Here is a 72,089-nt window from a genome sequence, read left to right as displayed (position 1 = left end):
GAGTATTTCCTTAACAAAATTTTAACTATTTTAATATATAGTATTTATTAAATTTTATTTGTCAAATTATTTTTCAAATTTTAGACATATATTTATTTTGATATTTTAATTTTTAAAATATTAAATAAATGTGACTGTGTTGAAAATTATAAAAAATGATACTCGAACAATATCAATTAAAAAAATTATTTAAGAAATAAATCCAAACGAGTTTTAATAACATATATGTTTTTGTAAATATTCTAAAGGATTTTTTTTAAAAATTTTTTAAAATCTGTTTAGAGCTTCTAAATGTAAAAACATATAAAATTAAAAGAATTAAAACAAATAGACCAAAAGATGGTTGGACTAGGTGTGAGGTGGACTAACAGTTCACGAATCGCAGTTCAGAAGCAATATGGGTCAAGGTCAATGCGATTCGGTTGTTCGTCAATGCGGGGCGAGATGCGCGCTAGTGGACTAGGCGATGCGCACTAGTGGACTAAGGCGACGGAGGACGAGTTTTGACCTAGTCGGCCTCTTCTTCAACTTCCAACTTGCAGTTTTGGTCTTTGGCTAGGAAGCTTCGACCACGAATCCAATGGCATGGGAGCTTTGTCTCCCCCATTTAGAACATATTGGCCGTGCTCCGGAGTGGACATTAAACTAATAAAGACTTCAACGAATTTCCAACAGAAAATGTCATTTTCAATCAAAAATTTAGATTTTGATCTTAGACGCCTTAAAACTTAGAGTTTACCAAAAGCTTCCTTATGTTTATGTTCATTAGAACCAAAACCAAATTTATCTTAACTGGCTACTTGCTTTAGCCATTTTAAAATTTAAACTAAGGTTTTGTAAAAAATTTGAATTTGGACAAACATGCTTCAAACACTATGGTATTAATTTGAAAACATTCCTAACTTCATTTTGAATGGGATAGGAAACCTTTTTAATGACCATTCTTGAGCTAAAGTTGAAGAATAACCACTGTTTACACGTTCAAAAATGTCCGAAAAGTGATTTTTTTTGAATTTTATGAAATAAATATAACATATAATTATTTATTTGAAAATTTTGAAATAAAATTAAATCAAATCGAGGAGGTTTAAAAAAATAGTTTGTGATTAAAGAGTCGTGACTTAAATTTTTTTTAAAATTAGGAAACAAATAAATTATTGGCATGTAGAACAATGACGCCTTTGAAAAAGAGATTCTTTAAGGGTTTGGTGCTTGGTTACACACGATGCTATATCTAATTTGTCCGTTATAAACCGTGTGTACTTCTAATATTTTTTAGAAAATATTTTTCACTTATTTTTATCCATTTATTTTTTAATTCCTATCTAGTCTAAAATATGTAGCTTATACTTTAAAACTTAAAGTCTAAGATAACAATTTATTTATTTACATTAATATATAACGAGTAACTGCAACCCAATAAATGAGAAAATAAACAAAAGGGAATTAAGAATTTTTTAGAAATTTTTATAGGCAAATATTTACAATAATTAAAATATATTTTGATTATAAATATTATTTTTAACACATTTTTTATTTTTTTATAAAATGGTTAAAGAAATTTAAATTTAAAAAATTAAATAAAACTTAAACATATCGGTAGTGGGAGTTCGCAAACTTCATCTTAAGTAAATAAAATAACTCAAACTAATTTTAGAAGATTTTTGAATAGATAAATAACTCTCAAACAACTAAAAAGATTTAAACCTTATTATCTTTTTTTTTTTTTTCACAATGCTTTTTGTATTGATTTTAAGGAAAGAAATTTTTAATTTTTGACACTACTATTAATTTGCCCTGTCAGCTCAAATAATCCGCCCTTTATTTTTCTCTCTTTATTTTCCTAACAAATAAATTAATATTAATATAAATTTATTTTATTTAGTCTATTTAAATTAATATAAATTAAATAACATTTTTAATAATAAATTAAATTATTTAAAATTTAATTTATTTATCAAACTATTATTTATTTATTTATAACACTTTATTTCTTTAATCATAGTTCGTATAAATTTTATTTTATTTTTTAAAAAACTATTTTAGTAGGCTCCAGATTTATTTAAAAATATAAATTTGAGAACAAAAATAATGTATATAATGCATTCTTGAACAAAGTTTGGATGAAAAATTTGGTATGAGTGAAACACATGTCTAAGCTTGATTAATATACACTTCATTTGAATCTCCCAAATTTAATATTTTTCTCAAATTTGTTTAGTGAAAACATTAAAAGATAGAAAAACCTAGTGATGCCTATGTTCATGATATTTCCAGCTTGATGCTTTTATGACGTTTGTTGGAGAATTCAAAATGCAACGACTATCTATTTGGTTCATCTAGAAACTTGACAACTATTGGTTTTTTTCCCGACTAGGGCTTAATTTGTCCATCTAAATCAAGAACTAAAATGCTAGGGTGTTTGACTTACTTGTCCACTTTAGCTAAGAAATAAAAACTTTACGTTTGACTTAGTTTGTCCACTTAAACTAAGAACCTTGAAGTGTTTCTACTTATGATCCGACTATGACTTAGTTTGTCCACTTAAACTAAGAACTAAAAAATGTTATGTTGTTTAACTTAACTTGTCCACTTTAGCTAAGAAACAAAAACCTTACGTTTGACTTAGTTTGTCCACTTAAACTAAAAAACTTTAAAATTACTTAGCTTGTCCACTTAAGCTAAATATTCTGTGTTTGACTTAGCTTGTCCACCTAAGCTAAGTATTTGGCCATCTTTGTCATTCAACATAGCTTGTTCACTTAAGTTAGGGATTAACGTGTCCTCTTAAGCTATGTAACTAAATATTTTTTCATTTTTATTTTAATAAAAATACCCCTAGTATATATACAGAGGGTTCCTTATTTTTTCATCACTTGACTAGTCAACTAGACTTGAGAAACGGAATGTACACCTTCTTAACCTTCTAGATATTTGAGCACCTCTACGTTTTCACATTTTGGTGACGTTGGACCAAAACATCTTTAAGAACCGGTTCAGTACATTGTCTATTTGACTGTTCAAAAGGAGATAATTCGTACATGCAATTCTTTGACATAAAGTTTATCAATTACGAATTCAAACTCTAGTACGAACGACAACATTGATTTTCCTTGAAGGATCTTATAAGCTCGAACATCAATATTTGAAGTTCACGTCTATCTTAATCTTTCAACCACGTACCATGAGGTTATATCTCGCTTCTCTCTTGGAAGTTATGTGCTTCGAACTCTAGGCCTGAAATTGTTTTTTCTTAGACATACTCGAGGTATATTTAATAGAATCGATACACTCTTATTTTTGCGTTTAACAAATTCAACAAAAGTCTAGGAAAACAACACGTGATGATTTCAATATTTCAACTACTATGACTGTCTTTTTCACCATCTCTTTTCCTGTGACTGTGATATATCTGATAGAACTGATACACTTTTGTTCTTACTTTTAGCAATTTATACAAGAGTCTAAGTTGAACAATAAATGGTGATTTCAATATCTCAACCAACACAATCTTGTTTAATACAGGTTCTTGTATTTTCCTACTTTTTAGAGGCTTTGAGTTCTCACGCATAACCTCCTTTAGAGATGAAACACCTCCGTTGACAACAATAGTTCCGAGTTTGGGCATTTTAACTTTTCCATGAGCTTTTCCAACAAGTTTATGGGCGCTCAATAATACTTTCGAGCGAGTTCAATCAGATAGTACTCAATTTGAATTTTAAGAATTACTTTGTCTCCTTTTGAGACAATCAAGGAAACACTTGATTTTTCCTTATCCTTACTTGTTTTTCTAAATCCTTGTTTCACTCATCATATTTTTTTCTTTATCCATTATTCTCTAGAGGGATCAAAAGTTTTACACTTGTCTCAATGTGATCATAATCAACCGTTTAAAAATATTTGATTATTTTTAATGCCCCTAGTTTTGATGTTGGGTTTTGACGTTTGACCTGGTCAATGTTAGTTTTTTACCTAAGCTAAAAGTTCATCATTGTAATCATCATTCTATTTTAATAAAAATACCCCCAGTTTTGAAATAATTGTTTTTATTTTTTAGTTTTATTATGATTAGAATCGAACCCATGATAGGCTACTTACGTATTCTCATAAAAGGAGAAATCAGGCCCAACGTAGTTCAAGTTACAAAATAGTTAAAATTGAAATTGTCTTTATTGTGGTGTCCTTAGTGTTGACATAGAGGGTTTTATTTTTCGACATTATTGTGACCGAACCCATGATAGACTGCCTATGTATTTTCATAAAATGCGAAATTAGGTTCAACGTAGTTCATTTTACAAAACAAAGTCAAATTATAACTGTCGTGAAATGTCTTCCTCCTTGTGCCTTATGTTTCTTGTTTCCGATGTTGTTGACTTGTAACCCAAACCTTGATTATCTATTGTCTGCACTCAGCTTGACTCTTCAACATCATCATCACATATATCAGTAATGACTATTAAATTTTCATCTTTAATAATCAAACCCGATAGGTCACTCACGTCTATCAGATCTTCATGCACCTCAATTAGACTCAATATATGAGCTGGTAGTGGATTCATCTTGGCTTTTGGGGCTGAGATGATATTGTCGTCGATGAGTTTTTGAATCATTCCTCTTAGTGAAAGACAATAATTAGTCACATGCTCTTTAGCTTGGTGGTATTCACACCACTCATTCGAAAACCTTCCTAATATAGGTCTATCAGAATTTAGGGTCAGTACCTATATTATTTTTTTTAGAATCTTGAGAGCTCTAGATAGTGTCATGCCCAGATCGTCGAACTTCATGGGTGCCTTTGGTTTAAATGAAGTAGCTCCTTTTGACGACGTGGGATAAGCTAGCTGACAGTTAGCAGATGATCCATAAGGGTGCCCTTGCCCGACATACATGATTTTTGGTTTAAATGAATTCTTTCTTTAGTGCATTGTCGTATCCCATTCCAGAAGCAATCAAGTCCTCCATGAAAGCATACTTGTTGACCGACATGACTTTGGTTTACGCTACATTCATGTTAACATAGATCATATCCACTTGAGTTTGTTCATTCAGTAGTCCATCAATTAGTGAAGCCACGATCTTCCACCTATCAACGTACGATTCAAAAGTTTCACTCGGACCTTACTTAATACTCATAATTTTTTTCTCAAGCTTGTCTACCTTCAAGAACATGCTGAACCAACTTATAAATACCTGGGCTAGCTCTTCAATAGTTTAATATTGGGCTATACTTTGATACAAAAACCACTCAAGTGCCACTTCTTCAAGATACTAAAGAAATAGTTGTAATATCGTGGGCTTCCTGAGTTATAATGGCATGATGTTCATCAAGTACATGTTCATATAGGATGTCGGATCTTTATTTCCGACATACCTAGTTAGATGTGGTAATTTTAGTTCGTGAGGGACCACGACCCTCTTAACTGCCTCTAACTTAAATTTCTAACTCTCAACTCTATGTGTTGACTTCCCTTTAGTTAATATATTTATCTGTGTTCTCATTTCAATATGAGAAACCATGGGTTATGCTAGTTTGTCGCTCGATGCACCGATGCTGTTGTGATGAATAGTGGTGATATAGTTTGTGCTGTGAAGAGGTTTCTGTCTTTAGAGCTTGTTTAATTTTGGTACCCGTATTCCATCCTTGAGACATGTCTTGTATTGTCGGTTCATTCTTTTTTGGTTCTTCAACCGTGACTTTCTTCCCCTCTCGGGTCTATTGTAGCCTTAATATCTCAAGAGAGGCTTCTCAAGATTCCTCGTCATCTAAGGCGTACCATGATTCTACCATAACCTTACTTTGGAGTCATGTGTCTTATGAGAGGCTGATACATTAGGCTCAAGTAGGTTAGTGGGTCTGCTAGTGGCCTCGAACAAAGAGTTCGTTTGGATAGTGAGTAGATTCAATAACTACCCCGTGTAGTCTAGTAGCAAAGACAATTCATTTGGATCTCCGAGATAACGTTGGAGGAAGTTTGCTCTTCAACCATTGGTTTGGGCATAATAGTGAGTGACACAGACTATGATGTTAGCTTTCCTTCAAACATCGTACGAATGAAACGGCCTATAGTAGGATCTTGTGTTCGTCCCATTGTGAAAATGTTATGTTTTTAGAACCATCGAGAAGAGTTAGTTCAAAAAACAAGTAGTGGGGACAAACAATGTCACCCTTATGCATGTATGTGTCCTAACCGTAATAGGCGTCCAATTTTCGATTTGTTTTAAAATGTGTTGTATTTCGATGGGAGATAAACATTTATAACTCAAAAAGGGGAAATAACGTAAGAAAGGATGGTATAAATTTAGTGTAGGTCCTTCATTATTCGTTTACTGCTTCATTTCTAGCTCTAGCCTACTTCTGTGTTGTTTTCTTCGTAATGTTCGCCAGATTGTCAGAATTCTTGTGTGAGCTTATTTACCTCGTAAATAACACTTGAATCTCCTAGTCTACGTGGCTAACAATCATATATCTATGTAATAAAGACTCAAAGACAACAACTCGTTATGTTAGACATTTTAATTTCCCTTTTATTTTCAAACGAATTTTAGAATGTACTTTTGGACGCCTATCTCATATATATGAATACATGTATTTAATATATATATATATATATATATATATATATATATATATATAATAGACACATAATATATTATTTGACGTGGTTTTGTTGCTTGGACATGACAAGTCAACGACTTGGTAGAAATAACGTTTTTGCATTTTTGTTCTAAAGCTTGGAATGCCTTAAGAGAGAGTTGTTCCACTGACAAGGATATTTTCTGAAGGATCTCTCGATGTAAGTGGAGCTCTCAATTGGACATACCCCTCACCGCCGATTCAAGAATCCCTTATTTTCAATAGTATGAGATCTGAATTGAAGAGAGGGTTAATAAGAGATTTTTCCTAGTGTATATTCATCGAACAAATCACACAAAAGCCTTCTAGGCAGGTAGAGATCTTCATTCCACATTGAGGAATCTTAACACGTAAATATATATGTGTATAGGTGACGTCATACAATGCACACTGTATACTACCTGAACATAAATAAACTCTTGGAGCTCATGCACATCGAAGAAGAAAAAAAATATGGGTTTATAATAACTGTATAAGTGTAAAATATATTTTTCTAAAAGTGGATGGCCAAATTATTATTTTCAAGTTAAACATCAAACGTCCCCAATAGAGTCACAAAAAAATTATACGCGTTTAAAAATGTCTGTCCCGAAAAAGTGGTTTTTCGACTTTTAAGAAATAAATATAAAATATAAATATATCTTTAAAATTTTTAATATAAAATTAAATCAAATCGGAGAACGATTTTAAAAAATCAATTTGTGACTAATGAGTCGCCATCTAAAATTTCTTACAAAATTAGGAAAATAATGAATTATTGGCGTGTAGAACATAACGCTTTTGGAAAATAGATTCTTCAAGGGTTTGGTGCTTGGTTATACACGAGAAAGACATTGACGCTATGTCTATTGTGCCCGTTATAAATAGTATCTAATTTTAATATTTGGCCAATTTTAGAAAATATTTTTTACTTTGTTTTTGTCAATTCCTATCCGATCTAAAATATCTAGTCTATACCCTAAAACTTAAAGAGTCACATCAAACAAGAGCAAAAGTTCATTTTAAAGGTGGAATCTAGATTTCCACTTTCTAGTATGAAATTGGTAAGCAAATTGACCAACCTTTTGATGTATCGGAAGAAGCTCTTAAAAATTGATCGTTCCCTATTCACTCGATTAGAAGATAAGCCAGAATCGAATGTTAAAGAATACCCTTCTTTACTTTAGAACTAGACTGTGCAAGACATGCTTATCTCGTCTGATGCGGGTGCAAATCCACAAGAACGATGTCGAATAAAATATTCCATAGAATCGTTCTTACGAGGATCATTGGCATTAGTGAAGTAATGAGATGTTACGAGGATCATTGGCATCAGTGAAGTAATGAGATGCCTATAGGCAACAACTTTGCTTCGCTATCGCATGACTTGGTATAGAGCCGTGTCAACCTCTCTATTGTTACCGCCTTGTTTCTCTTGCTACCACCCCCAAGAAACATTAAACATTTCTGATGAGATCCATGAGAAAGGTGCACCTAGGGTTGGAGATTCTTCATAGAAAAGTTTTGAACCGAGGGAGAGAACAAGAAAATAAACAGAAGAGGGGGTGGATCGAAGCGATTGCAGCGAAGAACGAAAAAAGCTTAACCATTGTAGAGTGGTCGACCTAAACGAGAGACGATACAGAGTGTAGATAGTTCAATGCTAGTTGGGGATAAATTGTTACCGCTTTGGAGAACAAGAGATGTACTCCACTATGGAGGAATTCAGTCTATGAATAATAATTTATTTATTTACATTAATATATAAAGAATACTTGCAACCAAACAAATGAGAAAATAACTAAGAGGAATTAAGAATTTATTATATTAGTAAATTTATTTTATAAATAAATCAACTCACAAATGTTTAACATTATTTTTAGGCAAATATTTTAAATAATCAAAATTTATTTTGATTAAAAATATTATTTTTTGACTCTTTTTTAAAATTATTTTTATAGAGTGGTTCAAGAAATTTAAATTTTAAAAATTAAATAAAACCTAAACATACCGGGGTAGTGGGGTTCACAAACTTCATCTTCAGCCTCGTTGCAGATTATATATGATCTTTTGGAATTTCCATTCTTGAGCAAAAATTCGAGAACAACAGACCCATTTTTTTAATTTTAAAATTTAAATATTTTCAATATAAAGTTAATTAATAAATTTATTCAGCCCGAAAAAAAAAATTTAAACCATGTTATTAGTTAATTGCATATAATAATTTAAATTTTAAAAAATTAAATCAAAAATAAAATAACTCAAACTAAAATATGAAATTAAAATTTATATATATGAAATTAAGACAAAATGAGAGGGCCTTAAATCTTCCTAAAATACTAGAACCTTCTTGAATTAATTGAAAAAAATTGTAAATATGATTTAAGTCTTTTGCATTTTTTTTCTCTTCATTTTTTTTTGTCTTGGATCGCTATTCATAGTGGTCTTAATTAGGGTTGCAAATGAGCCGAGTCGAACTCGAATTTGTTTGAGCTTGAACTCGACTCGATTTAGTATTTATTAGCTCGAGCTCGAACGAGTTTATAAATTTGAGCTCGAGCTTGACTCGACTATTTACCTATAAGCTCGGCTCGACTCGAAAAGCTCGAACTCAAGCTCGAATTCAAGCTCGAACTCAAACTAAAATTTATTTTCAAAATGAAATATCAAACTTTCATACATATTCAACATTTAAAACATAATATTTAAAATTGAAAATATAAAAAAATCATAACTATTTAAAATTCCAAATTCATGATAATCTAAAAAGCATTTAACCACAATTACTAGTCAAAATTCTAAAATATAAAATTCTAAAATTAAAGTACAATACTATATAAATTGTTTGAACATTCATTATATTAATATTTTTTAAGTCACGTTCTTCAAGCATAGCACAAGTACACCTACATGCATTTAAGATTAAAAATAATTAATATAAAAAATACATGTTAAAACAAATAACTAAAATTTAACTTACTTTAAGGAGTAGATACGGACAAAAACAAATTCAACATATTTTTTATTAAATATTATTATATATAATTAAATTATTTGGGTACAAATATAACAAGAATTTATTGACTTATTTATAGAAAGAATCTATTAATTTATTTATATATTACAATATATTATTAATATTGTAAATTTATTTTTTCTCTCAATATATTATATATAATATATACTAACATTTTTTTTTATCTTTTATTATATATAATATTTCAATATTATATATAATATAATATAATATTGTTTATGCATTATGATAAATATATATTAAAAGTATTTTTCTATATAGATCTATGAACACTATTAATATATATATATATATATATATAATAGTGTTTTTCTATATAGATATATGAACAATTAATATATATAATAGTGTTTTTCCATATAAATCTATGAATGATCTATATAAGTACAAATTTCTCGTAATACAAAAAGAAAATCAAAGTTATTTAAAAGTATGAGCAATAACTATAGTATAAATAAAAATATATTTTAATTTACCTAGAGGTTTCTTGTGAATGAACGAGAGAAATAGTGTAGATGAAAGATAACATAAAAAAATGTATTGACATATTATGAATGAGTGAAAGTAATGATGAAGACGAAAGAAGAAAAAATATTGAAGAAGGAAGAAGAAGAAATGTTGAAGATAGAGGAAGAACAAGAAAAAAGAAGAAATGGTGAAAATGAAGAAGAAGAAGAAATGGTGAAGATGGAAGAAAGAAGAAGAAAAAGAGATGAAGAGTCACTTATGATTGATACATTAAAAATTAGGGTTTTGTTTTATGACAATATAATATAATAATGTGGATTATGGGCCTTCTATATGGGTTTTGAAAATAGAGAGAAAATAAATAAAAAAATTGTTTTTTATATTAAATAAATAAATAAATATATTATATATTATCAGGCTCAAAAAAGCTCGACAAGCCGTCGAGCAAGCATTATATGAGCTCGAGTTCGGCTCGAATATTAAACGAGCCGGCTCGAACTCGGCTCGAACTCGATCAAAGTCAAGCTCAAGCCGAACTTTGATCGAGCGGCTCGCGAGCAGCTCACGAACGACTTGACTCATTTACAGCCCTTGTCTTAATGCTTGCCAAGATATGTCGTGATATATGGCAATAAATAACACCATTAATAAATTATTATTTGTAGCTTCAAATAATATCTCCTTTTTTTCTCTTTTTTCTCCTTAATCCCTCAAAAAAAAATCAATATTAATATAAATTTATTTTATTTAGACTATTTATTTACACAAATAAATTAATATTAATATATAATTTTTAACATGGGATAAAAAATACTTTAATTTATATATATATTTTTAATTATATAACAATTATATCAAAAATAATAAAAGGAGTAACGATAACAAAAATATAAAATTAGGTACATACCAATAAAATATTTTTTTCTTACACTTAAGCTATTATCACCAGTACTAAGTCGGGGACGTACAAACAAGTGGAGATAATTGTCTCCTACAAGTGTTCATTTACTCGTCATATCCACGAAAAGGCAAACCTTACATAAAAAGAAAGCGTGTAACTTCTAAAGCTGTCGTTAATCGAGTACGGTATGCAACCTCCATTACGTGCCCATGTGCTTGTAGCAAATGTGAAACACTTTGTCGTTGATTTTGAAAAGCCTCAAGTTGTGTTTTTACGTCATTATAAACACTAGCTACACCACCAACATGTGTATTAAATATTTCAATCGCTTTTCTCCAATTTCTTATTCTTGATTAGTAAATGTTTTTTTCTCTAACTTGACATGCTCTATGAGAGTTTGTAAAGAGATAACACAAAAAGCAAAAAGTAACATCTTTTAATATGCTATAAACATCTTGAAAACTCCTACACACTTTACCATGAATTAACTAGATTTATGTGTTTATTATATATGAAAAAATAACGCCGTTGCCGGGGATCGAACCCGGGTCACCCGCGTGACAGGCGGGAATACTTACCACTATACTACAACGACTTGATGCTACATAATTCAACCTATTATATTAGTAAATGCCTTATCTCTAACTCCACATCCTGAGTTTGTAAAAAGATAGCACAAAAAACAAAAAGTAACATTTTTTAATATGCTATACTCTAACCATGTAAACTTTTTAAACCAAGCATCTTAAAAACTCCTACGTACACTTTATCAAATTATTTTCGAGAATAGCTATGACCAAATGGTTGACAACTGATAATGAATTAACTAGGTTATAGTTTATGTGTTTATTATATTATGTAGTTTCTAATGTAGCTAGTGATTTGGTATTAACACAATTTATAATAGCCTTACATTTTTTAAAAAAGAAATGTAAAATGATTTAGATGTAATTTTAAGAGCCTTATTGGAACAACATTTAATACTGGTATCTATATGAAAGCCATACCAACTAAGTTTCCTGAAGAAAATCGTAGCCATAATTGTTGTATGAAAAAAAAAGGAACGATGTTGCCAAGAATAGAACCCACGGATCACCAACATGACAGGCAGAAATACTTACCACTATACTACAACAAATTTTGATGCTACATAATTCAACATATTATATTCTTTCTAACTTACTAATATCTATTTAAGACTATCCTATTCTTTCTATCTGACTACTAATCAGTCCATGAGTCAGCCGGTACACAGACCCATGCTGGCCCCGGTTTGGTTTCGCCAAAATATATATATATATATATATATAAATAAAATAACATTTTTAAAAATAAATTAAATCATTTAAAATTAAACATATTTATCAAACTATTATTATTTTCTTTGTAACACTTTATTGATAATAGTCATATAAAATTTATTTTATTTTTCAAAAGACTATTTTTCTATGCTATAGATTTCTGTAAAAATATAAATTTTAGAACAAAAATGAGTGTCTACACACGTTTTTTTTAAATTAAAATAAATCTGGGATTTTTTTTGTTTATATTGATTGATTCGTATTGGTTTCAACAGAAAGCTCATAAACGATTTTAGGATTATTTCTAAATAAAAAATCAAAAAATCGTACGATATTTAAGAACACGTACTTAGATGTGTAAAACTTAGTTTTGATTCATAACATGAATTGCAAATTGAGTGACGACTTAGATTGAGTCGAAGAACTCCCTTACATACTTGTTAAAGCTTTTGGACGAATCAAAATCGATTTTGGAGGTCTTACACAGAATTTCTAATAATTGAAAAGCTTTAAAAAAAATTTAATAGAAATTTTTGTTAAAGGTTGATTGATGATCTATGGTTGAGTTATTGTGGTTCATCTTGGCTTAGAGATCCCTTTTATAGTCGGCCCGCCCGAGTCAACAAGTTGTTTAAGCCGGTTTTATTTCGAGCAAAAACTATTAATGACCGGCCAATTACTTGGTTGAATTCCACCTTCTCGGTAAGTAAGAGAACCTAGAGTTGTAAGGGAAATGATCACATCTATTGTGATCTTTTTACTTTTTGAACTTTCTCGTTGACTTATTTTCAAATACGTCGACTATTCTTATCCATTGTCGCGAAGAAGAAGACGAAGACAATCATAGACGCGTGTTGGGCACAATTGGGACGTTCTATCTACGTTTCGTCTGCCTAGGGAATTTCGGGCGTTAGTTTAGGCGTTAGCCTTCTTGGCGCTCCTTAATTGGTCGAAGCATGTTATGCCTTGTTTGGTTTATTGTCCTTTTTTCTTAAATTTTTATTACCTGCAAGAAAAAATACAAAATTAATTATTTGAAATTAAATTTTATTTTTGCATATTGTATTTATTCTTTTATATTTTAGGGCTTTATTTTTAATTATATTGAAAATTAAATGGATATAACATTTTTCTCAAATAATTATTTAATTTATTTAAGCTTTTAAATTTAATTGTTTTAGATTAAATGAATACAATATTTTACATAAATAATTACTCAATTTATATTTGGCCTTAATTTTAATTATTTTGGATTAAATGAATATAATATATTCAAGATAACTATTTAATTTATTTTTGGCATTAAATTTAATTATTTTGGTATGAATGGATACACCATTTTTATAAAATAATTATTTAATTAATTTTTGTTCTTTTTTTAATTATTTTGAGATAAATGGATATAATATTTTCCTTAAATAATTATTTAATTTATTTTAAATTTCTTAATGAGTGTATAATTTTTAAAAAGTAACTTTAATGACTCGAGATTATTTGAATTTTTTTATAAATTGGGAGAGTCAAATTTTAATGTCTATAAAATGTCACTCTAATGTCACTCTTGAATCGAGTTTGGATAAAACAAACTATTTAAAAATGTGAATTCAAGTTTGACATAAGGGCACTATATTTTTTTCATCCAATTTATAATTTTTCTGAGTTTATTACAAAAGTGGCTTAGGGATAGAAGGATATAACCTATATATTGTTATTGTTGGCGTCGTCCTTGCGTTGTTGCGCACATGGTAATTATTGAAGTACTTAAAACATTCATTCATGGTTGTTGATATCCTACATAATGAGACTTAACTTAACAAGGGTTAATCATGACATATAATCATTTTATCTTTATGAGTACGTTTATGTGAATCATTTATGAATGATTCCGTAGATACTATGGGTATCTAATTCAATTCATACGAATACTAATTGAATATTCTTGTAAGCTATTTAAATAAGGATTTTAGGGCGATTCATGTGAATGATCGTGGATACTATAAACATATAGTATTTAGTTGGTACAGATATCAATAAATTATTCGCACAGGCTATGACTAACAATCTTACTTATAACATAGGATCATGCATGCTATTCACATATAGTATTGACACGAATAGTAATAGATAGTTCTTGTTGGCTATAGTTCGTGTTGGTTATAAAGAGTGATTCTACTTCGATCATATATAATGATCATGCATACTTCGTGTAAATATTTGCACATGGGCGGAGCCAGGATTTTAAATCTACCCAAGCTAAATTTTTTTTTTTTTTGTACAAACCAATTTAACACAATATTTTTTTAAATAGTAATGAAATATGAATCGTTTAATAATGTGTATGAAGGTTTTCAAGAAACTCGATAATCTTCTCAACCGGCTTCACAAAAATATACATTTACTATTGTAGCCTCACCAAAAGCTTTGAGAGTAATAATTAATAAGTATTTACTATTGAAGGTAGTTAAAAAAAATGATAGAATATTATTTTTTCTCTTCCTTTTTAAATTTGATATTAAAAAAATTACCATACAAACCTATTGAGTGAATGAATTTTAATCTAAGTCGTCAGAATAAATTTAGCCTTACAAATAATAGAGAAGAGAAAGAAAAAAAATTCAATCTTTCAAACTAGTTATTAAGGATATATTTTTTTTAATTAAGCATAATAAATTATATATAATTTAATTGTAGATAATTGAGTTTAAATAGAAATGATTAAGTTATGGACTTTTTATTTAGAAAGTGATAGATTATATATTTTGGAGAAAGAAAAAAAATTAATTTTTCAAATTAATATAAACTATTATTGTAAGGTACATAATTTTTTTTAATTAAACAAAATAAATTATATATACCTTAATGGAATTTAATTAGGAATGAATAAGTTATGAATTTTTTATTTAGGAACGGAGAAATTATATAGTATTGAGGTAGGGTTATTTATTTAGGAATTAATAAATTAAGATATTGTTTAATTATAAATAAATATACTAGTATAATAAATTAAAAAATATTTACTTATTATATTATATAATATAGATATATTATTAGGGTTGGTGGAGCTCTCCGGGCTAGTATATAGGAGGATGAATTATTTAATTATAAATCATATTATATAATATATATTAGATAGTATATATTTCTATTAGCTGGATGAATCCCTCCATTATCCCTAGGAGTGGCTCCGCCCCTGTGCACATGTTTAAATAAATTATCGGCCTATAGTTTTTTGTTGGGCCAATAATTTATAAATAATTGGGTATGCTATCAATATATTAGTCAATTATATAATGATCATTTATAAATGATAGTCTATTCATAAATAGTATGTTCGTTTTTAGGGTGATATTTTACAAATGATATTAACTATAGTATTCGATTTAGTTGACACCATCATTAATAAATTATTCATATAAGCTATTAAATAACGTTTTTATTTGACATGAATCTTAATAAAATATTTGTGTAAGTTAAATGGCATTTTTAGGACGATTATATACAAATGATCGTGAGTACGTACTATTGAAGGATAGATTTTGATTTGACATAATATTAACAATTTATTCACGTAATCTATTAATAAATAACGATTTTAGGGCAATCGTATTCAAATAATCGTGAGTACTATTGAAATATAGGTTTTGATTTGACATGAATATTAACAAATTATTCACGTATACTATTAACAAATAGCGTTTTTAAGGTGATCATGTTTAAATGATTGTGAAGATTATCGAAAGATAGGTTTTGATTGACGTGAATATTAAAAAATTATTCACGTATGCTATTAACAAATAATGTTTGTAGGGGATAATATAAAAATGATCGTGATTACTATCAAAAGCTATGTTTTGATTTGACGTGAATATTAACAAATTATTTACGTATGTTATGAACAAATAACGTTTTTGAGACGATCATGTATAAATGATCGCGAATACTATCGAAAGATAGGTTTTGATTTGACGTGAATATCAACAAATTATTACATATGTTATTAACAAATAACGTTTTGAGGGCGACATATATCAATGATCGTGAGTACTATTGAAGAAATGTTTTGATTTGACGTGAATATTAACAAATTATTAATGTATGTTATTAACAAATAGTGTTTTTAGAATGATCATGTATAAATGATCGTATGTACTATCGAAACATAGGTTTTGATTGACGTAAATACTAAGAAATTATTCATGTATTCCATTAACAAATAATATTTATTTTAAATGATCATATAAAAATTATCGTAGATACTATCGGAAGATATGTTTTGGTTGACGTGACTATTAACAAATTATTCATGTATTAGGGTGATCATATACAAAGGATCGTGAGTACTATTAAAATATATGTTTTGATTTGACGTAAATATTAACAAATAACGTTTTTGGGGATATCATGTATAAATGATCGTGAGTACTATCGAAAAATAGGTTTTGATTTGACATTAATATTAACAAATTATTCATGTATGCTATTAACATATAGTGTTTTTAGGGTGATCATGTATAAATGATCATGAGTACTATCGAAATATATGTTTGATTTGACGTAAATACTAACAAATTATTCATTTATGCTATTGACAAATAACGTTTTTAAGGAAATCATATACAAATGATCGTGAGTACTATTGAAAAATATGTTGATTTGATGTATATATCAACAAATTATTCACGTATAAATCTGACAAAGATTGCTCGGATCTTTGGACTCGGATAGATCTAACTGAGTTTTTAATTTAATGATTTGTGATATCAGGACGTATTTGTATGTTATCAACTCTATAATTTCTATGAGAACCATTACAAGTTTCTACATATTGCCATTTTAAATTCCAATTTAATGTATCATATATCTAAGAATATGCAACAACCTATTTATGTATATTATAAGCTAGATAATTTCTATTAGAACCATTGTAGGTTTCTACATATTTCCATTTTGATTCGGAGAATACTGAATATGAAGCAACCTATTTATGTGTATTATTAGTTGGATAATTTATATGAGAATCATCATGTTTCTACATATTTCCATTTTGAATTCTGATTTAATAAATTATTTCATTTTATGATATCAGGTACTGTCGTACTGAAGAATATGAAGCAACCTATTTAGGTGTATTTTCAGTTGTATAATTTCTATCAGAACCATCATCACAGATTCTACGTATTTCCACTTTCAATTCCAATTTATTGAATTACTTCATATTATGATATTAGGTGCTGAAGAATAAATATAAACTTATCTATGTGTATTATGAGCTAGATAATTTCTATGAGGTCCATTGTAGGTTTCTACATATTGTCGTTTTGAATTCCGAAAATATGAATCGACATATTTATGTGTATTATAACCTAGATAATTTGTACGAGAATTATTGTAGATTTCTACATATTTCCATTTTCATTTTATGATATCTAGTGCCCAAGAATATGATTAAAACCTATTTATGTTTATTATCAGCTAGATAATTTCTATCAGAACCATATTATATTTTTACGTATAAACTAATGATAGACATAAATAAATTTTAATAGGGAATAACATGACATTCACTTAGTGGAATGAAAATTTGAAATCGTGGATCACCTTGGTCTCCTTGAACGCGGGTTGCACTAGGTCGTTTGACCCTTCTGTCTGTTTTGCCGTCCGTTTTGCCTTTGGGCGTCTTACCTTGACCACCGTGCATATGTGTTGGGAGCGCATCAGTCCATGCCATGGTGTGAAGTTCTTTTAGGGTATGGGTGCCCTGTGCTGGTGCAATGTCTAACATTTTTTTTCAATCAGCAAAATAAAATACAAACACAATTAACCTAATAAATAAAAAAAAATCTTTTCATCCATTTAAATTGTTTGAATTATTTGTACTGTTTTTATATTTATTTAAACTAATCCAAAATTTAATTATTTTAGAATTCGATTGATACAACGTCACCTCTAATTAATTATTTATTTTAATACCACCTAATGAAGAGTCTTTTTCTGAAATAATTTATTAGTTCGGAATATATTTAAAACATAAAATATAAAGTCTTAATTGTGTGTCTATTGAATATATATATTAATATTTCTTTAAGGTAGAAAGTTAACCTAAACACTTAGGAATCACTTTTCCAACTTAAGGTAACATGTGAGTTTAAACAAAATTAATTAATAATACAATATTTTATATATTTATTATTTTAACTTATAAGGTTAGATATTTTAAATTAACTAACATATTTCATACATTTATTTATTTATTTTAAATGAACTTATATATTATAAGAAAAATGATACATAGCGCGATTGGGGGCAGCGATTGCCCCATCAACTGCCTACGTGGAGCGCCATAGTGCCAAAAAAAAAAATTCGCGCCTCTTCGACTTCCCCTTTTAAACCTTAACCCTTCCCCCTTTCTCCATTACGCCATTCTTCCTTCTGCTTCAGCCCTAGCAAAGTAAAGAATTTTCGTTCATCTTCCTTTCGTCTTAGCCTGCGCGATTCATCTTCCTTCCACTTCAGCCGCCCAATCAAACCCTAACAGCCTCCAATTCGTCTTCCTTCTGTTCTCTGTTCTCCTTTCTCCGTTTGATTTTCGTTCTCGGTTCTCATTTCTCCCTGTTTGATTTTCATTCTCTGTTCCGCGTGCGCTTCAAAATTGTAAACTCATCCTTTTTCTATTTCAGTGTGTCATTGAGTTTTACTTGTCAAGTTAACTTGATGTAGTCTAACTTGCGACTCTGTAATTTTAGGATTCAGGTAAACAAATGGTTATCTATGATGCTAAGAAGAACGAATCGAAGAAGACAACTAAGAAGAAGACAGTTTCGTAAGTTGAAATATAACAACTTATGATTCCTCTTAATGTTATGATTTTGTATTAAACTGGAATACTGAAATGTCATTATATTGTATTAAACTGGAATAATGATTTTTTTTGTAGTGTTAAGGTATATAAGAGGAAGACAGTGAAGAGAAAGTCGGACAATGTTGAAAGGTAACAAACGAGCTACTACGTTGTCATATTATTTTAACTGTGTTGTCATGTTTATAATACAACCATGTTTTTATTAACTATTTTTTCATAATTATACTCATTTTTTTAGTGTCACAGAATCTATGAAGAGGAAGTCTGACAAGGTTGAAAGATAACAAACTTCGTTGGCATGTTAATTATATTGCGTTGTCATGTTTTTAATACTATGTTATCATAATTGTACTATGTTTTTTGCAATGTGAAGTAATATAATAAGAAAAAGCTTTCTCCACCTCCCGATTCTTCTATTAATCCAACAAGACGGATATCAGCTATATTAAACATCAAAACATCTCCTGAAAGCCTTCACTCACTAGTCCGAGAATTCTCGAATGTTCTAAAAGACATTGTAAAAGTCATTAGTTTTGGCTCCCTACTCTCCTTGTGTATATCAAGATGCCCTTTCCAAATATCCCGTCACCTTTTGTAAAATTTCGATCCCGAAAGGAGTGCTCTTATACTGAGCAACGAGGAATTGTTGAAAATTGACGAGGAAAATGTTTAGTGCGTGCTGAACCTCCCTCGAGGTGACGTCAAAATAGTAGAGTTCATTGGGTAGAACTCTGATGATGATGGACTAGCGTACCTCCAAGTTCTCAAGGCTTGGATGAAAAGATGGGTTGAGAGTGAAATTAGAGGTGCTCCTACAACTCTCTCCATGACGGAGAGACTTTTAGCAAACACAGATGCAAATGATGACTTCAACTGGACTTTGTTGTATACATTGTATCTAGCTTTATGTGGACAACACAAAATCCACAATGCAGGTAAACAACTCTTGTTCTTAAATATAGTAATGTCATCTTATGAATATACTATGTTGTCATTGTTATTTATACAACGTTGTCATATTATTTATACAGTGTTGTTATGTTGTTTATATAGCGTTGTCATGTTGTTTATAAAACGTTGTCATGTTTTATTAATTGAGTTGTCATGTTTACAAAAACTATAGCTTCAAAGTCCTTAAATCATTAATGGACGTTGATAGAGTAAAGAACCTGAACAGGTGTAATTAAGTTTGCATACAACAGACTTCTTGAGAGTATAAAAAAATGGCAGGTGAATGAAGCCTCATATTACCACGGTCCATTCTACATTTTTATAATTTACATTCTTATTATGCATAAAATTACTCTTTAGCGTTAGACATTTAACAAAAAAAATCAGTTATGCTACATGGACAAGGTAGCAGATTATACGTCAAGAAATAAATATAATAGGCAGTTTCCCGTCTTGTCATGTTGGAATGAGAAGATGGTTAGTGATAGAATATAGATTGAAAAGAGGCTGGAAAGGTTCGACTGAAGGAGAGTGGTTGATAGGATTCCACTCTCGGCTATGGAGAATGTGCATGGTCATTTCTTAAATGAGTGTTCGAGAGTGTTGGTATTATAAAAAGATGAGAGTAAATTAATTAGAATGAACTAAACATTATAAAATTATAAACTAAAATTGTTAATTATTATGTTTTGTATTAATATTTTAAAATTATTAATTATTTCTATAAATATAAATATAAATAAATTCATAAAACATAATAAATATTAATAAAAATATATATTTAAATATCAAATAAAAATAATTATTTGCACTATATCTTAAATAATTAATATATATTTATTATTTTAATTTAGAATATTATTAGAGTTGTACATTAACTAAAATGATAATTAATGTTATTATTTATAAAATAAATAATTATATTATTTTTGAAAAAAAATATTATTAAATAAAAAAATATAATAAAAAATAAAATAAAAAAATACAAAATATATTTCACTAATTATGTTGTTTTTAAAGTTAATAATGGATTTTATTCATATTTATTTAAGAGTATAAAAAACAAAATTATTAGTACAAGAGACCTAGCATAGATGATAGATCTATATAGTTCATATAGTTCCAGTCTCTACTTACCAATTATTTTAAAAAACAATTACTTATAAAATATTTAAATTATTTATAATAATTTATTTATTAATTATTTATAATAATTTATTTATTTTTAATATAAAAAAATAGCATGACATACTTAAATTAAAAATGTTTTGAGAGAATCAAAAATTAAATTTTGATTTGTAATAATTTTATAGAATTTTTATATTTTAACTATTCATTTAATTATTTTGAATATAGAAAGTTAGTCCGACATATTTAAATTAAAACATTTTAAATTAGAATCGAACTATAACAGTAAATTTATAATAATTTGACAGAATTTTAATATTTTAAATAAAATATAATGTTAGGATCAAAAGTTTTAATTTTTTTTTAAAGAATGATGTGGTTAGAATACGTTGGTATGGTAGAATACTTATGTTTTTAGCTAGATAGAGGATTAGTTGAATTATATGTGATGTAACTTGATTCTTTTTGAATGATTGTTTGTTTATGCTTTTTAAAATGACTTTGTATCTAAGTAATCATAATAGTAATTTATGATCAGATCAAATATTTTTATTTAGTTTTCATTTAAATCACTTCGAAAGAATCTTGTTCTAGTTTTTTAAATTAAAAAATGTCAATTTTTAATGTTTAATTTGAGTATTTCAGAATTGTAAATATATAAATAGGCTGGGCACTGTTATCGTTATTTATTGATTTAGGTTTAAAGTTACAAGACATTTGAAATTGTGAAGGAATTAAAGAAGGTGACATAAGAGAAGATTGAGGCCGACCATGTCGTATGGATAACCATTTTTGTATTAATAATTCATTAATTCATCTTTTAACTGTAGACTTGTCACATGTCTTATTGTATTTGTCTTGAGAATATATATATTCTCTATTAATTATTACATTTTAACATGTCTCCTCTTAAATATGTATTAAAATATTTTCTGTCTAACTTGTTCATTGAAACTTTTTATTATTGTCCTAGAAGGTTAAAACAAGTTGCTAAGTTGCTTTTGATATCATTTATCCTAATTAAATTAAAACAATATCAGTAAAAATGATTTTTTATATAATTTTTATTTATTTATTTGAACTATTACATGATAAATTATATTTTGTTTATGTGAGAGCTTTAAGAAACTGAACTTATTAGACCATTTTGAAAATACTTAAAATTGAAATTGAGTTTCAACGGATATATATTCTTAAATTTATTAATATATACATAATTAAATATATTCTAAAACATTAATTAATTTAAATAATATTTTAAAATATATATTAAAAAATAAGTTCTAAACAACTTTTGATTTTTTTTTCCCAAAACCCAGATCAAGCTCCGAATTTGGATGTTTTTAAATTGGGCTAACAATTATTATTTTTTTCAAAAAATCATCTCATTGATAAACTGAGTGTTATTTAAGAAATCGTCTTACTTATTACACTAACAAACGGACAAATTTAACGAGATATTTGAACCAATATGTACAAAATCAATTGCACGTTGAGAAATATGTTAAATTCTAATGTTCTTAATATTATTGCTTAATTTTGTTTGAGAAATTTTAAATTTATCGGGACAAATATTTGTTTTGAACAACATAAACAATTATATTATTTCTCTATTTAAAAATAAAACAGTGAAATGACTCTATGTTATTAAAAAAGAATAATGGTAAAACATGATATATATATATATATATATATAAAGGAGGATGAAAAATAACTTCCAAAGAAAAAAAAGTAGGAACACCTAAGCTAACATTAATATGAGTTAATTGTAAATTGTAAAATTTTTAATTGTATTAATTTTGTTTTATTTTATTTTAAATATATATACTTGAATGAGTACACAATTATTTGGGCAAATAAATTTGGTGTGATATAATAAGTTCAACTGTAAAACAAATATATTTTTAGCTGATAGAAAATATATATGGCAAGTTTTAGGTAAGATCTGTAAAGAAATTTAAGCTTTAGAGATCAAATGGTTCGATATTGTTGATTGACAGAGTTATAATATATATAACTTAAAATCATATCTATTAGGGACACTAAATATATAACACAAGTCCAAATCTGTTAAACCTGAATTGTCTGATATTAGGGTATTTTAAGCGATTTTATTTTAATATATTTGTTTTGTCTTTTAAGAAAGAAAAAATAATATTATACGGTTTAAAATATTAAAATTAGCATAACAAAGTTGTTTAACAATAATTAATGGAGACCTTGAATTGACTTACCATATTTCAGAGATTACTGTAATTATTATATATAAAAAAACAATTATGGACATTATTTATATTATATTCTAAAAATGGAATTTTGTCTTTTATAATAAAATTATATTTTATACAGTATATAGTGTAATATATAAAATTTCACATTTAATGAAAAAGTAAACTTATTTTTATTTTATAAAATATATTATTACTTTTTTTTTTAGGAATTGTTATCAGGAATAACATAACATAAGTTACTGCTGAACAAAAAATATGATAAAGAAAAAAAGTTTATTATTTTTTTAACCAATTAAATTGTCACGTCATTCTCTTTCCAATTATTTGGTCATACAATCCTGATTAATCTTTACTACCCATTATAAGTGATGTTTTTAATATTTTGGGATGAATTTTAAGGATAATTATAAACTTATTTTAGAATATATCACCCTTAAAAATGTAAAAATAAAAAGATTAAATCGTGATTATGACTATTATGAATTAAATTAAGATATCAATTAATTTAAAACCTAATTTTAAATAAATGAGATGAATAAATCTTATTTGATGAATTATTTTGCATTACTCAAAATAGTTGATTATTATCATCACTAAGTATGCAATTAATATAGACATAAATCTCCTTCAATGATTATTATGTCGTGCTGTATTCTACTCAATCTTCATTAATATATTATGATTAATGTTTGCATTTTATATTAAATAAAATATACATTAAATATATGGCTTGAATGGTAAAATGTCCAAAGATTTACCAATACTAGAATTTACTATGAAAGATTATTATGTGTGACATGTATTTAGGGCATGCAATAAAACAAAATAGAAGAAGTGAAAAAGGGGTCGGATTCGGAGCATATCTTTACTTGGGGCCCCACCCGGAAGGTATTTTCTTTTTTTAATCCTTTGCTTTAATCGAAGCAACCCTTTTCCTTTTTTCTTTTATTTTTTTTTTGTCTACCTAGTTAATGGCGACATCAACCCTAATTATATATATATATATACATACGAGCTATTACCGTTTTACCCCGCGCAAATTGACTCAAACTATGCGTGAGTGGGCAAACTCTCCAAGGGTTAGTTCCGACAATCCAATTTCCGCCATGCCTGAACCAGAAGAAAGCTTCTGAAAATACCCAGTAAAGAAGAAAAGAAAATTCCCCAAAGTAGGAGTACGCTGATCTTTTCTAGCCGTAAATATACATTACATATATTCTCATTAGATTTGTCTCTAATTTGGGCTTTGTTTCTGTTTAAGCACACTGAAGATTGATTGATTGATTGAATCAAAATACCCATTTCTTAAATCAATTTAGAACACAAGAGTTGGGTTTTTGTTATCGGAGAAAACAAAGAAAGAAACAAGATTTTCATCTAATAGAAGAGATGAAACAAGAACCCATCTCTGTTTTTTATTTATTTTTCAAGTCCAAACATTCCAAAACCTTTCCCCAATAAAACTAACAAATCTCCTCACTGACCCTTTCTCGCAGCAAACATCATCATCATCATCTCTCTCCTCCCCGTCGCCGCCGCCACCACCGCCGCCGGCGGATATTCCTTCACTTACTTCCTCCTCAATTGGAAACTCCAATTTTCCAGTTTCTTCAACTTTCCCCTGAATCAGTACCCCAGATTTTGAACCTCTCCTACGCCTCTCTTTCTTCTCCTTACCCACTAGTGTCTTCCGCACCAAATCATCTTCGAAAGCATCGATGATTTCATGAATCAATTGATGATTCGGGGAAGAATCCCACCTGACCCAATAACTCGTGTAACATCTAAAGCAATTACAACCGGAAGACGGCGGATGGTCTCCAGTGGTTTTTGCAGCGACTGATTTACTGCGGCTGTTGGCTGATGAGAAATTGCTGCTAGAAGAACAAGAAATAAGGTATGCTAGTACTTCCCTGTCTTCCGGCGATAGAGCGGCGGCGAGAGTTAATATTGTTATAGGAAGGAAAGCAAGGGGATCGGAGATTAGTGGCGGTGATGGATGAACTGACCCTTTCCGGTAGAGTTTCTTCATTGATTAACAAAGTTAAGAAAGATAAAGTTGTGACTTTTAGAGAGAGAGAGAGAGAGAAGAAAGAAGAGAAAGATTTGAAGAGTTGATTCAGGTTTTATTCAGAAATATGTTTAAAGGAACAAGGAAGGAGATGACGTATATATTAGGTTAGGGCAGGGTTATATCCTAGGAGCCTTAATCATATGCGACACACCACTAACGGGTATTTGTTTGTCCGTAGGAGCCAGATCTTTATGTAATTAATTGTATTTAAAAATAAATATTTACATGTTTATTTAGAAATTATAAATATTTAAATCATATTTAATTTGGCATTTTAAAAAATAAATATAGCACATCTTCCCAAGGAATTAATTAATAAATGATGGGCTTCAGCCCACTCAACAACACAATGGGCTAGGTCAACAGCCGCTTAAGGAGGGAGATAAACATATTATTGATTGAAAAACATAATTAGGGTTTGTTAGATATGAGGTTATTTCAAAATAATATTATATAATAAATTAAAAGATTTTTTTAAAGCTAACATTACCATACATTCATTGATCTAACTTAAATTTTTTTTGGGCAAAAGATATTTGAATGTGGAGATGAAGAAAGTGAATATTGATTTTATTTGGATCAAAACAAGTAGACAGTAACTTATAATTACTATAGTCTATCTTTCTTAGAAAAACATAAGTGACAGAAATCAGTATTGAAAGAATAAATAAATTGAAGAAGAAATCAAATAGAAAAAGGGGGTGTGATCATGTCCCATAACCATATTATGTGGAGATCTGCAGAAAAGAAACAAAAGTTGGGACTTTTATAGTTTGTCTGTTTCTTTGGAGAATGTATGTATGTGGGTTTGTTTGGATTTTCTACTTGTATTGTCTCCTTCAAGTGTAAGAAAACAATTATGGGTCTTCTTTTGTCTTCCCCATCTATCCATGCTTTGTTGTAAATTAATTTTCTATTTTATATACAATCCTCCAAGGATGAATCTATTATCACCATCACAATTATAATCATTTTGAGAATTGATAATGTAAAAAAATGATAATAATTTTGTATTCACTTGATATGAAATATGTGATTGAATTTAAAAAAAATATATTAAAAATTTTGTTGTAGGAAAGTAAGGTAAAGTGTTCTACCAAGTTCTATATCATTGGAAAGAACTTGTGGATCTAATTAGAATTTAGAAGATCCGAATTAAGAACCATAGACAGTTTGTTTAATTTTGGAAAAGTTGGATTGGTTTATTTACTTATACAATGTTTTTAATATAATTTTGTGACATAAAAAAACAGATTTATTTAGATGAATACAAGTTTTTAAAGTCATTGAGAACATTTAGTATTGAAATCCGGCCCGGTCATTAATTCGGTGAAGAGACTAATTAATGGTTTAACTTTTGGGTCAACTGATTCAATTAGTATATTTAATATAATAATAAAATAAAAAAAAATACAAATGAGTCTCTTTTTATTATTGTTAATTACTGAACTGAGTCTTCTCTATAATGAGCCAATGTATAATTAATTTTTTTTTCTCTTAGGGTGTGTTTGATGAGGGAGAATTGGAATTGGAATTGGTATTGGAATTCTAATTCCAATTCTATGAGAATTGGCATTGAATTACAATTCAATTCCTATGTTTGGAAAAATGATAGAATTGTAATTCAATTCCAATTCCTATGTCTGGGAAAATGATAGAATTATAATTCAATTCTAATTCCAATGTTTGTAAAATAAAATATCGGTTCAAAATGTTAACTTTTAAAATATGTTTTCACGTTTTGGCACGTTTAATACGTTTGTGACATTTTTTCATATTTTTCAAACGTTTTTCACACGTTTTAACACGTTTTTCACATTTTCACAAGTTTTTCACGTTTTTAACACGTTTTTCACGTTTTCACACGTTTTTCACACGTTTTCACGTTTTTTTTACGTTTTTCACGTTTTCCAAACGTTTTTCACGTTTTCCAAACATTTTTCACATTTTTCACGTTTTCACGTTTTTCATACGTTTTAACACGTTTTTCACGTTTTCACGTTTTTTCACACATTTTAAAACGTTTTTTACACATTTTCACACGTTTTCACGTTTTTTACACGTTTTAACACGTTTTCACGTTTTTCACACATTTTAACACGTTTTTCACGTTTTTTCACACGTTTTTCACGTTTTTCACACATTATTCACGTTTTTCACGTTTTCACATTTTACACGTTTTACACGTTTTTCATGTTTTTCACACGTTTTAACACGTTTTTCACGTTTTCACGTTTTCACGTTTTTACACGTTTTAACAAGTTTTTCACGTTTTTCACACATCTTTCATGTTTTTACACGGTTTTCACACGTTTAAACACGTTTTTCACGTTTTAACACGTTTTAACACGTTCTTCACGTTTTCACACGTTTTCACGTTTTCCACATTTTGGCACATTTAACATGTTTTTGACATTTTTAATATGTTTAACATGTTTTTCACACGTTTTGATAGGTTTAAAACGTGTTAAACCTATCAAAAACGTATTAAACGTATCAAAAATGTGTTAAATGTGTCAAATTAGTGAAAAATTTGTTAAACGTGCCAAAACGTGAAAAACGTGTTAAACGTGTTAAAACGTGTTAAACGTGTTAAATGTGTTAAAAATGTGTTAAAAATGTGTCAAACTTGTCAAAAACGTAAAAAACATGTGAAACGTGTCAAAAACGTGTTAAACATTCCAAACATGTGAAAAACTTGTTAAACATGTCAAAACGTGAAAAACGTGTTAAATGTGTCAAAAATGTGGTAAACGTGTCAAAAACGTAAAAAAATGTTAAATGTGTTAAAAACGTGAAAACATGTTAAACGTGTCAAAAACGTAAAAAAATATGTTGAATGTGTCAAAAACGTGAAAACGTGTCAAAAACGTGTTAAATATGTGAAAAACTTGTTAAACGTGCCGAAACGTGTTATACGTGTCAAAAATGTGGTAAACATGTCAAAAATGTGGTAAACGTGTCAAAAACGTAAAAAAATGTGTTAAATGTGTCAAAAACGTGAAAACGTGTTAAACGTGTCAAAAACGTGTTAAATATGTGAAAAACTTGTTAAACGTGCCAAAACGTGTCAAAATGTGGTAAACGTGTCAAAAACGTAAAAAAAACGTGTTAAATGTGTCAAAAACGTGAAAACGCGTTAAACATGTCAAAAACGTAAAAAAACGTGTTAAATGTGTCAAAAACGTGAAAACGTGTTAAACATGTCAAAACGTAAAAAAACGTGTTAAATGTGTCAAAAATGTGAAAACGCGTTAAACGCGTCAAAAACGTGTTAAATATGTGTAAACCTTGTTAAACGTGCCAAAACGTGCAAAATGTGCCAAAATATAAAAAAACGTGTTAAACGTGTCAAAAACGTGTTAAACGTGTTAAAAACGTGAAAATCGTGTTAAACGTGTCAAAAACGTGTCAAAGACGTGAAAAACGTGTTAAATGTGTCAAAAACATGTTAAACATATCAAAGACGTGAAAAACGTGAAAAACGTGTTAAACGTGTCAAAAACGTGTTAAACGTGCCAAAAACGTGTTAAAAACGTGAAAATCATGTTAAACGTGTCAAAAACGTGTTAGACGTGTCAAGGACGTGAAAAACGTGTTAAATGTGTCAAAAACGTGTTAAACGTGCCAAAAACGTGTTAAACGTGCCAAAAACGTGCCAAAATATGAAAATATGTTAAACGTGTAAAAAACGTGTTAAAAACGTGTAAAATGTATTTAATGTGTGAAAAACGTGTTAAACATGTCAAAAACATGAAAACGTGTTAATTTGGAATTACAATTCCGATCTAAAAAGATAGGAATTGAGAACTATCAAATTACACTATATTGAATTTCATTGGAATTCTAATTCCAATTCTTAATATTAAAGTGTCTAACAAACATAAGATTGGAATTGGACCCTCCAATTCCAATTCCAATGCCAATTCCAGGGTTATCAAATACACCCTTATAGAAGTTTGAGATTGTACACTTGAAAATTTTTGTGTTGCATTTGTTGGTGTTTCTCCAATATTATCCATGATCAAGTTACACATAAAAAGATAATTTAGAGACCATATATGAATTATGAACTTCAAAATAATATAAAACTACTTTCGTCAATTATATGAAGTATGAAACATCAAAATAAGCCAAATTTTGACAAAAAAATTATGACAATAACTTAAAAATAGTTGAAATAAAAGAGACTTAACTGGATTATGTGAGAGACAATACTTCAAATCAAACTACAACCTTAAATTATTTTTGGATAACTACGTTTTTATCTGGAGAAGAAACCAAACTTAAGTTATAAGTTACAATGACACATTAAATCGTTTTTTTAGTCTGATAAAAGCGGAATCAACTAGTTCAGGTTGGATGTGAAGTTTGAGGTGAATGAAAGAGTTTGTCATTACCTACATGAAACTACAAATAGGTAAACCCAATGGGACAAAAAAATAGGGAGAGGGGAACTGATAAAGTGATAAGTGAGAAAAAAAATATTTTTTTTAAATAGGATAAATTCGTTGGGTTAACCCGGGTTATCGGATTTCCGATTCAATCGACGAATTGACCGAATTTAACTAGGTTGATTGTATTTACAAATTTTTTATCAACTCAGCCCGATTTGATGATAGGGTTCACCGGGTTTGGCGGGCCGAATTTCAAAACTATGATTGAGAATATCAATATTTTTATCATTTTTGGAACATTTTGATCATCTAAGAATCTTATATGATTACTTATGATCTAATTTTCAATGCTCCAAATAATTGAATTGTGATAAAGATGTAAGCATGTATACAGATTAAAATTAGGTTTTATCATGATTTGGTTTGATTAAAATGACATAACAGATTTTAAATTAAAATGAATCCATTGATTTGAATATAAATTTAATTAGCTGCATAATTGCTTAGATTTGTAAACATTTTCTACAAAATAATGAAAATTATTATTCTTCTAATCATAAAAAAAAAAAGTTTAAAATATCAAAATGGGCTATTGTTTTATATAATAATATATTTGTTTAATATAGAAAGTCACCTAACACCCTATCTAAATAAACAAATTAGTTTGGGATAATTATTTTATATGAGATATATCTGTCAATATTTGGCCCCTCGTTGAAACGAGCTGAGATCTTCCGTTTCAAAAAATCTGCTCATTCTGTAGGTTGCCTAACTTAATCTCTAAACCCATTTCTCCATTTTTTTTCTCTCTCTCACTAACCTAACCCGCTACTTCATTAGTTCTCCTTCTTCCACACACGATCATGAATCAATTTTATAATTTTCATTCTTAGTACTTTTGGAAAATCCTCTATTATCTATATCATCTTCAAACCAACCACCTTCATGTTCAACGAATAAAGATCATAGGAGGATCCAACATTGCTCCTTGAATCCACGACTGAAAGTGGAACCTAACTTTCCTGTACATTTGATTTCTGCATAGAATAAGAACTGATGAAGTAGAGAGAAAAAAATAAGGAGAAATGGACTTAGAGATTAAGTGAGGTAACCAATGTCTTATTGGTGTTAAAATATAAACAAAACGGTGTCGTTTTGTCATTTGGTAAAGAGTGAGAGAATAGAAGATCTCAGCCCGATGAAACAACAACCATTAACAAAAATGAGAATATTGGATGTGATAGTACATTAGTCATTTTGGAGTATTGACTTGGCATGCTAAATCTCTTCCTAATTAGATATATGTATATAGGTCCTTATTCCATTATTACCATTAAATATATGATTAGGAAGAATGTCAATTTTACACACCAAGTTGTAAGGAGGTGTCAAATTTACTTATTATGTATCAAAATTCTATTTGTATATACTAACTCGTCAAAAAAATGTCATTTTTGTTTAAAGTAACATAAATGTTAAACACCGTCAAAAATTTTGCCACATGTAATATCCAACTATTTTTTTTATTTTTTAAATTAACATACTTTAATTATTTTTACATTAAAACAATACATTAAAATCTCCATTTATCTATTTTTTTTCTCTCTTTGTCCCATAACTATCCATTTTTATTTTCCTTCTTCTTACGATTAATTCTCAAGTTCTTTCAGATTTACCTTCTTCCTCTTTCCTCCTTTCCCCTTCCTCCTTCCTCCTTCCTCCTTCCTCTTTCCTCTTTCCTCCTTCCTCCTATTAACTCCCAAGTGAAAATTCCTTAATCTAAATATTTTTAACCGAACTTTAAACTGTCACTGTCATTGTCGTTGGTGAGAATTTTTTTCATAATAGTTACACTGTTAAACTTTATCAGCTCGCAATTGTAACCACCAAATCCAAATATTTCTCACAAAACTTTAAACTATCGTCGTTATTGGTCAAAACATTTCAGTCAAAATCTTAACCAGTGTAACTATTATGAAAACAAAAACTCTCACCAATGACAATGACAATGTTAAAAATATTTAGATTATGGAGCTTTTACTTGGGGTTAATTGGAAGAAGAAAGAAGTAAAAACTGAAAAGAACTTTGAGTTAATATAGGAGGGAAAAGAAAAATAAATAGTTGTGATATAAAGTGAGAGAAAGAATGAGATTTTAATGGTTTGTTTGAATAAAAAATAAATAAAATAATGTCAATATAAAAATAAAATTAAAAATAGGTGGATATTAAATATGGCAAAAAAAAAATTTGACGGTATTTAATATTTTCCATTATTTTAAACAAATTGACATTTTTGACAAGTTAATATATATAAATAAAATTTTGATACTTAATAAGTAAATTTAATACATACTTACAATTTGGTATCTAAAATTACATTCTTCTCATATATGATTAGGAAATATGTCAATTATAAATAAATATAAGGTCAAATTATTACTATATTTCATTCATATCCTTTTAATGACCTTAGATTATAAAATAAGTATTTATACATAATCCCCAGAAAATGAAATTAAGCCGTTGACAATCTCATTCATGAAATAGAGAGAGAGAAAATTGCAGAGATTACATGGCGACTTCGAAGTTTCAAGCTATGTGGAACCATCCAGCAGGTCCCCAAACCAGTAAGTGCATGGTGATAATTGATTACAATAATCAATGATCTTGATCAGTTATGTATGGATGATTAATATTAATATTTTCAAGTTGATCATATAGCTATAATTAATCTTGTATCTATGGATGCAGTTCATTTTTGGGCACCTACTTTTAAATGGGCAATAAGTATTGCCAATATTGCAGATTTCTCTAAACCACCAGACAAAGTTTCTTATCCTCAGCAGATTGGTACCACATGATCTTTATAATTTATTGCAAAAAACTAGATTCAACATATTTTTTAACATACATATATACAATGAAAAAACTTTTATTTCATTTCATGCAGTTGTCTCGACCAACGGATTTATCTGGTCACGCATGGCTGAGGCGGTAAGTTTTCAAACTAACCTAATCAAATATATACTTTTGTAATGAAAAATGTTTAATACATATAGTTTTTAATGGACATTAAATTCCATTTTTTCCCTAAGCCTTTAGGAACATCATAAAAAATAAATAATTTGCTATTTGTATTTGATTGATGATGCAGGCAAATTATAACCAATGTATTGTGAGTATTGCAATGGCAGCAACAGGATTGTATCAGCTAGGGCGAAAAGTGAAGTAAGTTATATAATTAGTTAATTGTTTTACATAACAAAAATGAATTAACTCTATTTAATGAAATGTCATTTTATAATCCTAATTATGGTTGGTTTAGTTTTGATTTTTTACCTTTTTACTTTTGAGATTTTAATTAAATAATTTTAATTGTTTTTCAAAATAAAAGTAACTATTTACTAGCTTTCTTGTTAAAATGCATTTATTTACTTTATATTGATTGTTTGATGGTTTCAGGCATGATTATTTCTGAGGAAGAAGCCACAGTTGACAAGACTCTCTAATTCTTACTCATTTTCACATCTTCTTTCACAAACTCCATTTCTTATCCTTGTGTTTTGTGTAAAAATATGCAATAATAATAACTATTTGAAGAAATTGAAGACTCATAATTCATTGCTAAAACACAGAACTCATAATTTTAAGCAGTTTTGATCCTCTTTACCAAAAGTCCCTCCTTGTGATAGGGCATAGGTCCCTATAGTAATATGGATACTCATTTGGAGGAATTAGAAGGAGAAAAAATTAATGATGAGTGATGATTTTGAAGAGGTGATGATTATTTTTGGTAAAATGACTTAAAAGATATTAATATATATAAATAAAATAATAAATAATAAATTAAAATAAAGAGTATTTTAGTATTTTGATTAATGAAATGAGTGATGTGATTGTTGAGAAGAGATTAATTGAAAAATTAATTTTGTTGTTTTTTTTAAAAATTCAAAGAGAACAAGGCCTGTGATCGTGAACTCAAACACCTTTTCCAATGAGATCATGAAAAAAATTATGTTTCCAAATATTAAAATCTCCCGTTTTTTCTCTTTCAAGAAAAACCGAAAGGTTACCAATTAACTCTCGGTTTTTCCTTTTCAAAAAAACCCGAGAGGTATATATATAACTCTCGTTTTTTCCAATTAAAGAAAAACCGAAAGATTTCCATATAACTCTCGATTTTTCCTTTTCAAATAAACTCGAGAGGTATATGAAAACTTTCGGTTTTTCCCTTTCATAAAAAATCAAAAGCTTTCCATATAACTCTTGATTTTCCCTTTCAAATAAATCCGAGAGTTATATCGAAAACTCTCGGTTTTTCTCTTTCAATAAAAACGAAAGCTTTCCATTTAACTTTCGGTGCTACCGCTATAAAATATACAAAATAAGCCGATTGTTTTGTGCGCCACTAAAATCTGTTCAGCCAAACCAATATATATATATAAATAACATTCATAAAGTAAATGACCATTATCATTCCAAAATTCTCAACCAAACCAATCATCCAAACAACCTGTTATAATTCGAATTAAAACGTACTCAATCAATTCATAAACCTGTTATCAGTCGAAACAACCAATCAAAACGTACTAGAATTAGCTGGTGGGGGGAGGGGGTGGTTGATATTGCCTCATAAACATTTCAAAGCTCTCCATTCTTGTCATAATTTTTAGCTTTTCCGCTTGTATTTCATTAATCGTTCGAGTTCTTTCTTCATCCCTCTTTTCCAATTCCTCCACTTTCATCGCCAATCTTTGATTCTCCTCAACAATCGATTAGTGGATTATTGTGAATTGTTGTCACTTCGACAATCCTCACGAAAGTGTGTGGGCCGGACTCCTGATCCCATACCGATCACTCCCCCATGCTTTTGGCGTCCGAACACTCTCTCCGTCAAGTCGAAGTCAAATATATTCGGTTCGTTGCTTCTTACCTCCTCCATCTCCGCTTGCACATTTGAAATAAATTTTCATTTATATAATAATAATCTAGCTTTATGTAATTTATTTAAATTCAATTAACTTACAATTTTCTCTTGCGCTCGTTCATACGGGATGGGGGTTGGGTTTTCTTTCGTAGGTTTTGGGGTATATGTCCTTTTGCATACTTCAACCACGGAGGGGGTCCGTCCCATTTCCAGCGTCAGTTAAAATAAATGATTTATAAAATTAATAATATTCTTTATATATTAATTTATTAAAAATAATATACATACCAACTCTTCCTCCACTTGAGCAAACGGTATACTTCCAGTATGATGTCGGAATTTCAGTTTATTTCTGTTAACAACATTGGTACGACTGTTTTGCTGTATTTGAAATAAAAAATGAAGTTAGAATAATTGATGTCAAATTTTATTTGAATTATGAAACCATACCTTAAATTTTTCTATGAAGTAATAGTTTCGACACACGAACTCCCAATCATTTCGATTGTAGTCTCGTGGAGGATTGGCTAGTACCGCCGCCTCGTCTCCTTGATGAATGTGAATATAATCTTTATTCAAATCCGAGAGCCATCTATCCAATATCTATTTGACGTGTGCCAATCCGTTCGCTCGATATTGATCAATAGAACCATCATTAGTACACTCGAACGGATCCTGAAAAATAAATCATTCAAATGTTATAAAAAAATATTGAATGATTAATGTATAATTTAAGTAATGATTATCATCACAGCAATCCAAAATGAATCCAATTGGTCAGCACTTAATGCCTTCCACTTCAGAAGACGGTGTGAGATGGCTGAGGGGTCCCGCACAACCGACCCCAAATGTCTAGACCACATTGTTCTTCCATTGCCGACATCGCCGGACCTCCCATCTACCTCTCTAAAATTCAGAGCAATCTTTGTCCCCGGTGGCCTCCTAGATAACGCGATATTCTTGTTCTTCCCTCGTCTCTTGCGGGCGGAAGATTCTTCAAAATTATCAAATTCATAATTCGATGTAAATAAATACAAATAATAACTAAGTGTAAACATATTACCTATCGATGATAGGTCGGGAGTGGAACGGTGCTCTCCTCGTCATCCTCCTAGTGAGCCTCCTCGTGGTCCTCCTCGTCATCCCCCACTGATGCAAACGTACTCTCAATAAACTCTTTAACCTCAACATCAATATCCTCGTCATGTGTATCACGTGTTGGGAAACAGTAGCTAACGGGTCCACATCTAATGGTGCATGATCTCTAGAAGACTCTTCTTGGAGCCTTAGGTTTTCTGATTGTACAGGTAGGTTTTAGTATGGCCTAAACAATTTACTGGATGTTTTCCTCATACTCTTCCAAGTAGTTTTCGGACCTTCTGACATCCTTAATGCATACCATTAATAAACTGGAGAATAATTTAAATAAAGTATTAACAAAAATGAATATAAAGTAAAAATATAAAAACTACCTAATTAATCTTAACTATATATTCTGTTAGGATCTAGGTCGCGGCTGGTGAACCGGGGTCTGGCCGGTTAGCGTCTTCACTCAAAGATTGGTGGTTAATCCGATTAGAGATTAACACCGGGGTTTCAATACTACACAAACTGTCACAAACCCTTGAACCGAGTTCAAGCGCGGAAGTGGTTTGTTTCAGGTTGAAGCAGCACTCACACTGGAAGGACAGAACCAGATGTAGATAAGGTGGGTTTGGAGTATAATGAATCGGTTTTTGGGACTCGGTAATTCGGTTTAGGCAGGGTCAGTTAGAACGGTATGAATAGTTTAGTACAGATCGGTTAGAATATGAAATCGGCAGAAAGTAAAGAACAAGACATGTTTTTATGGATGTTCGGAGATGAAACTCCTACGTCACCCCTTCCTCTCGAAACCGCGAGAAGGATATTCACTAAGGAATACACAAACACAATCCGATCGAGGCTTATTTTCTGCTCGATAACACTCGTACAATTTTAACTGAAATTGTAATCACTCTTGAAATAAACACTTAAGCTCTAAACCTTGTAGAGAAATAAACTTGCAACAAATCTTAAAGCTTGTAGTTGGTAGAACTGATAACTTGGGTAGTTGAAATCTCTTAGAACTTGTAACCGCATTTACTCCTCTTCAGCTCCTTCTTTTATAGGTGAAATGTGCCAACGGTCACATTTCATTTCCTTGGGTTTGATTGGTTGAGCAGAGGTTCATTGATTCAGACCTGGCGGTCTAGGCTTCAGACCTGGCAGTCTAGGCTTCAGTGTATAGCTCAAACCGGCTAGGTTTGTCTTTTACTCAATATGGCAACTGTCGGTTGGACAGTTGCCTGTACCTGGAAGATTGCGTGTCTGATTTATCCTGGAGTGGAAAGATCCTGTCGGACGATCTTCTGCACCCTACAGATTATCTTCAGACTTGTATGAATATGGCAATACTAAAGTCTGTCCCTTCGGTATCATCCTCAACAGATACTCGAAGTGTCTATTTGTACTGGTCGGTTGTTTATGTTAACCGCATGGCTTCCAGTTTTTCCATGACTTCAGATTGACCGAATGTTCAATGATTTTGGCATTCTGATTTGACCGGTCTTATCTTCTTGTTCGGTCAGGTTTTTGTTCGGTTGGGTTGCTTGACTGGTTGAGTGACTTGACCGGTTGAGTAACTTGACCGGTTGAGTAACTTGACCGGTTGAGTAACTTGACTGGTTGCATAACTTGACCGGTTGAGTAACTTGACCGGTTGCATAACTTGACCGGTTGAGTAACTTGACCGGTTGCATATCTTGACCGGTTCCTGCACAGGAAATTTGTTTTTGTTAAGTTTTATTTAACCGATATAATTTTATCTAACATATTCGTAAATCGATGATTTATTTTTGTCACAATCTTCCAATCGGGTGTTGACATATTAGGGGCGTAGAATACTTGTTTTGCTTGACTCTCCAATATATACGGGTCCTGACTTTGAGTTTTCAAAATTCGGTTTACATTTATACTTACGAAGCCATATTTATCCACTTTCACTCATAGTTCCCCCGAGTGTGTATCAATCCACTTACACTCGAATAAGACAACTCGTTTGTAAGAAAAGTATTGTACTTGAATTATATCCGTTAAAACTCCGTAGTATGACATAATATTTGACCCGTTGTACCCTTCAACAACCACTCCACTATTTTGAGTGGTCAAACCTTCGTCGTATTTTTTTGTACAGAATTTGTATCTGTTTACTTTACACCAAACATACATACACGAGTACATACTTGGACATTCGCCTAAGATCTTGAGGTCTCTTGATATGTCGTTATTTTCTGCTAATTGAACGACCTATATGTATACATTCCCGAAATTTATAGTCGTTAAAATAAATATAAAGTTATTAGATATGGTTTTGAATCCACTCACTCTATGTTTGAAATAGGTGGCATACGTTTCTCCACGGGACTCATTGTTATTGCAATACTGTATATAATCACTATAAATAGATCGAATATTAAATATCATACTCTTTAATGCTAATTAATAAGACATACTATAACAATAAAATATTGAATCTTACATGTAAAAAAGTTCTGTTTCGGGACAATTTTTCAAAATGTATGTATGAGCTGTCACTCGATCGCTATAATCCAAGTTGTATATTTTTCCGTTGGATAGGCCTTCCAACGATGAAAATATTGAAATGCTCGAGATTTCAGTTTGTGCATTTTCTTGGTTTTCTTCCTCCATATACCTGGCACATAAACTAATACTCTCATTTACAAGATAGCTCTCGCTTATTGAGGCTTCAGGGTGATTTTTATTCCGCAAATATCTTTTCATTGTACCCATGTAATGTTCAAACGAATACATCCATCAATACTGGACAGGTCCCCCAAGCAAAGCCTCAAATGACAAGTGAATCGGGAGATGCATCATGATGTCAAAGATTGGCGGTGGAAAATCATTTCAAATTTGAAAAGTGTCAATATAATATCCATGTACAATTGTTCGAGGTCCGTTGCAATCAACTCTTTGAAGCACAACAACCGAAAGAACCGAGACAAATTTACTATAACATCATACACATTATCTGGAAGTAATCAATGGGTTGCTAAAGGAATCAAATATTCCAATAAAATGTGATAATTATGACTCTTTAATCTCGTAATCTTTTTCTCTTCCAAATTTACACAACCGCCGATATTTGAGCAAAAACCATTAGGCAACTTAAGATCTTTCAAGAATTTACAAAGATATTTTTTATGATCGGAGGTCAAAGTGAAAAGCGCTTCTGGATAATGAACCACCCTTCATCAATTATAGGATATAACCATTGTTTTATGCCTAAGAGTTGTAAGTCTTTACGGGCTTTAGGACCATCTTTAGTCTTCTCTTTCACATTCATTATTGTTCCCAACACGCTATCACAAATATTTTTCTCAATATGCATCACATCCAAATTATGTCTCAATAATAGTGATTTCCAATAAGGCAAACAGAAGAAAATGCTGAGTTTGTTCCAATTGTCTCCCCACGTTTCATGATATCTTGGTTTTCTTGCTCAGATCCGTAGTAATAATTGTATCTTTTAGGTCTTGTGCTTGATCATAAATTTCTTGCCCCCGTTAACAATTTAGAGGGCTCTTTGTAATCTGTTCGACCATCAAACGACTCTTTATCCCTTCGGTATTTGTGCTTTGGTAGAAGGAAACGTTTGTGACCCATGTAACATTGTTTGGAACTATTAACTAATCGAAGAGATACTATGTCGTTGTTACAACAAGGACAAGCGAATTTCCCTTTCGTACTCTAGCCTGACAAATTCGCGTACGTGAGAAAGTTGTTAATGGTCCACATCAACGCCGCTCACATGTTAAAGTATTGCGACGTGTGTGCATCAAACATTCTCACACCAAGTTGCCATAGTTCAGTCAACTCGTCGATCAATTGCTGGAGAAATATGTCAATTGCATCTCCCGGACTCTTTGGACCTGGATTTAACATAGATAGAATGAAATTGCTAGAATCCATGCAAGTAGTGGGTGACACATTATAAGGAAAAGAATAACCGGCCAAACACTGTATGACTTTTTCCCATTTACAAATGGTTGAAACCCATCGCTTGATAAGCCTAGTCTTATGTTTCGAGATTCCGACGCAAAATCTTTATAATTTTCATCAAATATTTTCCAAGTTAATGAATCAGCCGGATGTCTCAACGTATCACTATCAACTCTTCCTTCCTTATGCCATCTCATCATTGGAGCCGTTTTTTAGGACATGTATAGTCTTTGTAGTCTTGGTATTAGAGGAAAATATCTTAACACCTTAGTTGGAATGAATTTTCTATTTTGCTTCTTTCGAACTGCCCCACTTGTTTGGTCGACTTTCCATCTTGAAAGGCCACAAACTCTGCAAAACTCTATATTTTTGTCGTTCTTCCGAAATAACATATAGTTGTTCTTACATGCGTCTATCTTCTCATACTTAAGCCTGATATCTGTAATGAATTTTTTACATTTTTAGTAGGAGATTGAAAATTGAGCGTCCATCGGTAATATGTCATATTTAAGTAGACGCAACAACATATCGAACGAAGCATTTGTCCATTGACCGACATTCTTTATGTGAAGTAGTTTCAGTAGTACTAATGATTTCGTTATTCGAGCACATTCATACAATGGCCGTTTGGAATCATCAAGCAATTTATAAAATCTCTACGCATCTTCGACTGGTTCATTGTTGTTCAGGCCATCATTAACGTTGGAGAACATATCGTTTATAAAATCGTGCATATAACATTCTTCACTAACCTCTTCATTAACTGTATTATTCATCTCCGTTGTAAGATCATTGAATTTCGGCACGGCATCATCTGATTCACCATCATCATCCAAGTCATCGACATCATCTTCGACATCATCATTAACCACGTTAGTAGTAAGTCTCTTTTCTCCTGACAATACTAGAACTCATAATGAACATTTATTCCATAAATGATGAGGTGAGTCTTCACATCGTCTATTTCCATAAAGGTCGTGTTCAAGTATTTCACGCAAGGACATTTCACTTTTTGTCGTCTTGTACTCCTAACTGCAAACTTGCGGAATTTGTCAACACCTTCCTCGTAATCTGGATGATCTCGACGTAAGATCATCCAAGTTTTATTGGGTACTTACATCTTTCTAATAAGATAGAAAACAACCCGCATTATTATTTATTTAACTTTATCTAAATTAATTAGGCTTACATTTATCTTACAAAATTCTAACCAAATATCCATTAATCTATCCAAAATATAACCTAAATCAAACATAATATATAACATAAATCATCATCATCAATATGTATATAAAAAATGAAATGAAATATTCATTAATCTAACCAAATATCCATTAAATTAACCTAATTTAACATTATTCTAACAAAATCAACCTAAATATATATAACATATAACATACTCTAACATTAATCAACATAACCTAATTAACCTAAATATATAACAAGTAAACAAAATTCAAACATATATTCATCAAATCAAATTACCTATTCAAAATTAACCAACAATTCAAACTTATACATCAAAACAAATTACATATTCCAACATAAATCAAACCAAATCTAACTTAAATCAAACATAAATCAAACCAAAATCAAACCAAATCAAACCTAAATCAAATCAAACCAAATCTAACCTAAATCAAACCAAATTATCTAACCTAAATCATATATCAAACAAAATATAATCTAATTCAAACCTAAACTAACCTAAATCAAACTTAAATCTAATCATATAATTATATTAACTTAATTAACAAACAAAATAAACCAAAATCTAACCTGGAATCGACAGCGGTAGAGGCGTCGGCGGCAGGTGAAGGATAGACGGAGGCAGGTGAAAGCTAGACGGAGGCAGCGACGGCAGTTTGAGGAAGCTACTACAGTTGAGGGGGATATTTGTCGAGGGCGGGTTCTTTCGAGGGAGTCTTGAATAGGCGGCGTCGTCGGGGGCGGGGTGTGTGCGTCGTCGTCGTCGGATTGTTGGAGGGAGGTGTAGGCGGGGTTGTCGGATCGTTGGAGGGCGGCGCTGGGAAAAAGGGGATTGGAGAGAGAGAGGGGGATCGGGAAAAGATGAAAAGAAGAAGAAGTTTTTTTTAATTTTGAAAGGTCATTACCGAAAGTTAAATGAAAACTTTCAGTTTTGATCATTTCCGAAGGTTTCATATAACTCTCGGTTTTGACCATTTTAGACATAATTCCGATAGTTTTGGACATATCTCTCGGTTTTGATCATTTAAATTCCGAGAGATGTCTCTAAATCTTTCGTTTTTGATAGATGAAAAATTAATTTTAAAACAGATAAAACCGAGAGATTTGTGTATATCTCTCAGTTTTGATGATTATTACCGAAAGATAATGGTATATCTTTCGGTATTATCACTTGATAAATTGTTAAATTAATTGTTTTTTCACCTTCTAATAACTTTGAACAACATTAATTTAACACATTTGATATCCTTAAAATATTACACAATTCATATGATCAAACATGACACATATTCATAGGATAATCAAACATAAACATATATATATATACTTCTTTATATAAATAAACACAACCATATACATATTAACATTATACACAATCTGAATTCTTAAAAAATAACACATACTTGATTAGATTAGTTAGGAGTCTAGATTAGAAAGTGAAATGCCAATTAATTTAACAAATTGTGTAGTGTCAATACCGAAAGTTAAGGGCATAACTTTCGGTTTTGATCATTATTTCCGAAAGTTATACATAAAACTTCCGGTATTACCACTTCATAAATTATTAAAGTAATTGGTTTTCACCTTCTAATAACCTTGAACAACATTAATTTAACATATTTGATATCCTTAAAATATTACACAATCTCAATACATCATTACAATCAAACTTTACACACAATCTTATTATCATCAAACACAAACATACATATATACTTCTTTATATTATCAAACACAATCATATACATTTATAACATTAAACACAATCTTCATTCTTAAAAAATAACACACTTGATGTGATTAAATAGTTTAGACAAAAATTGCAAAAATCAAATAAAATATGGAATGAATACCGAAAGTTAATTAATTAACTTTCAGTACCTAAACCCTAAAACCGAAAGATTATGAAATATCTCTAGGTCCTGACCTTAAATAGAATGTTTTTTTTTGGAAAGGGTCAAAAACGAAAGTTTTCCAATAAACTTTCGTAATTACCCCTTCTCAACACTTAAAAAATTTCAGATTTTTTTTAGGAAGGGTAAAAAGCGAAAGTTTTTCAATAAATTTTTGCAATTACCCTTCCCAACACTTAGAAAATTTTCAGATTTTTGTAAGGATTGGGTAATTGCGAAGATTTATTGGAAAACTTTCGCAATTACCCATTCTCAATAATTAGAAAATTTAAATTTTTTTTTAGGAAGGGTCAAAAGAGAAAGTTTATTGGAAAACTTTCGCAATTACCCTTCCCAACACTTAGAAATTTCTCATATTTTTTTAAGGAAGGGTCAAAAACGAAAGTTTATTGGAAAATTTTTGCAATTACCCCTCCCCAACACTTAGAAAATTTTCAGATTTTTTTAATGAAGGGTCAAAAGCGAAAGTTTATTGGAAAACTTTCGCAATTACCCCTTCCCAACACTTAGAAAATTTTCAGATTTTTTTAAGGAATGTTAAAAGCGAAAGTTTATTGGAAAACTTTCGCAATTACCCCTTCCCAACACTTAGAAAATTCTTAGATTTTTTTAAGGAAGGGTCAAAAGCGAAGGTTTATTGGAAAACTTTCGCAATTACCCTTCCCAACACTTAGAAATTTCTCAGATTTTTTTAAGGAAGGGTCAAAAGAGAAAGTTTATTGGAAAATTTTCGCAATTACCCTTTCCAACACTTAGAAACATTTTCAGATTTTTTTAAGGAAGGGTCAAAAGCGAAAGTTTATTGGAAAACTTTTGCAATTACTCCTTCTCAACAGTTAGAAAATTTTCATATTTTTTTAAGGAAGGGTCAAAAGCGAAAGTTTATTGGAAAACTTTCGCAATTATCCCTTCCCAACACTTAGAAAATTCTCAGATTGTTTTAAAGAAGGGTCAAAAGCGAAGGTTTATAGGAAAACTTTCGCAATTATCCCTTCCCAACACTTAGAAAATTTTTAGATTTTTTTAGGAAGGATAAAAAACAAAAGTTTATTGGGAAACTTTCGCAATTACCCCTTCTCAACAGTTAGAAAATTTTCATATTTTTTTAAGGAAGGGTCAAAAGCGAAAGTTTATTGGAAAACTTTCGCAATTATCCCTTCCCAACACTTAGAAAATTCTCAGATTGTTTTAAAGAAGGGTCAAAAGCGAAGGTTTATAGGAAAACTTTCGCAATTATCCCTTCCCAACACTTAGAAAATTTTTAAATTTTTTTAGGAAGGATAAAAAACAAAAGTTTATTGGGAAACTTTCGCAATTACCCCTTCCCAACACTTAGAAAATTTTCAGATTTTTTTTAAGGAAGGGTCAAAAGTAAAAGTTTTCCAATAAACTTTCGCAATTACCCTTCACAACACTTAGAATTTTTTCCAATTTTTTTAGGAAGGGTAAAAAGCGAAAGTTTATTGGGAAACTTTCTCTATTACCAATTATGGAAAGTTAAAACCGAGGGTTCTTTGAATAACCTTCGCAATTACCCTATTTTTTCCATTTTTTGAAAAGATTGTAATCGAAAATGTTCAATAAATATCTCAAATAAAGGCAAATCAATAAAAATAGAAAAACATTCATAAACCACATTAATAAACCAAAAGATAATTATAATTCATAATTCTAAACAAAGGTCAAAACATACCAAATTATCCAAAACATGTTATCAGTTGAATAAAAACGTTTACAAATAATTATTCAAAAACTTTAATCTACTTAGTAGGGGGGAGAAGGTGGTTGATTCTACCTCCTAAAGAATTCAACTTGTTGTTCAAGATTCTCCAATTTTTGCGCCATTTGCTCTCTGTCCGCTTTAATTTCAGTAAGCAATTGAGCTCTTTTCCCATCCCTCAATTGAATTTGCTCCAATGCCAACGCTATGTGTCTCACATCCTCCTCATGTTTAACATTCAAGTAGTCATTGGGTCTGCCACGATAGACCCTCGGTCATAACTTGATTGTGCTAGCAAGTTCTGGAATGGCATGGACAGTTTCTCTGGTGTTTTCTGAATACGCTTTCATTCACTCATCAAGAATGCATATCAAACAAAATCTAACAAAATCATACATATATTTAACAAAATCTAACATAATCATACATATATCAAACAAAATATAATCTAAACTAACCTAAATAAAACATAAAACTAACCAATAACAAACTTAATCTAACCATATAACCAAACGAAGAATCTAACATAACTAAATAAAACAACATATCTAAATATATACCTAATCTAACATTAATCTAACTAAAATCAACCTAAATATATAACATATCACATAATATGAGATTAATTAACCATAAATATATAAAATCTAACCAACACTTAGAATTTAACTTGAAATAGGCGGAGGCGTGGCATCGGGAGTCTTCCAAGCGGCGACGAGGTCTTGGCAGATGTAGATCTTTGAGCGGCGCGGGCGGAAGGAAGCTGGGAGAGAGAGAAAGGGAAAGAAAGCGGGCGGAAAGAAGAAAATACAAGTAGGTTATTTATATAGGTCATTACCGAAGGTTTTCATAAACCTTTCGGAATTACTAATTTGGGAAACCCTAAAATCGAAGGTTTTCTAATAAACCTTCTCCATTACCAATTACCAACACTTAAAATTATTTTTAATTTTTTTGGGAAGGGTCAAAACCGAAGATTTATTAGAAAACATTCGGTTTTAACTTTCCCCCAAATTGGTGATTGCGAAGGTTATTAGAAAACCTTTGCAATTACCAATTTGGGGAAAGTAAAAACCGAAAGTTTTCTAATAAACTTTCGGTTTTGACCCTTCCTAACACTTAGAATTATTTTTAATTATTTTGGAAAGGGTCAAAACCGAAGGTTTATTAGAAAACCTTCGGTTTTACTTTCCCCAAATTGGTAATTGCAAAGGTTTATTGGAAAACCTTCGCAATTACCCCATTCCCAACACTTAGAATTATTTTTAGATTTTTTGGAAGGTCAAAACCGAAGGTTAATTAATTAAACAACTTTTGGTAAACCCTTATATCACCGAAAGTTTTACTCACCTCTCGGAATCTATTTTTATTAACGAAAAATTTCTTTCTCTCAGTACCATAACTGAGAGTTTTATTTACTAGTGCTAAATAAGAAAGTTGTCACATATTAGTATGACAATAGTAAGAGGCAAACAAACATAAACAAACTCACTATCCTTAAAAAAAAAAAAAAAAAAAAAAAAAATTCAAGCAAAACCCTACTCCCCTCCATTCCTGAATATATTTGAACATCTAATTTTCCTTTTTCATAATTACCATATATATATTATATATCTATAACTAGCCAACTTCTTAATAACCACTCTTATTTAACTGTAACCAATTAACTTCTTCTGCAAGTTAAGGACTAGTAAGGGCAAAAGATATTTGAATGGGGAGATGAAGATAGTGAATATTGATTTTATTTGGATCAAACAAGTACACAGTAACTTATAATTTACTATAGTCTAGCTATCTTTCTCAGAAAAACATAAGTGACAGAAATCATTATTGAAAGAATAAATTAATTGAAGAAGAAAGAAAAAACCAAATAGAAAAGGGGTGATCATGTCCCATAACCATATTATGTGGAAGATCAGCAGAATAGAAACAAAAGTTGCGAATTTTATTGTCTCTGTTTCTTGGAGAATGTATGGATGTATGTAAGGTTTGTTTGGATTTCTACTTGTATTGTCTTTTCAAGCATAAGAAAACAGTTTCTTTTGTCTTCCCCATCTATCCATGCTTTGTTGTAAATTTTCTATTTATATACAATACTCAACATGAATCTATTATCACCATTTCCATCACAATTATAATCACTTTTGAGAATTAACAAAGTAAGAAGTGTGAGTGATTTTAACCCCACTAGGGTGGCTAAGTAAAAAATCGAAAGAGTCTAGCGACAAAAATATGTGGATACTAATCCTAAGTTCTTGGGTTCGAGCCCGTTAGGCGGAAAATTCTGCGCCTGGTTAAATGGTTAAGTGTGTTTACGGGCTACATACTTAATCCGTTGTCCCATTTTCCCCAAAAATCGAAATAGTCGACCTAAGAGACCAAATGTCACGGGTTCAAAATAAGAACCGATGAATATGACAACTTAATTTAAAAATAAAATATTTAAGTGATTTTATTATCATTTGATATAAAAAATGAGATTGAATGATATAAAACATTTTTAAAATAAAATTATTGGTTTTGATTTTTAACCAAATAATTTTTTTTTAAGAGGTAAGGTAAAGTGTTCTACCAAGTTCTATACCATTGGAAACTAGAACTTAATTGTGGATCTAGTTAGAATTTAGAAGATACAAATTAAGAACAGTATATAGTTTGTTTAATTTGGGGAAAGTGGATTGGTTTATTTACTTAAACAATGTTTTTTAATACAATTTTGTGACTTTTATGAAAAACAGATTTTAAAAAAAATAAATAATATGAATTTTTAGAGTTATTGAGAATATCAATATTTTTTTTTATCATTTTTGGAACATTTTGAGCATATAAGAAGTTAATATGAATACTTTTGATGTAATTTTCAATGTTCCAAATAATTGAATTGTGATAAAGATGTAAACATGTATATAGATTAAAATTTATGTTTTATCATGATTTGGTTTGATTAAAATGACATAACATATTTTAAATTAAAATGAATCCATTGATTTGGATATAAATTTAATTAGTCGCTTAATTGCTTAGATTTGTATACATTTTCTACAAAATAATGAAAATCACTGTTCTTCTAATCATAACAAAAAAAAAGTTTAAAATATCAAAATGGGCTATTGTTTTTTTATAATAATATATTTGTTTAATATAAGAAGTCACCTAACAACACCCTATCTAAATAAACAAATTAGTTTGAGATAATTATTTTATATTGAGATATCTGTCAATATTTGGCCCATCTGATAAAACACCCATTAAAAAATGAGAATAATGGATGTGATAGTATATATAAGTCATTTTGGAATATTGACTTGGCATGCTAAATCTCTTCCTAATTAGAAGTATGTAAGTATATATGTAGGTCCTTATTAGATTATTAACATTAAATATATGATTGAGTATTTGATTATGATATAAGTTAATAAATAAATATAGGGTCAAATTATTACTATATTTCATTCATATCCTTTTAATGACCTTATATTATAAAATAATACATATGCATAATCCCCAGAAAATGACTGGAACAGGCAAGAAATTAAGCCGTTGACAATCTCACTCATTCATGAAATAGAGAGAGAGAGAGAGAGTTGCAGAGATTACATGGCGAGTTCAAAGTTTCAAGCTATGTGGAACCATCCAGCAGGTCCCAAAACCAGTAAGTGCATGGTGATAATTGATTACATTAATTAATTAATGATCTTCAGTTATTTATGATCATTAATATTAATATTTTCAAGTTGATGATAACTATAATTAATCTTGTATCTATGATTGCAGTTCATTTCTGGGCACCTACTTTTAAATGGGGAATAAGTATTGCCAATATTGCAGATTTCTCTAATCCACCAGACATGGTTTCTTATCCTCAGCAGATTGGTAACCACATGATCTTATATTTATTGCAATAAACCAGATTCAACATATTTTGTAACACATATATACAAAAAAAAATGCAGTTGTCTCGACCACCGGAATTATCTGGTCACGTTACAGCACAGTTATCACTCCTGTAAGTTGCGGGCGAGCTGACCCTAACAAATTTTGTTACGGAAAATAGATATAGTTTTTTTGGGATGATAGGTTCCTTTTGTTACTAAGCCTTTAAGAACATTATAAATAATTTGCTATTTGCAATTGATGTAGAAAAATTGGAACCTATTTAGTGTGAGTATTGCAATGGCAGGCACAGGATTGTACCAACTTGGCCGAAAAGTGAAGTAAGTTAGTTAATTGTTTCCCCATAACAGAAATGAAGAAACCCTAATTACTAGCTTCTTGTTAAAATGCATTTATTTACTTTATATAGATTGTTTGATGGTTTCAGGCATGATTATTTCTCTGAGGAAGAAGCCACTATTGACAAGACTCTCTAATTCTTACTCATTTTCACATCTTCTTTAACCTTGTGCCTTGTTGTAGGCCACACTCAATTTCTTATCCTTGTGTTTTGTGTAAAATTATGCAATAATAATAATAACAATAACTATTTTAATTAACTGTAACCAATTAACTTCTTCTGCATGTTAAGGACTAGTACTGTAGTGTACAATCAATCACCTTAAACACAAACTTTACACAATTTGTCCGCGAGATAGGGAATGCCTCCGGTTGTTTAAAATAGATATATATAGATATGAAGAAAGATCATTGGAGAACATAAACTACCTGATATCTTGTACCATCTGTTCCAGCTTTGAATATAGAATTAGCTGCTCCTCGAAAGTTAGGTTCATCAATATCTACGCACATACATCATCAAATAGTTAAAATATTATGTTATCAGCTCAAAAATAGAACTGAAGATAAGATTAGCATTTAGTTTTACTTGGTCCAGGATTGTCTCAACTGATAAACTTTGGGATACAATAAACGATTGATGATAGATGTACGCAAAAACGGCCATCACCATCTGCATTACAGATACAAACAGATATTTAAATGGTGGAAAACAAACAAAGCCCAAAGAACATATAAGAATACATGTTCGTCATTATCTCCTAGACTTCTAGTAAAATACCTGGCAGTCCATTCTATCTGTTATTCCACCATGTCCAGGAATACTATCTCCAAAATCCTGTGTACAACATAAATAACAGTAAAGTTGGGGTTTATCAACTTTGAAGCACAATTAGATATAACAGTAGAAATAATACACCTTGATCTTGAAAGCTCTTTTGAAACCACTAGCAAAGAAACCTCCAAACGGGGCAATTATTGATGCGAAAAGTCCAAGGCATATTGCATGCCATTGAACCGGCAAAGTAGAGATCTCTTTCCATGTAAACTGAAGATAGAACACAACTGTTACCGCATATTAAAGTGACTTACTTTCATATAAAGTAACATGACCATTTTGCACCACTTAAGCACCTAAAATCTATTCAACGAGAAGCAGAAAGAAAGGATATTCATTAGAAAATGAGCAGGAGACAACTTTTTTATGCTTTATTGCAAGCATAATGACTCCAAATTCTAGAGGAAATTTCCCTTTGAGAGATGCAACAACCCTTTGTGGTTGCCTTTTCTAATGTAGAATTTTTTAAATCTTTTCAAAATAGAAAGAGGTACTAGATAGGTAATTAAATGCCTCACAATTCCGTTTTGAGGCTAATCATATGGAAGGCATTCTCATAAATAAGTTCACTTACCAATCCAGAAATCCACCGGGGTAAAGTGAAATACTCAGGCTTAAATAGTGGACCAGGATCACAATGAAGCCACCCAATTGACAAATCCTGCATATTTTAGGCAAAGATATAGACATGTTTCTCTATGCAGGGCACTAGTAAATAAAGAATCACACGTTTAACAAAAGATTCACCTTTCTTGGGCATGTTAACCACTCATACTTGCCCAAAATGTTTGCAAGCTGCATGAATAAGTAACCAAGCAGCTCAATTATAACTAAGGGCTATAAAATCCTGATACATTTAGTGTCTAATAAATGACCGCTAAGCAAAATAAGAAAATAAGTACAAACACAAAGACTGTTGTAGAACACCAATTTAAGTATCTCATTGCACCCAATTTCTGCACAGGTCAATCCCTGAATAATAGGAAATACAAACTAGATAGAACACACTAAAAAGGAAAAAAACAACACAATCCAGGTTCTGACAACTGAAATTGTATATGACAGGATGCAAATTCCCATGTGAAATTTATCACTCCATTAACACCAAAATGTCTGTCTATGAATGTGTAAATAGACAATAATATATTACTTACTACAAATGCAGAGAAGATGGTTGTAACTGATGCTCCAATAAATCCTTCCCATGTCTTCTTAGGAGATAGCTTGATCAAGGGAGTTCTTCCAAAGAAGAAGCCAAAGAAATATGCACCTATATCATTGATTACGATAAGGGTTGCGGGAAGTAGGAACCTGATAGGAAAAGCAAATTTATATTTTCTTTACAAGCTATAACAAGTTCTGTATATAGATGAGAAAAAAAATAAAAATATATTCAAAGATGTTGGGAAAAGGAAAGGAGATTAGAGACTGCATTTTTTTTTTATTCTGGAATCCTCATTAAAAGAGCTCAACCCAAATCTAAATGTTTTAATAGTATATTACCAGAACATCCCTTCAAAGATGTTGGCTACAGTGAAAGATGATTGAGTGAACACCACAATTAGGATCATATGTGTCCATGCATATTGACCAAATTGGTACTTATACATCTTCTTCTTTAGTGTAAGGATGAACCACATGAAGCCTGAGTGTCATGAGATTTGATATTAGAGGCATGTTACATGTTGAAAAAAATAATGCTTGTATAAAAATGTTACCTAAAATATCATAGCAAAATGAAAATTAGAATTTGGTAATGAACCAGATATCTCATTTGATATGCACAATCTGATAGGGTTTGATAATAGGTACTAATCAGGAGGTTGACCTGCAATATACAAGAAATAGCACGTAATATTGTGGTACTTGATAAAACTGCTCACAAGCTGAGACAAATACTTGTCCATGGTGACAGTATTAACAAGCCTTTGACTGAGAATGCGGCCATATACAAACAGCATTGCAGTGAAGAAGAAATGCCTGGAAGTAGAAATCAAACAAGAAAGGAAATAATCATGTACAACATGTCGAAACAATCTCACTTTAACATGTACAAGTAACTTTTTTATTCCCTTCATTCATTACCCAGATTTCTTTTCATTTTTCACCAATTCTCTCATTTGGATATATGTTTGTGTAAGAAGTTTCTTTCAAGCACGTGTCACATTTTGCGACAATTCTATGTGCAAGTTTTTTTTGAAGTATACGTTAACTTATATAGGCTGTTAAGACACACCATGAACAAGCCGGCCAAGTGTGACAAGTTGGCTTGCAACATTAAATGTTGTGATTATGCATTCTTCATAATATTCATGGCTGTCATTAATGGCCTAAATAGTTCCCACCTCAAATAACACAGCTTTTACTTCAAACAGTCTAATTTTCCATATCAACCAACTAATCGAAGCTAATCAATTTTTCTTACCAATTCAAGAGCCTAAATCCAGGTAGGTGCCTATCTTCATGTGCTCTCCTAAGTAGACAGAACAACTCCTTCGCCATAAAGATTTGGATGATGACTACCATAGCCCAAATGTATAGGTGGCCCAAATAGATTATCAGAGAAAAGCCGACAATCATCCAAATAGATGAGTAGATACGTGTCAACATGGACTTATACTTGTTCTGGTCATTAATCAGTAGGTGGTTTCCATTTTCTTTGCTAACCTCGGTAAGAATCTGATATTTTAAAAGATAAAACAATGAAAAGCAGACAGTTAAATTAAGCCTGTCATCAAATAGACGAAATAGTAGCTCTAGATGAGAATGCTACCTAAAGCTTACATACACCCTATGAAAACTAACCTCATTTGACCGTTTCCTGTGTCGAAGCCGCCCAGAAGGTACAAAAGAGGCATTATCTTTCTGCATGGCCTTTTATTTGAGTTTTAATCAAGCAACAAAAATCAGATCTAATAAAGTCCTAACCAGCACGCACCTATGAAAACAGATAATGAAATGCCAGGACTCAGGAACAACTATAACACAAAATCAAATAGCTTTCATAGTCTAATAAGGAGATGAAACATTAGTTGAAAGACACGTTAGTGTATGAACCGTCACACCACAGAAGCTTTTTCACTATTTGTCCAAGACAAATATATGAGAATTTTGTGTTGCCTAATACGAACCCCAAACATGCCAAAGAGTGTATATACATCAGGTTCAAATGAACATTTCTAAATCTTAGAAAGGACAGAGGCAATCACTCATGCTTAATTTGATACCGGATTCAAATTACAGTAAGGTAATCTCCGGTATCAAAATAACTTGTATATCCGGTATCAAAATCAGCTGAACTTTCATCAACAACTGATTCTGTGTCGAACAACAATCAGGACATCCGAAGATAGATACGCAAAGGTGATGAATCTGAAGAAAGCGCCGTTTCCACATTGAATGAGAATATACATGAACGTGAGATTGAGAAGAGATTCTTACCGTCAAAATTGAGCTCATGAAACCTCGGTTTCAAAAGTTGGACCTGGAGAAGACTGAAAGCACGAGAAGAAAATAGTTAAAAACCTATATATCGACCTACATGTTAATTTAATGCTCACATCCATTAATCCATACGATACGAAGCTATAGAGAAGAGAAAGAAAAAGTGAGAGACGTATGAACCTTGTTCTTGTCAATGTGAAGAAGTGTCGCAAGGAAGGAAGGAAGCGAGTTCGATTCGCAGCTTAACTCTCCACCGTCGTCCTGAAACGGAGTCTATCTTGATATTTCAGTTTTACAACACCACTGGAAGTTTGGTTTCTAATGAAAGGTTTTTCTAACTGATTTAGGGGTCCCCTGATTTAGAGGGGACTTAAAAAGGGAAATTTGTTGAGATAAGTTATTTGGAAAAAGTGTCGGCACATAAAAATATAAAAAAAACTGTTGGTGACATTTATAATTCTTTTCGGACGATTTTGCCTCTGTCCCGAGACGTCCACAATCGCGAGACGCAACCGGTATTCGCGAGATGCACCCGACATTCGCGATACGCAACCGACATTCGCGAGACGCAATCGGCATTCGTGAGACGTTTCTTTTTTAAAAAAATAAAAAATTTCGTCTCGCGATTGCCGGTACGAAATTATTATTATTTTTTTTTAAAAATTCGTCCCGCGAATGCCGATTGCGTCTCGCAACAGGGGCATTTTCGTCCAAAAATAAAATAAAAGTGTCACTATCGGTTTTTTTTTATGCGCTGGCACTTTTTAAAAATACACTAATCTTTAGTGTCATTTGCTCCAATTCTCATTTAGAGATGTGTCAAAACAAACACTCCCACCTCTTTTTTTTCTTCAAAATATAAACTCTTCTTTTGTTTAATTCAAAGATTAAACATTTTAATCACATTTTCGAAAAATTCCACATAAAGATTTAATTTTCTATTTTGTAAGTTGAGCATATTTGTACGCGTTTATTTAGTCCCCACGTCCCAAGAATGTTTTTCTTCTTTATTCTTGTACGTGTGAATTTCTCTATTCTTATGCATCTACATATTTTAGAGTTCACCTAACATATTTTATTTTAGGCATAAAGGATTTAATCCTAAGATAGATTTATCCATTCGAATGCTCCGTCTTTAAGAGCGTTTTGTGCGATCCAAAGTTTGTTGGTCTCATGTCTTAGCTATCATTTCGAGTGCTCCGCCCATTACTGAGATGTATCGAAGGAATTAAATGGTAAATACGATCTGTGCACTTTTAGAAAAAGATTTTTTTCTATAAGATATGCTATAGAACCCTGTGACTTACCTTCCCTTCGAATCTCATAAAAGGTAGACAAGAAAACTATCCATATAAGATGTTGTCTTATCTGTTTAAGATGAGGAACCGAAGTGGTGTTCTATATCCTAGATCTTTCTCGCTTGACATGTACATGTTCCAGATTAGTACATGTACAAAACATAGTAACCCGATTGACTTTAAGAGTCAGAACTTTAGTTTACTTCAAAAAGAAACTAAGAAAAATAAAATAGATTATTCACGGATTATGGGTCCGGTGCTAGGTTACGCATGAGGAAAGAGCCGCATCAACATCTCCTATGCGCCTATCTCGTGGGATAGTCTCTACTCGAATGTAGTTGGTCATTTGTTTGTAAAGTTACATTACACATTTGCATTATGAGTTCATAATTCTTTTACTTGTGTATGCCATAACCTTGTATCTAATCCATAAGGAGTAATACTAATTCTAATTAGATATCGATAAAGGTTGGCACTAATCCATTAGAATTCTCTTGATTTCCATTTATCGTATCTTAAGTCTATTTAACAGGATACCCTATGCTTAGTCCATATATGATTCTGGACTCTCGTTAGGTTTTCTTAGACTAAAAAAGATGAAATGGAACCTCGAATGCACTCCTTGAGAACACATGTGAACCGCAATGTGACCTCTTGCTTGAAAATTTGCTTGTTGATTTGAATTGTGAATCCTTATACGGAAAAGACTTCACTAGTATATCATGACGTGGATTAAAGAACGAAGAGGGAAATTGGAGCCCCGAATTATGCAATAACGAAATCGAATTTTTTTCCTAAAAGAATTGGAAAATCCCGAGATTTTTTGTGCATGTCAAACATATTTTTAAAAACACTTACACTCGATTTCAGAACTTTTAAGGGTTACGAGACACCTGATATGACCCCGCTAAAACAAGTGTTCCGAAAATTCTGAAAATTTTCAAGGAGTTCAAAAATACTATTATGAACCTACTACAAAAATTTCATAATTCTCCGGGCTATGAAGCTTCAGATATGAGCGTTCCAAAATAAGACGTTTTTCAAATGAGTCCAAAAAATCATGGAAAAATATTATTCTTGTTAAAAATAATATTTTTGACCATCCCTGAATTTTTAAATTTTTTCTAAAATCATTTAGAGGCTTCAATTGAAGAAACAAGGTTGTTTGGTATAAAAGAAACCAAACAAGCCTTTAAGAAATTTCCCAACAAGTTGGAAATTGAGACTTTATATCCAAAATTGGACAAATATAAATTTGGAGGGTTGATTTGGATGTTAGCAATAGTCCAAGGATCAAATTAATTCGAATTATTCAATAACCATTAGACCACACGTCTAATTATTCAATAACCATTAGACTGCACGTCTATATCCACTGAGTTAGACTACACGTCTAATTCCGGTTCTACCTCAGACTTGTCTGAAGGAGTTAGACACACATCTAACTTTCATTAATTAGACCACACGTCTAATTATGCAATAACTATTAGACTGCACGTCTAACTCCACTGAGTTAGACTGCACGTCTAATTCCGGTTCTACCTCAGACTTGTCTGAAGGAGTTAGACGCATGTCTAACTTTCATTTTCTATTAGACTACACGTCTAACTCCGATGAGTTAGACTGTACGTCTAATTCCGAATATTAATTAGACTACCCGTCTAATTACAAATATATTAGACTTACGTCTAATTCCGTGTATTCATTAGACCATCCGTCTAATTCTTTACACGTCTATTAGACTACACGTCTAACTCCGATGAGTTAGACTGTACGTCTAATTCTATTAGACTTACGTCTAATTCTGTGTATTCATTAGACCATCCGTCTAATTCTTTACATCTATTAGACCATACGTCTAAATCCGATGAGTTAGACTGTACGTCTAATTCTATTAGACTTACGTCTAATTCCGTGTATTCATTAGACCATCCGTCTAATTCTTTACACGTCTATTAGACTACACTTCTAACTCCGATGAGTTAGACTGTACGTCTAATTCTATTAGACTTACGTCTAATTCTGTGTATTAGACCATCTGTCTAATTCTTTACACGTCTATTAGACTACACGTCTATTAGACTACACGTCTAACTCCACTGAGTTAGACTGTACGTCTAATTCTATGCAATGAAGGTCAAAATCGGTCTAATGATCCTCATTAGATCCAAGTCTTATAACATATTGTCTCAATACACCTGTATCAAAACTCATAGGTTATTTCATCATCAAAATATCAGCGGTTAAATTATTTCAACACTTAGTCAAAATAATTTGACCCAACAATTTCCCCCTTTTTGATGAAGAAATTGCAGACCTGCACATATATTTTAAAGCATGCATTCATCGTACAAACAAACAAAAAGCACACAGGTAAATCATTCAAAAACATCCAAGTTAATCACATATAAGTGTTTTCAGAAGAAACACTCAAAACATTGTTCAATGTAACCAAAATAAGTTTACCAAAAACATCGTAAAAACATTCAAAATAACTTCAAGAAGACATTTAATCACTAGTCTTCTTCTTCTTTTTCCTTGTCATGACTTCTGGAAAGGATAGACTTCAACCTAAGAGATCTCTAAGACTGTAGTTAGAGGGGAGTAAGAGTCTTCTCTTTTCCTTTTCTTAGACTTGAGCGTTTCCACCCTTTGAATGTAATCTACAACTTTCTGGTAGTTCAGGATCTTAGAAGGAAGGGGAAAGCTCTTACCGGGTTCCTATAGGAGAAAACAAAGAAGAGAGCTGAGAGGACCATCAAATCCAAAGATCTTCTTCCGAGCAACAACCATTCTGACAAGATTCCCAAAGAGAAAGCTTGTCCAGTTCACAGGAACACCCCTGGTGATAGCCACCATTATTTGAAAGACTTTCGTACAATACTTGTAAGAAGTTTCTTTAGACAGAAGGGATTTAGATATGATATCGCTTAAAAGAGCATATTTAACCTTCAGGAGGTTTTTCTTTCCATGAATATCTACTTCAGGGGAATCGGAAAAGACTTTCATCATCGAAATCATTAGGTTAGGAGGAGTGGTCGAGAAATCATCAATACCTTCTTTTGGGAGATGGAAAAACGCACCAAAAGATTCTTCTGAAATACAGACCATCTGGCCCATTACTGTTCCAGCAATAACACTGTCTTGATAGAAGCTAGCGGTTTCGAAAAATTCGTTAACTAGCTGTTCGTGATAGGTTTCATGAGGGGTGAGGAATCTTCTCAGCCTAGAAGTTTTTAATGATTCGAACATCCTATGCATGCCCGGAGTTTGAAGAGTGGATACGGATTGAAAATCCACTTGAATCGATTTTGGTCGAAAAGGCAGCATTATGATTTGATGAACAAGGGTTTGAACGATTCGACTTCTAAAGAGAGGGAGAGAGATTGATTTCAAGAATCTTCTATCTTTTAGAGTGAATGATCCTATCAATATCAGGGTTTTAATCATGTAGAAGAAAACTAATGATTGTTCCTACCGTCAAGAACTTCAAAAGACAATTCCCAATAAACACAACATTTAATGTTAGCATGAAACAGAACGTTTAATACTAAGTGTACAAGCAAAAGTTATCAGAAATATGAGTCATTCCTTGCATATTGAGAGACACGTGTCTTCAATTCTTTTGAGGAATGACTGATTTATTTTTCGGCTAGAAAGAAGGCTTAAACATAATTTATTAAAAGACAGCTGTCTGAACAGCCAGAAGATGAAGAGTCTAATTACACCAGTATTTAGACGTTTTGTTAGATAAAATCAGACCGGTTAATAGAACTTAACAAACAAACTTTCTGTGCAGGAACGGTTAAGAACCAGGACCGGTCAAGTAATCCAACCGGTCAAGCAACCCAACCGGCCAAGAATCTAACCGATCAGGAAAACAAGACCGGTTAGAAGACAATGCAAAAGATGTAACCAAAACCGGAAGTCATCTGGTTAACATGGAGCTATGAAAAACCTGAAGTCATCCGGTTAACCTAAAGCAACCGGTAGACATCCTAAACCGAAATGCATCAATCCAGAAAACCGATGAAGAAGCTACTTAGAGAAAGAAGTCAAGAACATTAAACTAAGTACAACCTACAAATTGGTGCAAACAGAACACTTTGAGTATCTGCAGAAGATGATACCAAAGAGACAGACTATAACATTGCCACATCCATACAAGTCTAAGGATACTCTGCAGGCTACAGAAAACCGCCTGAAGAGATCTTTCCATTCTGGGATAAGTCAGAGGCGCAACCTTCCAAGTGCAGGGAACTGCCAAGCCGACAGTTGCTACATCAAGTAAAAGACAAACCTAGCCAGCTTGACCTACACACTGGAAGCCTAAACCGCCAGGTCTGAATCACTAAACCTTTGCTCAGCCACTCAGATTCAAGGAGAAGAAATGTGACCGTTGGCACATTTCACCTATAAAAGAAGGAGCTGAAGAGGAGTAAATACAGTTACAAGAGACAACAATTAAGAGCTACAACAACCTAACTTATAAGCTGCTTTTATCTCTCTAAGATTAAGTATTCATCTTAAGTGGAATTATAATTTCGGTGAAAATTGTATGAGTGTTCATCGAGCAGCAAATAAGTCTCGATCAAATTGTGTTTGTGTATTCCTTAGTGAATATCCTTCTCGCGGTTTCGAGAAGAAGGGGTGACGTAGGAGTTTTATCTCCGAACATCCATAAAAACCTGTCCTGTTATTTACTTTCTGCCGGGTTTACATTCTAACCGATTTATACTAACCGACTCATACCGCCATAACCGATTAAACATTACCTAAACCGATTTACTGAATTCCAAACCGACCCATTAAACTCCAAACCGACTCTACCTAAATCTGGTCTTATTCACCCTGTGTGTGTATTGCTTCAGTCTGAAACAAACCACTTCCGCACTTGAACTCGGTTCAAGGGTTTGTGACAACCTGTGTAGTATTGAAACCCGATGTTAATCTCTAACCAGATTAAACACCAAACTGTTGACTGAAAGCACTAAACCGGCCAGACTCCGGTTCCCCAACCGCGACCTAGATCCTAATAATTGGTATCAGAGCAATTATTTTCAATACTCAAGCAAGCATGACTTTCGAGAAGCCTCCAATGCTAGAAGGTGATGATTTCGTCAACTGAAAGTTACGCATGCATCTGCACTTAATCACTATGGATGATGAGATGCTGTTCATCCTGACTGAAGGACCGATAAAGATTGATAAAGATAGGGAGGATTGGACAAAAGAAGACAGAGAAGAAATAATCTGGACAACCATGCTAGAAACCGCATCATCAACGGTTTGGACAGGAATACCTTTTGTAAAGTCAGAGATTGCAAAACAGCAAAGAAAATATGGGAAACAGTGATTCAAATTCATGAGAGAAATGAAAGAACCAAGGAAAACAAGTTAATGGTGGCTACCCAAAAGTTTGAAAACATTAAGATGAAACCGGGAGAAACAATGAGGGAGTACAATGACCGGTTTACAGATGTGATAGACGAGCTATCAACTCTTGGAAAGAAATATGATAACAAGGAAACTATCATGAAAGCATTAAGATCTCTTCCAAGCGCATGGGATATAAAGACAATGGTGATAAGGGAATCAAACTGTCTAAGCAAGATGAAGCTACACGATGTATTCGAAGATCTTAAGGCATATGAGTTTGAGATGAGATCTAGGATCGAAGATGAAGTATCAGCCTCAACCTCCACTAAAGTCTTAGTCACATCCATGGAACCAGTTGCTCTTGCACCAATCAAAACCGCTGAACATTTCACCGAGGATGCCATGACAATGCTTGCACAAAAGTTTGGCAGATTAATGAAGAGAAGCCAACCGACAAACAATAACTACGGTAATAAATCTAATGTTAGATGTTATAATTGCAATTGTTTGGGACATTTCAGGTGAGAATGCAGAAAGCCAAGACGGGATGACCGGAAACCGGATGATCAGAACCACCGAAACAACTATCCACAAACCGGTGAAGGAAGTGAAGTTCAGAAAGCAGTGATAGCCGATGACGGAGGAAGCTTATGGGCTCACAGTGACAGTGATGATGAACTCACATGTCTCATGGCAAACGAGGAACATGTATTTGACTCTCCTTGTGAAGAGTTTACTAAAGATGAGTTATTTAATGCACTAAATGACATGGTAGCAGAGTATAAGAACCTATTAACCTTAATACCAACCCAACTCAACTTTAGAACCGACCCCATAGCACCAATCCTATCCGAACCAAAAACCATCCAACCTGATGAAATCTTAGAAACCAAGGCAACACCTGAACTATCCTCTGAGACCGAACAACTCAAGGATTCAGTTCAAGAATTGACCGAAGAGGAAGATGCCCGAACCCGGTATCGAATAGCCGCGTGGAAAAGATCCAGTGACATGGTGAACCAGTTGTCTAAGTATAAGAGACATCCCAAATGCAAATTTGGTCTTGGATACAAAGACAACAAATCCGCCAACCGGAACCATTCGGACAAAATGAAGCTCACAAAAGACAATCTTCCCTTTGTAAGATTTGTCAAGATCTTTTCAACCGATGATGAGGACAAAGTGATTCAAAACCGGAAGAATAAATAACCTATGTAAGTCCAACTGATTCCGAAAAATGGCTTCATCATAAGAAAAGGAAAGCCAACCGGCCCAAAGGTAAACAAACCGATCCACGATCACATAGGATAAATCAAAGGCCACCACCAAATAAGGCACTCTTAGGAAAACAGAAAGACGTCAAACCGAGTACAGGAAAACTAGTCAGAACCATAACCGGGAAAGTTGTCCGACTTATTAAAGTCTGGATACCTAAGGGACTAATCAATTGTGGACCCAAGTAAATGTGGGTACCAAATAGTTGTAAATATGTATATTTTGTAGGATATGAAGAAACGGCTAGGAAATTCTGAGTGGTACTTGGACAGCGGTTGCTCCAGACACATGACTGGAAACAACAACCTTCTAACCGATATCAAGATAGAAACCGGTGCAATGATTGTTTTCGGTGACAACTCAAGAGGTAGAACTGTGGGCAATGGTAAGATTGTCCATGGTAATTTAACAATTGATAATGTACTTTTAGTTGAAAATCTACACTTCAACCTGCTAAGCATTAGTCAAATGTGTGATGCTGGATATACACTAGAATTTCTTAAGCATGCATGCTTAGTTAAAAAATTCTCAAGGTAACATACTACTAACCGGAAATAGGTTAGGAAATATATACAAGGTAGACTGGAAAAGTGAAGTAGAACATCCTGTTTGCATGGTAGCTAAAACCAATCAAACCTGACTGTGGCATAAAAGGCTAAACCATCTGAACCTCAAAACCTTAAACTATCTCCGCAGTAAAAAGCTGGTTGAAGGAATTCCTGATATAGTATTTAACACGGATAAGGTTTGTTCAGCATGTTAAATGAGTAAACAAACTAAGTCAACCTTTAAGAGTAAATGACACATTCAGTCTAACCGATGCTTAGATCTTCTTAACATGGACTTATTTGGACCAATCATGGTCACCAGCCTAGGTGGTATACTTTACACTATGGTAGTTGTTGATGATTATTCTAGGTATACATGAGTCATATTTTTGGCATCTAAACGTGAAACCGCATCAAATTTAATTACATTGCTTAAACGTTTGCAAAATGAAAAATCAACACGCATAAACAACATTAGGAGTGATAGAGGAAACAAATTTACAAATAGTACTCTAAATGCATTTCTTAATGAATTCGGTATTAGACACGAGTTGTCTAGTGCTAGAACTCCTCAACAGAACGGCCTGGCCGAGAGAAGAAACCGAACTCTCAAGGAAGCCGCAAGGTCTATGATAGCCGATTCGGGTATTACTCAAAAATTTTGGGCTGAAGCTATCAATACCGCATGTTACACACAAAACCGGTCTTTGATTAACAAATTTCACAACAAAACACCGTATGAAGTGTACTTTGATAGGATTCCTAACATTAGGTATCTTAAAATTTTCGGTTGTAAATGTTACATTCACATTAATGGCAAAAATTACCTATCTGCTTTTGATGCAAAATGTGATATTGGGATCATGCTAGGTTACTCAGCAGTTAGTAAAGCATATAGAGTGTATAATACTAGAACTTTAACCGTGGAGGAATCTCTTCATGTTGTATTCGATGAATCGGTTGAAAGTAACACTACATCATCCTTTGATCTACACAACAGATTGAAAAACAACAATATCCATTCTGATAGTGAAGATGAGGTTCCGGTTTTCAGACGATTTGTCCATGACCAAATGGGTGATGATGAAACCCAGCCGGATCAAGCTGCCACACAGCAGGAAGCTGACACCTCAGTTCAAACTGAGGAAGTCGGTCGGTCTAACATTATTGATCAGCCTACCGATATGTCTAGCCTTGATCAAACAAACGGTGATTTGGTAGACACTCCTGAACCGAATCTTAAAAGGAACACAAATCATCCTCCTGATCTTATTATAGGTGACCCTTCAAAACCTGTCCAAACTAGGCAACAAATACTACAGGAATACTTTAATTCCGCTTTCATATCCCAGATTGAGCCGAAAAGGGTGGATGAAGCATTGTTAGATCCGGATTAGATCTTGAGAATGCAAGAAGAGTTAAACCAGTTTGAGAGTAATAAACTCTGGTATCTAGTCCCTAGACCGAAAGATCAACCGGTCATAGGAACAAGATGGGTATTCAGAAATAAACTCAATGAAGACGGTTTGGTTACGAGGAACAAAGCCAGATTAGTGGCACAAAGATACAAACAGGAAGAAGGCATTGATTTTGAAGAATCATTTGCTCCTGTAGCTAGAATTGAAGCTATTAGGATATTTCTAGCTTTTGCTGCTTTCAAAAACTTTAAAGTTTTCCAAATGGATGTTAAAAGTGCATTTTTAAATGGTGACCTACGTGAGGAAGTATATGTTGAACAACCTCCCGACTTTAAAAATGCTGACCTACCTAATCATGTATACCGCCTAAATAAAGCATTGTACGATTTAAAACAAGCTCCTAGAGCTTGGTATGATACACTAACCGCATTTCTGTTAAATCATGATTTCACCATAGGTTCAGTGGATAAAACCCTATTTAAATTTGAGAAAAAAGGACACATTCTACTTGTTCAAATATATGTGGATGATATCATTTTTGGATCAACCGATCCTAAGCTATGTGATAAATTCTCAACCTTGATGACTAACAAATTTGAGATGAGTATGATGGGAGAATTAAGCTTCTTCCTAGGCCTTCAGGTTAAACAACTCGAAGGAGGAACCTTCATCAGTCAGCCCAAATACACTAAGGAACTTCTGAAGAAATTTGGGATGGACACATGCTCCTCCGCGGCTACTCCAATGAGCTCATCAATTAAGTTGGATAAGGATGATGACGGTCAGGCAGTAGACCTGACCGCCTATCGAGGAATCATCGGTTCACTCCTATACTTAACAGCAAGTAGACCGGATATACTATTTGCGGTCGGGGTGTGTGGACGATTCTAGGTTAATCCCAAATAGTCTCACTATATAGCCGCTAAGCGAATCCTGAAATATCTAAAGGGAACCCCTGAAGTCGGTTTGTGGTATCCAAAGGACTCATCTTTCAACCTTACAAGTTACTCTGATGCAGACTATGCAGGTTGTAAAGTTGACAGAAAAAGTACCAGCGGAACATGTCAATTCCTAGGTGACCGGCTTGTGTCATGGAACAGCAACAAGCAAACATCAGTCGCTACGTCAACCGCAGAAGCTGAATATCTGGCAGCCGGAAGTTGTTGTTCACAACTCCTATGGATTCAACAACAACTAAAGGATTTCAGTATCACCGCCGAAGAATCTCCTATTTTCTGTGACAACACAAGTGCCATAGCAATCACATACAATCCGGTTTTACACTTTAGAACCAAGCACATCGACATAAGGCATCACTTCATTCAGAACATGTCATGCTGAAGCATATCCGGCTGGAATACCTATCAATAGAACAACAAGTAGCCGATATCTTCACAAAGCCTCTATAGGAAGCTAAGTTTTCTTACTTTAGAAACATCCTCGGTTTAATCGATATTAATCAACTCATTTCTTAAATCTTCAATCTCTAAACGGAAAATCGGTTCGGACAGACAAAACCGGCAGTTCTTCCTAAAATGTCAGAAACCGAATTCACCATTGTATTTATTGAAGAACCGCTTTGTCTATCAGTTACAGTAACCGACCGGTTACTTAGTGCATACACTAATTAACCGCATCAGGACCAATGACTGAAAAACCGACCGGTTTGAATATAACATATTTTGGATTATTTGGCTTCCTAACAAACGTGGAACAACTGTCTGTGTTTAGATGTATCAGTTCTGAAAAGATAGCTTTTCAAAGCAAAATAGTCATACCTAAAAAGACGTGAAGATATGATATCTCTCACCGTCCAGGCCTATGACTCACACCTTAGGTTGTAGACACACTTAATTCATGCAAATCCTTTTATCTTATGGTCAATAGACTACATTAACTGCTACCCACTGGATAATACTATCATCCTTCAACTAATATATAAGTTAGATGAATATCAACCAAATATCCACAAACATCAAAAATCATCTTACTAAGACAAAATGTCTCAATTCCAAAATATTCTCCAAGTTGATTTTGATTCCACTCAAGGGACAGAACATTATGAAATATTCAAAATGATCAAGTCTCTTGAAGACATCGATCTGAAACCCTTCTTAGATGACAAACATGTCATCTTCCCTGAAACTGTTCAATTCTTCCATAACGCCAGGGTTTTCCGCGGTACTCCGTACTTTGATACCCTCATTCAATTTAGGGTTGGAGGAACCGTGTTTGATTTCTTCGACAGTGATTTCGCTAGATGCTTTGACCTTCTGAAACAAGGTTTTTTTGATCTGAATGTTCCGGCCGAACTAAAAGCCGAAATATCTTTGAACTTCTCTCGATCGAACCGTCCGGTCAATGACCACGGAGCTCGGTCATCATTGAGGGCTGAATACCAGCTACTCAATGACATCATCGGTCGGGCCATTCTGGAAAAAGATGTCACGAACACCTACTGCGCCACCGTTTTCAACATGATGACCGCTATCTCAACTGATACTGCGGTTAATTGGTCAAGAGTGCTGTTCGACATCCTGATCTGGATGATCACTACTCGTCATACTGGCTTCATTCCCCAGATCAGCTCCCTACTCATGGAACTCGGGGTTCCACTATGTCCGGGCGAGGGGCTGAACCAGACCCAAGTCGTGACCAGGGAAGTCGCCGACTCCTTCTATGAGCGGTTCGAGAAGGCCTGGAAAAAGAAGAACCGACATCTCACCTCCTCCGGAAATTAAGTTACTCCTTCTTATAACTGGTCATTTTGCCGTACGCACCGGTTGTATTTTTAACCTACTCAATTGCGTCTCCCTCGGTTTAATTTATGTTTCTCAGTTCATTGTAATCCGACCTTCATTAATGAAAATTCAGTAACTTTTGAATTCCAACTACATGGGAAATTACACAAACCTAGTTACTTCCTAACTAGATTCTCTGCCTCGAGCTCCGCAACTGGGCAATAGTAACTCCTTCCCAAGACATTTTGAAAATACAAATATTCCCAGCATTAATGAGACAAAACGGAACATCAACATTAAATGCTCCTATTTTCCCTCCAATTTTAAATCTATTTAAGAGACCTCTCCTTCTCATTCCGAAACACTTACAAACAACTTACAATTTTTCAAACTCTCTCTCTATCCATCTCTCTTTTAGCAAGTTTGAAATATGTCTAACCGCACTCTAAGAAACTACCTATGCGTCGATTTCGATTCTGTCCTCAACATGGAGGATAATGAAACAAGGGAAATACTTTTTGAATCCCTTGACGACACCGGTCTTCGCACCTCCTCGAAGAATCCAGACCTCTACTCTACCCAGAGGTATTAGAGTTTTTCGACAATACAGCCGTGCTAGGCGATGTCATAACTTCCGTGGTGAAAAACCACATTATCATTCTCTCCGAGAGCGGATTCGCTGGGATGTTCAATCTGCCCACTGAAGGGTTCTCCGACTTCCCATCCTGGGTGGGTAGTGCAGCGGTAGACTACGCTGAAATGTTCTCCGGAACCGAAGTGCAGGTGGAGAATTACGGCCTGAAAGCCAGACTCGCCCCTCACATCCAGTTCTTGCATGAGATCGTCAACCGGTCGATCATATGTCAATCCCCAAATCAAAACTACTCTAGAAGAGTCTTTGATATGATGACCTACATCGTCAGCCACACCCCAATCAACTGGGCATCGGTCATCTATAACAATCTGAGGACCATGGTCGAGACAAAGAAAAGTTTCTGCTATGCTCCCCACATAAGCCGGATCCTTCGTACCTACAATCCAGATCTTGGACCGGGTACCCCGGTGAACTTCTCGAATGTCCTCAACGAGGAGGTGGTGGTTGACAAACTCACTAAAATGTTCGTTATGTAATTTTTTTCGTATCTCAAACCGATATTTGTATCGGTATCAATTATGTCTTCAATCAAATTACTAAGTTAGAAAATCGGTTCAAAATCGCAAAGTTAAAATATCGCTTTAAATATTCAACCGGTTAAAATCGCTAACCGCTTCCCTAAATCACCGGATAAATAACCGCTCTCTTAATCAACGGTTACAAAAATAACCGCATAAATAATTCCCTCTCAAACTTGCCGCTCAATGTTTTCCGCTCAAACTTGCCGCCCAAAGCCATTTTGGAGGGAAATTTCCCGCCCAATCTTGATGTGACGGTCCGCGGCGGTTGGAATTCCAACCCGCTACTATAAATATCGTCCTTAGTCATTTTATTTCCTTCTTCCGCGAAATCGCTTTCTCTCTCTAGCAATCTAATCTCCTCAAAGCTCTCAAACTCTCGATCTTTCGGTTTCTCCAAATCAAAATAGGTCGCGAATCTATGATCTTTACCCACATCTTTCAAGTAGATTTTGAAGAAATTCGATCCAACAGATCGACGGAAGCTAAACGGGTGCTGGATCTCATTTTTGCTTCCGGTCTCGAACACTTTCTAAGCGGACCGTTCATTCTATATCACGACGCGGTCATGGAATTCTTCCAAACTGCCGTACACAGCGAAGGAGCTATAACCGCAACAATAGGCGGAAAACGGTTTCGACTCATAATGGAGTCGGTTGCTGAAGTTCTCCGCCTACCGACAGAGGGGAGCGACTTCTCGGTTCTTTCGGATGAGGGTACATTCAATACGGTTTTCCGCGATGTCTCGGACACCGAGGTACCAATATAAGTGTCCGGTAAGAAAACCTCTCCCAAACTGGAATATATGCCACTTTGCGAGATTTTTACAAAGTCGGTTCAAGGAAGGGGAGGAAACAATGATAGCCTCACCCGCTCCAAGATTGAGATGATAGCCGGTTTGGTCAACGACAATAAAATCAACTGGGCAAAGGTAATCTTCTCTAACCTATGTGAGATGGTGGATCCATCTTCAAGGCGGTCGTGGGGATACGCCGTTCCACTTGGAAAGATAATGCGCCACTTCAATGCCGAAACCGGCCCGGGCATATTTATTCCTCCGAGCAAGATCATAAAATCTCATCACTTTCTGAAACCCGAGGAAAAACCGGGCAAGACAAAGGTCTTCGCCAACAAAAGGAAACCTCAGCCTAGAAAGAAGAAGGCTCCGGAATGTGAACAGTCCGAAGCAAAGCCGCTTCACAACCGATTGGGTCGGTCAATCTTCAGGCCGACACCCCTAATTCGGAGAACTCGGCATCAAGCTCTAGCCGGACTCTCTCCCACAACACCGAGGAGGATCGGTCTAACAAAGGGAAGGAGAAGGTGGTCGAAGAACAATCGACCAGAAATGATGATATTGAAACCGGTTTGGGTAGACAACCGGAAAGATATGAAACCGCGAATGAAAACGTTCGGCAACTAGGAGAGAATCTCGTCTCCCAAATAATGGATCAACTTTACATTCAGGCTCACGCTGCGAGCGACGTCTATTTTCAATGGGCTCTGATTCGGCAGGAAACCCTCTTTGCCAACATGTTACCGGAGTATCCCGCTGATCGAAGGTATGAGAAGATGATTGACATGGAAACGGCGGTGCTCAAACTTACAAGAGCCAAGGACGTGGTGACCGCTCTTCGAAGAGGGAGGATGGTCGAACCGCATGCACGGTTGATGGAGCTTTCCGACCACATTCATCATCTTCGTGAAAAATATGTCCCTAGGACAGAGGATTCCCAGTTCGAGGCCTTAGTACTGGAAATGCTAACGGTTAAGGAACATGAACTAACCGATGAGTTGGCACGGTTATAATCGGAACCCGCTCACCAAGAAGCGTCACTCTTCTTCAGATCTCATCATGAGGATGATGGCGGTTCGAATCCGAACGTGGCCAAGGATATCTCCCCTCCACCGAACCCATGATCAACAACACCGAAACCGAAACGGGCATTCCGATCACCGATCAGCACGGATCTCCACAAACCGACAACGCCTCGGTGCCGGCTATAACCGAGGATAGGGTCAAGGACATAATCGAGGAATTTGTCAATGAAGCCATCGTGCCATGGCAAAAGAGAATAAAGGAAACCACGACAAAATCTATCCAGTTAATTGAGTCTACCGATAAACAGCTGGAATCCACGGTTAAACGGATTATGGCCGTTGAGGAAAACTACGGCTTTACCGATCTTCTGTTCGGCGAAACAACTGAAAGAACTAAAAAGTTGGTGACAGATCTTGCTCATACCAACCAGCAGGTCGGTCTGATAGATCTACATCTAATAACAACAGATCAAAGGCTGAAAAATATTGAAGGGGATAAGTCTCAATCCGGTGTCTAGGCCGGATCCATACTTGAAAGAATGGCAACGCTTGAGGAGAAGCATGCCAAAACCGAAGCTGAGTTAAGGGCGGTCTCCGAACAGCTGGCGGAGATGGTAGCGGCAAAGCTGGCAACCGACGAAGCGCTTGAAAAGGCAAATGAAATCGCGGCCCAGAACATTCAAGATACCGAGGACGAGCGAGTACGACTTCAAAAGGAAACGGAACAGGCGGATGCAGACCTGGCCCAACATGTCCAAAGAGTAGAGGATGTTGCACCGGCGCAAGAGGTTCAGCGAAATGAGGATGCAGCTCGGCTACTCGACCAATAACTTGCATTCGAAGATCTCGCCAATGCTCATAAGAAATCGAAGGCGGATGCCTCATCAACCGGACCGGCCACCAGAAAAAGATCGCCATCCTCCAAGAGGGTAGCAATTACAAGGCTATTAGACAACGTTGCTGAACCGGTTACTGCTCTTCCAATCAACCCAGTTTCACAAGTAGATGATGAACTCGAGGAAGAAACCGTACCGCCGCTCAAAAGAACGCGGGGTCTTGAAGCGATTCCACTCAGATCGGTTCCTCCACCGGTCTCACCATTCACCTGGACCTCGGGTGGTCAAGGATCCTCCTCCAGAGTTGGCGCCGATCCCTGTAATCCGGGAAGGGGAGTAATAGCTGAACACCTAAAAGAAAAAACTTATGCCTAGGAAGAGGGAATAAATTATATTTTTACTTATTTATTGCTTATGTTAATTTATGTAAACTCTCATATATTAAGTATTTTTGGAAACCGGCCAACATTTTAACTCTTACATGTTTTGAATATTTTAAATAAAATAATCAAAAAGGGAGAAATTGATAAGATAAAATTTTTTCTTCAACATTTTTCTCAAAATTTTTCTCAAAATTTTTCCAAAATTTTTCGAAAAATTTTCTAAGTCACTTTCCAAAAATCCGGCCAAAAAAACTTTTAAAACAACCGACCTACATTTTAACTCTTACATGATTTTGAATATTTTAAATAAAATAATCAAAAAGAGAGAAATTGATAAGACTAAAAGTTTTTCTTCAACATTTTTCTCAAAATTTTTCCAAAATTTTTCGAAAAATTTTCTAAGTCACTTTCCAAAAATCCGGCCAAATAAACTTTTAAAACAACCGGCCTATATTTTAACTCTTACATGGTTTTGAATATTTTAAATAAAATAATCAAAAAGGGAGAAATTGTTAGATAAAATCAGACCGGTTAATAAAACTTAATAAACAAAATTTTTGTGTAGGAACGATTAAGAACCAGGACCGGTCAAGTAATCCAACCGGTCAAGTAATCCAACCAGTCAAGCAACCCAACCGGCCAAGAATCTAACCGATCAGGAAAACAAGACCGGTTAGAAGACAAGGCAAAAGATGTAACCAAAACCGGAAGTCATCCGGTTAACATGGAGTTATGAAAAACCTGAAGTCATCCGGTTAACCTGAAGCAACCGGTAGACATCCTAAACCGAAATGCATCAATCTAGAAAACCGATGAAGAAGCTACTTAGAGAAAGAAGCCAAGAATATCAAACTAAGTACAACCTACAAATTGGTGCAAACAGAACACTTTGAGTATCTACAGAAGATGATACCAAAGAGACAGACTGTAACATTGCCTCATCCATACAAGTCTAAGGATACTCTGCAGGCTGCAGAAAACCGCCTGAAGAGATCTTTCCATTCTGGGATAAGTCAGAGGCGCAACCTTCCAGGTGCAGGGAACTGCCAAGCCGACAGTTGCTACATCAAGTAAAAGACAAACCTAGCCGGCTTGACCTACGCACTGGAAGCCTAAACCGCCAGGTCTGAATGACTGAACCTATGCTCAGCCAATCAGATTCAAGGAGAAGAAATGTGACCGTTGACACATTTCACCTATAAAAGAATGAGCTGAAGAGGAGTAAATGCAGTTACAAGAGACAACAATTAAGAGCTACAACAACCTAAGTTATAAGCTGCTTTTATCTCTCTAAGATTAAGTATTCATCTTAAGTGGAATTACAATTTCGGTGAAAATTGTACAAGTGTTCATCGAGCAACAAATAAGTCTCAATCGGATTGTGTTTGTGTATTCCTTAGTGAATATCCTTCTCGCGGTTTCGAGAAGAAGGGGTGACGTAGGAGTTTTATCTCCGAACATCCATAAAAACCTGTCCTGTTATTTACTTTCTCCCGGGTTTACATTCTAACTGATTTATACTAACCGGCTCATACCGCCATAACTGATTAAACATTACCTAAACCGATTTACTGAATTCCAAACCGACCCATAAAACTCCAAACCGACTCTACCCAAATCCGGTCTTATTCACCCTGTGTGTGTATTGCTTCAGTCTGAAACAAACCACTTCCGCACTTGAACTCGGTTCAAGGGTTTGTGACAACCTGTGTAGTATTGAAACCCAGTGTTAATCTCTAATTGGATTAAACACCCAACCGTTGACTAAAAGTACTAAACCGGCCAGACCCCGGTTCCCCAGCCGCGACCTAGATCCTAACACGTTTTGTTTTCCTTTTCACATTTTCAACTTCTTTTTGAAAATCAGTCTATTAGACGTGTACGTCTAATTATGCTATAACATCACGTGAGACACACGTGTCTTATTAG

General features: G+C 32.8%; 4 protein-coding genes and 1 non-coding gene across 7 annotated transcripts; 2 read left to right on the top strand and 3 right to left on the bottom strand.

Moving 5' to 3' along the window:
- Positions 1-11,542: 11,542 nt before the first annotated feature.
- TRNAD-GUC lies at positions 11,543-11,614 on the bottom strand. The gene has a single exon. It is a non-coding gene; the product is annotated as a tRNA-Asp (tRNA).
- Positions 11,615-24,867: 13,253 nt separating this feature from the next.
- LOC124921629 lies at positions 24,868-25,619 on the bottom strand. Its single transcript, XM_047462303.1, has one exon. It carries the CDS (start codon positions 25,519-25,521, stop codon positions 24,916-24,918), a length of 606 nt encoding a protein of 201 aa, XP_047318259.1. The 5' UTR covers positions 25,522-25,619; the 3' UTR covers positions 24,868-24,915.
- Positions 25,620-32,496: 6,877 nt separating this feature from the next.
- On the top strand, positions 32,497-33,591 carry LOC124921968 (mitochondrial pyruvate carrier 4-like). Of its 2 annotated transcripts, none has more exons than XM_047462681.1 (5): positions 32,497-32,588; positions 32,713-32,811; positions 32,912-32,955; positions 33,116-33,189; positions 33,424-33,591. In XM_047462681.1, exons 1-5 carry the CDS (start codon positions 32,534-32,536, stop codon positions 33,437-33,439), a joined length of 288 nt encoding a protein of 95 aa, XP_047318637.1. In that variant the 5' UTR covers positions 32,497-32,533; the 3' UTR covers positions 33,440-33,591. The 2 variants fall into 2 exon arrangements, with proteins under 2 accessions (XP_047318637.1, XP_047318645.1); XM_047462689.1 differs by having other exon boundaries at positions 32,523-32,588; positions 32,767-32,811.
- A 14,733-nt stretch (positions 33,592-48,324) lies between these two features.
- On the top strand, positions 48,325-49,143 carry LOC124926865 (mitochondrial pyruvate carrier 4-like). Its single transcript, XM_047467177.1, has 5 exons — positions 48,325-48,425; positions 48,548-48,646; positions 48,727-48,779; positions 48,914-48,987; positions 49,095-49,143. The coding sequence occupies exons 1-5, from the start codon at positions 48,371-48,373 to the stop codon at positions 49,141-49,143; spliced, it is 330 nt and encodes a 109-aa protein (XP_047323133.1). The 5' UTR covers positions 48,325-48,370.
- Positions 49,144-49,235: 92 nt separating this feature from the next.
- Positions 49,236-53,625, bottom strand: LOC124921954 (phosphatidate cytidylyltransferase 1-like). 2 transcript variants are annotated; one of them, XM_047462673.1, is made up of 13 exons: positions 53,469-53,625; positions 53,286-53,338; positions 52,650-52,782; positions 52,270-52,523; positions 51,673-51,824; positions 51,348-51,489; positions 50,999-51,155; positions 50,592-50,639; positions 50,419-50,505; positions 49,926-50,054; positions 49,788-49,844; positions 49,596-49,679; positions 49,236-49,509 (listed from the first exon to the last, which is right to left on the bottom strand). In XM_047462673.1, the coding sequence occupies exons 3-13, from the start codon at positions 52,713-52,715 to the stop codon at positions 49,432-49,434; spliced, it is 1,254 nt and encodes a 417-aa protein (XP_047318629.1). In that variant the 5' UTR covers positions 52,716-52,782; positions 53,286-53,338; positions 53,469-53,625; the 3' UTR covers positions 49,236-49,431. The 2 variants fall into 2 exon arrangements, with proteins under 2 accessions (XP_047318629.1, XP_047318622.1); XM_047462666.1 differs by having other exon boundaries at positions 52,650-52,718.
- Positions 53,626-72,089: the final 18,464 nt, after the last annotated feature.

Source organism: Impatiens glandulifera, chromosome 1 (assembly GCF_907164915.1).
Source record: "Impatiens glandulifera chromosome 1, dImpGla2.1, whole genome shotgun sequence".
In the NCBI taxonomy this organism is placed as follows: Eukaryota; Viridiplantae; Streptophyta; class Magnoliopsida; order Ericales; family Balsaminaceae; genus Impatiens; species Impatiens glandulifera.
This window is presented reverse-complemented; position numbering and strand designations above follow the sequence as displayed.

What these genes read in the sequence shown, in the direction of transcription:
- LOC124926865 (XM_047467177.1), top strand. Translation starts at nt 48,371, where the DNA reads ATGGCGAGTTCAAAGTTTCAAGCTATGTGGAACCATCCAGCAGGTCCC. An exon ending in TCCAGCAGGTCCCAAAACCA is followed by an intron (nt 48,426 to 48,547) that starts GTAAGTGCATGG and finishes CTATGATTGCAG; the next exon opens with TTCATTTCTGGGCACCTACT. An exon ending in CAACTTGGCCGAAAAGTGAA is followed by an intron (nt 48,988 to 49,094) that starts GTAAGTTAGTTA and finishes TGATGGTTTCAG; the next exon opens with GCATGATTATTTCTCTGAGG.
- LOC124921968 (XM_047462681.1), top strand. Translation starts at nt 32,534, where the DNA reads ATGGCGACTTCGAAGTTTCAAGCTATGTGGAACCATCCAGCAGGTCCC. An exon ending in TCCAGCAGGTCCCCAAACCA is followed by an intron (nt 32,589 to 32,712) that starts GTAAGTGCATGG and finishes CTATGGATGCAG; the next exon opens with TTCATTTTTGGGCACCTACT. An exon ending in GGTCACGCATGGCTGAGGCG is followed by an intron (nt 32,956 to 33,115) that starts GTAAGTTTTCAA and finishes TTGATGATGCAG; the next exon opens with GCAAATTATAACCAATGTAT.
- LOC124921954 (XM_047462666.1), bottom strand. An exon ending in CTATTTCTTGTATATTGCAG is followed by an intron (nt 51,490 to 51,672) that starts GTCAACCTCCTG and finishes CATGACACTCAG; the next exon opens with GCTTCATGTGGTTCATCCTT. An exon ending in CCCGGTGGATTTCTGGATTG is followed by an intron (nt 50,055 to 50,418) that starts GTAAGTGAACTT and finishes TTCTATCTTCAG; the next exon opens with TTTACATGGAAAGAGATCTC.
- LOC124921629 (XM_047462303.1), bottom strand. Translation starts at nt 25,521, where the DNA reads ATGAAGAAACTCTACCGGAAAGGGTCAGTTCATCCATCACCGCCACTA.